Raw genomic sequence first — 70,032 nt, 5'->3', positions numbered from 1 at the left:
AACTTTTGGCGTGACAATACAAGGGCTTCACCAAACCAAAAAGATGTTATCAAAAGATGAATTGGAAAAACAAATCATGAGCCACATGAAAAACATTTTTTGGATATGACTCAAACACAATTTTATGAAATGTTTCTTCAAAGATTTCCTCAAATTAAAATCAGCCAAAGGTTTTTTGAGATGAAAAAACCATTCTATGTTAAGATAAATCATACATGCCCTACATTTTTTTGTAGGGTTCATGTTGAGTTTTCTATGCATTATGATGTTTATTGTTATATATGTTGTACTTTTCATACTAATGAAATATTGTAGGAATGTGGTCTACAATTAGCTCCTAAGTCACCAAGAGAATTTTTGCAATTGTACTATGAAAATGAGATGATGGGTGCATTTATTATAAGACCATGTGTTTGAAAGGTTTTTGCCATCAATATGGTGGTTTTCAAAAGTTGCATAGATGCCTACATCTAGATAGCACACATGAAATTGGTAAGACATTAGTCTCTCTTGGAAAGTACAAGTTAGTTATATATGGTGTTAAAGATGGAAAAGAATTAAAGAGGTGTGAATTAGTGAAAAGTGATGTAGGTGTAACTCATTTTATGAAATTGTTTCAAGAGAAAATAGTTTATGACTACCTGGGTCATACACATAGAGCTAGATGGTTAGATGAGAAATTCAGGTTGTGTAAGGATACTTTTCCCTTGGGTATGATTGTGTTGATTGTTGACTTCACTAAAAACTATACACTAAAACCCAAAATTAAGTGTAACCAATGTATTAAAACTCTATACAAGTGCCAACTTTTGTACACATAGCATTTATTCATGCACATGATAGCACAAAGGATCACATAAAATTATTAAGAGAGTATCACTTCTATATTAGCAATGATCGAACTCATTCATTAGAATTTGTGTAAGGATGTTTTAGAGCTTTCTATGAAAATTTGAGGGAAAGAGATGAAAGATACAATCAAAACATTATATGGTCATACAATTGTACCACAAAATTCAAGAATGCAAGGATATTCTAATCATTGAGTAGGATGCATGTGACAAGAAAAGTGCAACATTTTTGGAATTTCATGAAGGTGGATCTGGAAATCGAGAGCATGATGGTGCTAGAGCATGTGTGAAAAGAGCCCTTAGTAGAGAGGAATTAAAGTACAAAGGTGGCAAAATATTACAAAATACTGAAACAATTGTCCAATGGTGCAATTCTACGATGGGACTAGGTAATACAAGCAAGTCTATAGTTTCTAGATATTTTTGGCTAATATATGAACCTAACATTGAAAATTTGAAAGATTGTTGTACACTTACAAGATCAAGTGAGATGCATTCATTTCAAAGTTCAAATGTAGCATCACTAGCTATTCATACTTGAAAGCTTGCATGCTTTTGCTCTTCATGTGTACATCATTTATGGGATGAATGTGAATCAAAAGAGTGAGTTGACCAATGTTGTCGTAGACCTTTGTAGCCAATTGATTCATATCAACTTACTACAACACCACAACTCAACCAGGTTGAAGCATCAATAGATTTTGAGCATGTATTTGACCTAGTTGAACCAGGTACTAAGTTATCAATTTAATACTTGGTTAAAATAGATTACTTTCAATTTTTCCATTAACTTGTCCTTCTAGATATAATGCAAGTCATGTATATGCAACTATTGCATATCATAATAATGATAAAAGAACAAATTACTTTCTATGCTGGTGTATTGAGCCCAAAAAGAAACTGATAGCTAATGCCATTGATGGTGAGGATATTGATTACCCAATAGGATTCATTGCTGTGATAGGCACATGGCTTAGAAGGTAGTATATTTTTGTCCCTTACCATGAAGATCTCTTTAAGTCAATTTTTCATGTATAATGTATCAGTTTTGACTTTAAATTGTCTTTACAATTAAATGTAAGTACCCTATCAAGAATTCTACCATGTGGTTATTTGAGGATTTTGAGACACACAAACATATTCTTCATTACTCTAACCTTATTATTGCAACAAATATTTGATTGATACCATATTGTGGTAGGCCTCTTAACAAGAAGTTGTGGAAAGTACATGAATCTGATCATGAGGCAATACTTGATACAATAAGGGTTAGAGCTGATCCAAAAGGTTCCCTTGATTGCTTGTGTGCTATATAGCTGAATCATTCTACATATGGTAGAATAATTTTAAAATTTTTGTATATATGCTATGTGAAATGTTGCAACTTTGTAGTGATGTGCATATGTAGATGGAAAATTTTGTATATAAATTTGATAAGAGATGTCACATGTTCATATTTACATGCCAAATTTTGTATATAAAACTTATAGGACATGTAACATGCGCATATTTATATGCCATATTTTGTATAAAAATTTGATAACAGAGGTCACATATGCATATTTAGATGCCAAATTTTGTATATAAAAAAGAGAAGACATGTAACATATGCATATTTAGATGCCATATTTTGTGTAAAAATCCGAAAAGAGATGTTGAACATGTGCATATTTAGATGCCAAATTTTGTATATAACACTGATAAGAGATGAAAATATTGTGCATTATTCTTATAATTTATTTATAAATTTGTCTCTTGAACTCTTTTTTGTGGGTTTGATGATATCCATAAAAAAGGTATTTAATTATCTTTAACTTATATGGATTTAGATGTTTTTCCTCTTGCATTCTTCTCCCAAACTTCCCAAAACATTAGGAAAATAAATTATAGATTTGGATACCCATTTGGCTCCTCTACAACATATGCAAAGCTTGAATAGGGTTGTTTTGGACCATATCCTTGCCGTCACACTATGTTAGCCCTTTTTAGGCTTAAAATAGCCCTTTGATTGGCACAAGGCATGATGATGATGTAATCATGAGGTCAATAGGGTATACGAAGAGTTGGAGTTAGGTTTTTACCATAGGTAAGGTTTGTGGTTAAGTTTGAGATGATAGGAAGGTGATTTCACCAAATTGGTGAAAAGTTACATTGTACAACTTTGCAAATTTCAAAAGTTGCTTGAGCAACTTTTGGAAAGAAAGTTGCAAAGAATTGAAGAGGACTCCTAAATGGTGACTAACCACCCAACCACCCTATATAAATCATGAGAAGAGAAAAATTGTATAATAGTGCAAAAATTGTTAAAAAGTTGCAAAGTGAAAATGTTGCAAAAGTGCAAGAATTCACAACCAAGTGACAAATTTTGTTGGAAAATGGCCAAATAACCCTGACTAGACTCCAAAAATTGAATCCTTTTCCTCATCTCCATATTCATGCATTCAACCATGCCCCATGCTCTATGGTTGCCTTCAAACCAACCAACCGAACACCCCTCAATCTCTCTAGTAGGTGTGGAATCTAACTAGGAACCTTCTAGCCTTCCAAGATATGTTCCCCATGCTCCTATACCTAAGCATGGGTAGTTACAACTTCCCAAACCTCCATGTGAAACTTTTTGCAAAAATTGCAAAACTTCCTTAAACAACTTTTTGAGCAACTTTGCATCTTGACATATTTTTGTCAAATGGGTCCATCTATGACTATTCTAGGACCTTAGTTAAGATTTCTAGGGTCTCTAAGCACCATTAGGCTATGATATTTGATTGGGAATTTCTCTAAGCTCATGTGAGGTATTGGTGAACTATTAGGTGCTACAGTATCATGTTATCTAGGCCAACAACAACCTATCTCAATTTTTAGAGATTCAAATTTGTTTGGATTTGGCATCTGTATCTCGCCTATTGTCAAAAGTTGCAATATTTCTCAATTAAAATGAGCAAGCTTGTGTATATTTCAAACCATTGGTCTTAGGATCAAATCATCTACTCAGTTAGCTTTAGTTGGTTGGGTTTAGTCTAGGACCAACCTTGTTTCAGCCACAACGTCCCTTCAACGGTATCAACCACACTAAATGGAAGCATCCCAAAAGGTCTATAAGCGTCATCAAGCTATGATCTTTGATTAGACATATCTCTGAGCTCATGTGAGGTATTGAAAAACTATCAAGTGCTATAGGAACCTATCTTAGTTTTTAGAGATTCATTTTTTTTGGATTTGGCATTTGTATCTCACCTATTGCCAAAAGTTGCAATGTTGTTTAGTTAAAATGAGCAAGATTGTGTATATTTCAAACCGCTGGTCCTAGGATTGAATCATCTACTATGTTAGCTTTGGTTGGTTGGATTTAGGCGAGGACCAACCTCATTTCAGCCACAACATCCCTCTGATAGTATCAACCACACTAAATAGAAGTGTCCCTAAGGATCTTTAAGCACTATCGAGTTGCGATCTTTGACACAAATACAAAAATCATGAGATATTTTTACTTTCATGTCTTATTACATCAAAATAATTTTTTAATCTCATATTGGTTTTGAAATATGAGTGACTACACACTTAGTCATATTCATTAAGTACATGTCAAGAAAGTAGTGTATGTCAAGCATAAGTTTTTAAATAATGTAAGCCGAGCCGAATATGAAGTATGTGTCAAGCACCAGTATGTGTCGAGTAGATAGTTAGTAATGAGTCACTCCAGTGATGAACAAGTTAGCATATGTTGAGTGATTCAGATGCTGAGTGATTCAAAGGTCATGTTACAACATTAAAGATATAGTGGATGTTGAGCATCAGAGGCTTTAAGTATCGAGTAAACAGTTTTGGACATAGTTGTTTGTAATGGAACAAACTCCTACGCAAACCATTTTTTGGGCTGACTTAAGGATTATTTTGTGATTATAGATGATAAGAATGAATCCATATTGAGAATCCCTATGTAGTACATGCAACCAATCAGATTGAGGAATGTTTTAAGTGGCAAAATGGGTGATTCAAAATCATTGATTCTTACCTAACCCTAAGTCACCTAGGTCTTCTTAAGGAAGGAAAACCCTAAAGAGTTTAAGGATAAAAGAGAGAAGATTGTATTCATAGACAGAGTATTCATGCTAAATAAGGACTTGTGGATTGAGATATGAATTGCAGAATTAGTTAGAGAGAATAAAGGAAAGTAGAGAGGAAAAAAGTGATACATCTAATCAGAGAGGATCAAGTATACACCAGGAAAGAGGTAATCTAATATCTAGCAAAGAGGTGATAACTAAAGGACTAAGGTTGAGACATTCTATTAGGTGAATTAGTAAATTCTCTTAACAGAGTAGCCTTAACATGTTTCAAGTTCTAGCAGACTATTGTATAAATCATTAACCAAGTACTTACTTTATTGTAAGTTGAAGTCTTGTAACTAGGCACACTTCTTATAGGGTGTTAAAATCCTTTAACAGGGTAAGATCTAACAATCTTTGTAAGCCTTTAATAGGGTAGACCTTTCACAGGGTAGATCATAGTTTATAATCAAACATTGTAACCTTCATTGGTTACACTTCACAACTGTAGTAGTGAAGATTTATGGGTGTCATTCCTACCCCAATTTTACCTTCTCATTGCAGGGTTTTTGGGTAACCAAATATGTTGTGTCATATATATTTTGAATGTTTATTTTTTTCATGCTATGGATGGACATGCTTATTTTGGTATTTCAATTTACATGCAAATTGTGAGATGAATGTGTGGTGAATGATTTAATGGATAAAGTTTTGAAGTAATGATTCACCTTCACCACCCCCCCCCCCCCCCCCCCCCCTCCTAAGAGTTTATTTCCCTATTGTATTTCCAACAATTGGTATTAGAGCCTTGTTCTCTGAAAAGGAAAGCTTTGCAACTTTGAGGAAAGATCTTGAAGATGGAAGTCTACAAGTTGAGAAAAGTCATTGAGAACTAGAAGATTGAAATCCAGCTTGCCCTACATCAATTGAATGAAGAAAGTGATGAGTTGAAGTGCTCATTAAAGAGAAGGAAAGGGATAGATATTGAGGATAATGACACACATTACCAAGAAGACACTACTAAATTGTTTGGAGATGGAAACTCAAGTGAATTTGATGTAGTAGTTGTAGATATGATGGAAAAGAATGGTGCCCTAACTAAAGAGGTCTGAAATCTTAAGATAGAACAAGAATTCCAATCAATATTGCTATGTGAGGTGACTGAGTAGAAAAAGAAAGCTGAGGAAGAAAATGTCATGATTGAAGGTGACAAAAGGATATTGACCAATAGACTGGAAGAGAAGACATCAAAGGTACATAGGATTGCTAGCATGCAATTGGAAATAATGAATCAAGTGATGATTGCCAATCATGAATTTAATGGTAAGGATATTGAGATCACAACCATGAAGTTATAGAATGAACAACTAAGAAATGATCTAAAAAGAGAAAAGGAATTTTTTGAAAGTTTCAATAGACCTAATGAAGCCATCAAGTACTTTGAGAAATTGATGAGATCTCCTAGATATAACAATGATACTAGTAGAATAGGATACACTAGTACAAGAGAATCATCTAAAAGTGGTGAAAAAAGAAGCAACAAAGGTAATAACTACAAACCCACTTGTCATAATTGTGGAAAGTTAGGTCATACAACAAATGTTTGTAGGAGCAACAATGCAAATAAGAACCCTAAGAAGAAGTTCATGGGTTACTATCATAAGTGCAATAGGCAATGACATCAGGCACATGAATGCAAGACTAAGACTACAAGCACACAAATATTTGAAGGATATTTCCACAATTGTCATAAGTATGGACATAAAGCATATGAATGTAGATCTAATGCCAAGTGGACATCAAATAAGTAGACAAAGGGACAAAGGGACAACACACTAGAAAACCCTACAATTGGGATTACAATACAAGGTATAGTTGTCACTATTTTCAAGAGTATGGAAATGTTGAGAATTGCATTAGAACACATTTTAGAATTGACTATAGTAGATGGTTGAGTCAAACTATATGTTTTAGCCATTTGAAGACTGGTCACATTAGCAGGAATTGTCCAACAAGGTCAAAAGAATCTAGCAGTGAATTCAACAAAGCCAAAGGGAAGATTGATGTTGAGAATGTCAAATTACAGATGAACAAGACATGGAATAAAAAGGAAGATTACAACACATCAAGTTTAGATGAGGTCACTTCATCCAATGGATCAAGTGATCACATCACCCCCAACTAGGCAATCAAAAGGTATGTGGGACTATTATCACTAGTACATTTTGGCAAAAATGTGACTATGTGATTAAATTTTTTAGTCATGCCACTAAAAAATTTAGTCACGTGACTAAAATTGATCAAATCCCACTATTTCTTTGTAATTTATAGGTACAGGTGACTAAATAAGTGACTAATTTGGTCACTAGGTAAAATCATGAGATCAACTAAATAGAAATGACTAAATAAGTGATTGGATAATTAGTCACAAACTACCAAATAAGTGACTAAATAAGTGATTGAATAATTAGTCATTTTTACTTACTTTCTTTACTTTCTCTAACATTTAATATCAATAGATTATGTTAATTTGATCTTATTTCCTTAATGGTTAGGAGTTGTAATTTTTTTAAGTGCAGTCATAAATTAATATTGTGCCAAATATAAAGATATTATTGCTTTCACTTGAAAAATGTTTGCATGCTTATTAGTTTCCCCTAATATCCCAAATCTATTTATAACAACAAGAATCAAATCCATTTAGGATTTCATAGAGAATTGAGATTTTTTTTTCTCCTTCTGACTGTGGCGATGATTAGGGAAAGGTTTAATCAATTTGAATTTTTCTAGTGCATTTCATTATTAAAGAATGCAAAGATTCTATGTTGATCTTGACATGGCATGAAAAATGTCAAATTAATGAGTATGTAGAGGATGAATTTTTTTAATGCTTTAACCTATAGGTATGTCAAATTATAATTTTTTATGTTGACCTTAACATATTGAAGGCATTTCCACATAACAACATCTATGAAAAATGAAGCCATTGAATCAATAATATATGATAGGTTCCTCAATCTTATCAAAAGAGACATTTAATATTTGACAAGTGATTAAATGCTTGGTTTCACCCTAACTCATCTCTCATGAGAATTAATGGAACATAAATTAGCACTCGTTACGTCTAGGTGATGCTCACAAAGTTGTCAGTGAAGCACTAATTCTTTCTAGGAGGTAAACCATCCCAAAACTACTCCAGTACAAAAAAATGTTTCAAAATATTAAGATATTTAAGATAAAAATAACATGTTTTAAAAACTTAGATTATTAATATTAATTATCTTAAATCTTAACCTAAATCAATTTTAATTTTCTTTAACTAAAAAAGAATTTAACATCATGTAAACATCACCTAAAATATTCTATTAATTAGTGTTTAATAATTAATTTAAAATAAAAATTAGAAAAATTATATGAATTTTATTTCATTATTATTAATGATCAAAATAGAGTAATGGTATGGGATATTTGGGTGCCATATATATAATTGCAAAATAAACTCAATTTCAATCTTTGATTCAGTGCGGAAGATAGAGGATTGGCAACAAAAAATTCATCTTCATTTTGAAAAATTGAGGGTTGAAGAAACTCACGGTATGTTTCTTAAGAGTTTTCAATTCAAATCCCTTTATTGCTTCTTTAGTTATTTGGCACAAGATGATGTATGAGCAGATCGATTCAATTCAATGTAATTTTTGGCACACAAACAAGTTTTATTCTTATTCTCCCATAATATGTTCAGTCAATTTGAATTGCTTTCAAGACATGATTATTATCCTCTACACCATGTAATACTCACAATTATGTCAATTTTTCTTCCAGCGAGAATTCCATTTTCGGTCATTGAAAATATAGTCTTATTTGTATGTACCGAGAATTCATGAAGGCGGATCAAACAATGCTCTTTTATCTTATCTTGGTACGTATAACTTTTTGTTTCTCATTGTGAGTGTGTTTGGATATTTTTCTTCATGTATATCTTAGGGTTTCAGAAACAAAATTAATATTTTTAATGTTTAATGTATATCTTAGGGTTTTTTGACGCATCCTAGTTATCTAAGGAGTTTGCATTCTGCAAATTTTTATTAAGGGGTTATTTTTATTATTATGTAATTCTTCTTCATATCTTTTTTTTTTCACAAAATGGAATTTCTTTTGTAATTATAAGAAAACAAAAATTTTGCACCAGATTGGTGTTCAAATTTGTATACTTTTCCATTTCCATGCAAACTAAAAATTCCAACTATCACAATTGATCACCAATCACCCTAAAGTAGCCAAATTATTGTTAGCCAAATTACAGTTGCAACAACAGTATTGTTAGACTACAAAATGTTGTAGTTTCTTTGCTAAATTATTGTTATCCACATTCTCTTCATGTTAATGAAGAGATAAGATAATCCTCCCCACTTGACCCTCTACAATTCATGTTATATATACAATAACTTAAACTCTTTACTTGTCTAGTCTAGAATAAAATCTCATCTGCAATCATGAGAGTCCTTTCTATCCTTGCTACATAGTCATATTTGGAAGATGAGTACTTTTTGTGGACACATGTTAGGTTCCCCTACCCTACCTTGCAATGGTATTCCACAATCATCTTGGCACATTCCCAAAGTTGGCCTTCTAAGTAGCCAGCATGATGTTCTGTGGTCTTGTTCCAACAAGGAACTCTATTTAGTGTACACAACTGCAACTACTACCATTGATAATGGGTACCTCAACATTTCATACTCCACTAGATAGAGCTCCATGAAGAAGGAAAATGTCTCCAACTCTTCATCAAATTTAGGTGCCTTGAGAAATATCTTGATGAAAACATAAGGAGTTGGTACTGTCATATTAAATCCCAATACACTGAGCATTGATTTTTCCATTTGTAAAACTTCTTCTTTAGTGTAGGCTTTGTCTAAAATTTGGATGAAATCATCAACTACGAGAATAGAGACCTCCTCATACTTGTAGGCCAAGAGAATAGTAGTAACCCCTACTAGCTATAAATGCTTTCTCATTACCTTTTCTTTTTAGAGGTATCTATATATAATGTTGATAGTCAAGAACAGTGTTTCGTCCAACAGCTCAAACTTCAAATGTACCTCAATGAGCCAATCAATCATAATACCCCTCATTCTCTCATTTATATCTTTTTATTTGCACATATAATCTCAAGGAACACAACTAAGGTGCTCCCTTTCTCTATACATAGTGTAAATGTCTTGTACATAATCTGAAATGACCAATTGGTTTTCACCATCTTCCTCTTCACTGCACCAACAATCTTCCTTATATCATTAGACATGAGAGCCATGTTTGCAGCTTCCATGGCTATTGCAGAGCCCTCCACATTAATAATTATCCCCACGTCTACTAATGCTAATGTTGGTGCATCACTAATTCCATCCCCCACCATGCCAGTCTTTCCCTCCTCCTTTAGCTCTCCAATAAATCTCAACTTGTCGTCTAGTAGTAATTGGGCATGGAATTCAATTTCTCCCACATGTACACCATTAAGAGGGCTCTTTTGTTAGTTAAAAATGTTGTGACATGATTGGTTACTCAAACTAGTCATTAACGCTTGTACCTCTTTTTTGACTTATCCAACATAACGAGTAGTATCATGTAAGCATGACCACTCTAATTCCTAATTTCCAAAATTAGTAAGGAATTAAAGAACACAAATTAATCCATGCAAACCAAAAATAATAATGACAATAAAATCACCAAAATAAAAATTTGAAAAACAATCTCCAAAAATTGAGTTCATTCTACAAGGGATTAATAACCAACCTTAAATTGGCTGAAATCTCACAAATGTCTCACTATTATTTATCATAGTCCTCAATGCCTGGAAATCAAATCCATTGAATAAGGACCTACTTCAAAAAAGAATTAATAATTAGATTATAACTTCTTACCTTGTTCATAGTGTATGGAGGCAAATCACCATGCCAAATTTTTTTTTATCTACATAAAATATAGATCTAATCTTCTTGTGTATTTTATCCTCTCAAGAAGAACTTGGATAACTTATTTAAAGATTACAGATGTGTCACATATTGCACAAAATAGAAATGGAGTAAAAATACTAATGAATTGGTATTATTTGGAAGGGATTAAACAAAGAAAACTGATATTAGTCATTTTGTTGCAGAATGGCTATTCATCGCCTACTGAGAGTAGTATCATGAATGATCTCAACCTAACCATTTTTGAGGTATGTTACATACTATTGGGAAATTGTATGCTCCTCTCTCAACTAGACTTGGGAATGTCAAGCATGCCATTATTTGATGAATTGATTGCTAAATTTTATGGTTTTCTTTATTAAATTATCTGTATCACTTTCTAATGTCGGGGCAATGATTGGGGCTATGATTAGTGGGCTACTTGCTGATCATATTGGAAGAAAAGGGGCACATTCTTAGGAATACATGAATTTTGAAGGAAAATATAGCTTGATACATCAATTAACTTATTCCTTTCAATATTAATTGAAGCAAGATGCCCCTTATATGGATTTTGATATTTTTCTGAGTTTTCTCTTTATATAAATAGGCACTATTTGCAGCCTTGATATCAAACATTCTAGGGTGAATAGCCATTTTTTTGGTAGAGGCAAGTTATACTTTTCTATCAATAAAATTATGTGTCATATAGGCATGATCCACAAAAAATCATCCTAGAATTATGACTTCATGTATTAAATTTAAAGTTCAGTCTCAGAAATTATGTAGCTTGTATAGGAAAATAATATACTTATATGTTAATTTGATTATTGCTATTTGGGTGCAGGATTCCTCAATTTTGTATCTAGGTAGGATATTGACAAGCTTGGGAGTAGGAATCATATCATTCACTATAAGTTCATTGATTTACCATTCATTTACAATGAATACAATTTCAAGTTTTCTGTCATTACTTATTAGGTGTTTTTTCTCCTCCATAGTGAGATTTATAATCTTTGATTTCCAATTTTAATTCTTATTAATTATTTCTGACAACAAATGGAAAAATTTTGTACCCTCATTTTTCTTGTGAATAATATAAAATCAAATGGAAAATCATTGTTAGCCACAATAGTATTCAGATCTACACCTGAAGTAAATTAGATTTCCTACATAGACTACATATTAAGAGATAGCTTTTACTTTTTTTACATGCATTGAAAACTGAATTCCATGTCAACATTGTGGTATGAAAACATAGTTACCTTGTCAAAAACTCAAACAAATATAAATTCATTGATGTCAAATATTTATCTGTATTGGTCAAATATCTTATTCTCCCATATTGCACTGGTTCTCACATTTGGAAACTAGTCAATAAGAATCTACCATACCTAATAAAGGGAATTACTTTTTAGAGTTATCAAGAAGGAGAATGTACTGTATATTCATGTAATTGTCTGCATTTTATTTTACTATTAGTCTATTAAAAGTAAATTTTGTTTGTCAAATTTATCCAACTGATGAGAAGGATATTTTCCATGAATTTGTTATATTTCTATTAGGACTTCTCTGAATCTTAAGCAATGTAAATCCAAGTGAGAAAAAGCTAACAATTTATCTGTAAATCCAAGTGAGAAAAAGTTGACAAATTGTCTATAAATTTAATGATTAAAACCCTAGCATTGCTGAAATTGGCTCTAGGATTCTCGTATTTGTCTCACTTTCAAGATTTGAATTACAAAATTGAGCTAAATCTGAGCCTTTTGTCTTGAGTAGCCATGAACTTAGATTGACATTTCTGAAAAGATTTTGCTAGTGGCTTGTTAAGAAATATAGCAAGAACAATGATGACCAAGCCTGGAATGGTTTCCAATCCAACTGTATCAAAAAATATGCCAATGGCAACCAATATTTGAGATAGAATAGGTCAACCCCAATGTAATCACCACGAAAACTCTCCAAATCGGTATGCATCTACAACAATATAGTCTACAATTTCACTAGCAACATGCCTTTGTGTTGCTAAGTTTGATAGCTAGAGGTGCTTCTAATCCACAACTGCCAACAATGCAGAATGCATTCGCATACCAAATCTTGTGGAATTGAAGTACCATAGACTCTAAGAAAAGGACTCAAGAATCTTCACTAAAAAAAACCACCCACTAGAATGAATCCTTCATATCTAAAACTTTACTTTCCACCTACAAATTGTACAAATGATCGAAGAAACAGGGGACCTGAAATCATTGCAATTGATCTTAGAAATGTGAAGAATCTTGTGACTACCATATCCTTCCAATAGCATTTTGATAGTGCTCTAAAATTTTCTGGTCTATTTAGTGGACCCTATTTCCTTTGATGCTCCCATGCTTGTACAAATGCTCTTTTAGTTGTGGATGCCACATCTTCAGGGACTAAATGTGGAATATCCCTAGTCTCTAATGGTTTTGAATAACCTAGATTTAGAAAAGGATTGAGCCATCTGAAAGTCATATGACTAAAAATGCTAGCTTTATATAGAGGGGTGACTTTGAGTTTGGTTTCCTCTAATTTAGTAGCATGGAGCAAGGGCTCAGTCAAATTCACTAGGCTAGACAAAGTCCAATATCTAATGGTTAGAATACTACAGTAGAATAGAAGAAAGCAGGTTGTAGATCTTGTTAGATCTAGAGCTCTATTTGGGAGAAAGAGTGAGCTTCAAAGATTCTTGATATTTATTTGAACATTATTACTATTCTTAAAATGAATTCAATAATCCACTAGATAGTGGCAACTAAGGGTGGTGGTTTCTTGAGATGAATCTTTATGGAAATAGCAACTACATTCCATGTCAATCCCCAAATGTAGTAAAGAACTAGTTTTTGTTTACTATTTGTTTGATATATCAATATCATCCTCAAGTCGACCCCTATGTTTGCCAGGCCAATAATGAATGAAAGAAAATTAGTGATTTTATGTACAACTGATCTACTGTAATGCATACAAGGAAAATGACTTCTCTAACAAATAATAAGAATGACCAAGAAAATTAACATAAGCAAAAGATTGCATGCAGTGGTGAATAGATTATGTGTGAATGCTTTAGACCATTGAAGATTGTCTCTTTGTAAATCCTAGCTATTACTGCAGCTATCTCCACAACTACAACTATTGCCATGAAACCATGAGAATACTCTTGCATTTGTTAAAAATGTAACCAGTCAAGCAAAAGCCAAATCTAACATATCGTTTATGATATCAGTGCAAATTATTTGATAGCATTTGGTATTATATTTTCATAGTGAATATATTGTTGTCTTCTCCTCATGGCAGGGCCATGACAATTTGTGCTAAGGATCCTCCCATAGCAAAAATCCTTAACTTTTTGAAGTAGGCCTCTTAGTGGAAGGGAACAGATTGAACTTTTTAAGCCTTCAAGTATTTTCTTTCTAGACAATCTTTCAGCTTCCATTATTTCTACTTTTCTGAAAGCCTAAAACAACTTCTCAGGATCCCTTATCCCCACTTAGATACTCTTCTCTAGATAAGGGTGTCCTTTCCCTTCCTTAAAGTCTCAACCAATCTTAGAATTCAAAACCTCAGCCTTTTTAACTAATATTTTTGAGAAATTGTATTTGCTGCTCCATTGAAGATTATTTCCCACTTCAAGACATTCCAATTAGTTATCTATTCTTAGAAAGAATTAGTTATCTATTCCCAAAAAGAGATGAAAAAGCATTCCTTCTAATATGACTGGTGTTGGTGGTCCTAATATGCACCTCCATATGACATGCACCAATATTTTGAAAGTTGATGGTTATGAACTTGGAGGAAGTTGAAAAAAATCCACAACCAGCATAGACATGGTCAAAACTATTTATAGTTGTTTAAATATTAGTATGTGATTCTATTTCTTGGACTGCACACTTATGTTCTACTATTATAAACATTCACACTAATGTGGTTCCTTGATCTGTAAAGATCTATGACACATAACTTAAGTGAATATTAAATTAGGTAAACAAAAAGTTCTAAATTCTAAATTTAAATAAAATTCTTTCAAAGACATTTTATTAACTAGAAATTGAATGATAATAGAAGAAATAAGAGAAGACAAAAGGGCACAAGTTGATAATGGAGGTCACCCAAATTGGACTACATCTGAGGATGTGTTCTAAAGAAACACCAAGCTTGAACGCTTTATAGTTTATGTGAAATGTCTTGTTGATTGAGTTGGGGAAAGTATGGCAAACAAAACCTATGAGTAGGGTATACTCCTTAAAGCACATGCTCTATTTGGGGAAGATTATGTTGGGAGAAGTGTGGATCCTAACTGTCATGCCCTCTTGTAGCATCTTAGAATAAACCAAGATAGATTGCCAAAAGTTGTTTGGGAGATAGCAATAAAATTTAGTATTATTTAAGTTCAAGCATAGTCATCCTCAACTATTGTAGCCTAAGATGCAACAGAAGGCTTGATTTATTACCAACCTATGAGAATGATCTCTTAAACTAATTTTTTGACACCTCCAAGTTGCTATCCTTATCAATTATTGTAGGAGAAGCCTTTATTAACAGGCTGACATAGAGTGAAACACATTTGTGAGATGGAACATGGCACATTAACTCTTTCATTGCATTAGCCAAAGGAGCAACCCCTTCATTAAGCGATAGCAAATACTTCCTTGATGTGAAGACACCTACAAGAAATTGCAAAGCATCTCTTTTAGTAATTTCCTACAACCCAACATTATTGAGACATAGAGCATCCAGACCATTAAGGATACAACAAAGTTCTTTTGAAGAAGGCAAGAACAAGTCTTCTAAAATAGCATCCAAAAAATCAGTGGGAAGTCCTACTGCATGAAGCATTGGGAAACAATTTGGATCTTTATGAATAAGTTCATTCATTAGTGTGACTCCAAAAGAAAAGATGTCACCTCCAAACTTATGGTAATAGAAAAATATTAATGATAATCTTGACAAAAAAGAACTCTCCTCTGAGTTTGGATCCCTTGCAGTGGTCCCTGGTGCATAGGTTAAATCTTACCTACAAAAACATTAACTTGGTCACTCATATCTATATCAACATAAGAAATGCGAGCGTTATTGAAAATGTGTCCAAACCATGCAATGTTCATTGATTGTTAGGCATTCAAGATTGAGTGTGAGTTTTTTTTAAGCCCAAAACAAAGATGTGTGAAACTCGATTGCCAAGCGCGTGCCCGGAGGCCCTCCACGTCAAGATTTATCCAATTTTTATGCCCAAATGAAGTGTGAGTGAGATTAATGCGCATTCAAAGAATTTTCTAACTTAGAAAAACCACTAAAGACCCAAGTGAGTGGAGTTTGATCTTTGTGGAGCACTTAACACCCTCTTAGGTAGACCCATCCCCATAGATGGCGCTGAGATTGCAACCAATGGTTAAAGTGATGGGTGATTAAAGAGGGTGAGTCCAACTACAAACTTACTAAAAGTGTCTTTATTAGTTTTTATAACTTAGAAGATTTCAAAAATGTGGATTCTTTTTATGCCCCAAAAGATGATTATTTGATCTATGTCATTCAAGATTGGATTTGTTGTTTTAATCATGCATTCATAAAAAAAAAAAACTTGATTTTAATCCATGGCACTCAAGAGTGATTTTAGCAACATGCATTCAAAGACAAGTGATTAAACATTCAAGTTTTTTCCTTTGAGCATTCAAGATTGAGATTTTATGTGTTGTTTTAAGAACTTTGAAGTACTTTGTTTTAACCTTAGATCATTCAAGATTGTTTTGGACTCAAAAGTGAAAATGACTCTTTGGACTTTGGTTTTCATTCAAGATTTTGTGTTCTAGTTTGCATATTTTAAGCCCAAAAATGATATTCCTAGATTGTTTTGATGCATGAAAAACCTAAGAAACAGTCAAGATTTTGCAACAAGACATTTGTTTGGAACAAATAACAAAGCTTTTAGGACAATTTTTGGCAACCATTTAGGACTCTTAGTTTTCATGAGATTTTTAAAAGGACTTAAAAATATTTGCAAATGAGGTTCATTTTATCCTTGATTGATGCTTTGAGTTTGATTTAAATTTTAGTGTGCACTTAGTGTTGATTTTGAACCTTTTGAAATGGAAACTTGAAGTTCTTTTTAAATTCTCAAAAATGAAGTGTTCCTAACTTTGCATGAGTGCATCTAAAACCTTGCCTTGATGTTGCAAGGATGCAAATGATTGGATTGGTTTAGTTTAACTTGTTAAAAGTTTTTTTCTTTTTTGCAAATTTTTAATTTTTTAATGGATTTAAGTATGATTTGAGGGTTCATTTTAAGCACTAAAAATAAGTGTGTATGATTTTTATTCCTTAAAAAAAATGGCCAAGATCTCCCACAAGAAGAAGAAGAAGAAGTAGATGGAATAAGAAGAATATAGACAGGAAGAGGAAGAAGAATTCCAAGTGCTTTGTCCACCTATAAGCTTGAAAAATCTGCAAATACTATGAGATAGACTATGAGTTCCTTTGTCTTCTTCATGCTCATGTGGACCTACAAAACTAATTTATACAATCCTACCAATCACAAAAACAAGCAAAATTAGCCAAAATTAGCAAATGACATACAAAACTTGACTAAAAAAGCTAATGAAGATGACCCATGCGGGGTCCCACCGGGCGTGCCAAAATGTATATGAGCAATGTTAGTATGCTAATAGAAACCAAATTTAAATAAAGTTTCTACAAACTAAACAAAATTCATAAACTTCAAGATAGACTAAGATGAGCTCTCAATTGAGAATATGAGCCATTAATGGGCTCTCTCATTGAGAAGCTCTCTTGTTGAGTAGCTTTGTCTAAATAGATAGGATGTATGCTCAAGCTTTTATGCTTCAAAAAGGGCTTCAAATGGAGTTGGAATTTGGGTGTGAGTGTATGGTTTTGATGTAAAATGGCTTCTCAAAATGGCATTATGACTTTACTTCATGGATTGTGTTAAAATGGCTTGGGAGAGGATTCCTTAAATAAGCAAAGGGTTTGAGGGATCAAGGGCTAGGATGAAAGGATGGGAAAAAGCTTATGGAAAGCTCAAATTGCATGAGAGGAGAGCACATGGATTATGCTTCCTTACAACCAATCAAGGAGTGACACATGTCACAAGGTGAGAGGATGGAGGAAAGGGGAAGGATGAGTCAACAAAGGAGGCTCAAGGGATAAAATCTTCATAAAGACCCTCATAATGGCTTGTAAGAGCAATAAAAGGGCTTGGAAGAGTCATTTATGGCCTAGTGGGCTTCATAAAGTTTTATGGTTGGGATATTTTGAAGGAGATGAGAGGAATTTCGACTTGGGCTTGATTAGGAAGGTTTTAAGCTTGCTTAGGATTGTGCAAATGATTAGAGGATGGATTAGGATGGTTTATGATTAGCTTAGGGATAGGCAAGTGGATGGCATTTAATGAGGGTGGGTGAAGGAGGAGATATTTGTTAACTTTGGCTTGGGTTAGTAAGTCTTAACCCATGTTTAGGGAATGTGACAAGGTTAGGAGGGGATTAGGATTAGGTTTAAAGACATCTTCTAGAAGAGTCTAGACTTTGGATGAGGATAAAGACTTTCTAGAATAGTCTAGAATTTCCTAGGATGAGGATGAAGACTTTCTAGAAGAGTCTAGAATTTCTTAGGATGAGGGTAAATTAGATTTTTAGGAAATAAATAAAGTTTTATTTATTTCAAGGGTTTGGGTTGAGGAGATATTTATTAAAACTTTTTTAATAAACATGAGGATTAATATTTAATCTTAATTAAATATTTTGAGTTGGGATTAGGGGTAGGAAATGATGGGATTAGCCTTTAATCAAAATTAAAGAAGGATTAGAAGATTTTGGAAGAGGTTAGTGGTCTTAAGGAAATTGACCAAGTTTTGGGCAAAAAATAAATTTTTTATTTATTTTGAGTTTTTTGGTCAATTTATTAATTAAATAATTAATAAATAAGGAAATAATGTTTAAATAAGATTTAAACATTTTTGGGAGGGATTCCTTAATTAAATATTTTTAATTAAGATAAAGGAATTTAATGGCATAAAAATAAATAAATTAATTAAATAATTAATTAATTAATAAATGATGATGTCATCAGGAATTTTTCAGAAAATAAAAATACTTTATTTTCTAAAGGTTTTTAGGTGTCTACAAGTATAAGTTCCAATTGTTGAAAGCCAAAATAATGATACTTCAACTTAGTATTATCATTTTAATATTTTCATGTTGATGCAATGATATGATTGCAAGCTTGTAGTGTTTTGTTGTTTTTATGATACATTATGGCATTCTATTCTTAATATATGCTTCTAGGCCGCATACATATAATTTTTACATGTTTTTGTACTAGCAAATCCAAATCCCATTCAAAATTTTGCTGTACTGGTGAATTGGTTCTTTGAACCCAAATGGGTAACTTAGATTGCAGTTCTTGTGTCAATGATGTAGGACAATGATAAAGGAGCCAATGAAAATGTCATCATTCATAATGGGAGCAGAAATACACTGTCTAAGAGTTCTTGTTGGGGAGAGTCCCAAGCTAAGAGGGCTAGGTCGGATAATCGTAGGAGGTAGTTAATGCTATGATAGCCCCATGGAAAGAAGGTGAGAGAGAGATTCCTTCACACTGAGACAGGGTAAAGCTGCAACCACTAATTAGAGTTAAGGTTTCTCTATTGTTCTGCAACCATCTAACTGCAAATCAAAAGTGTAAAGGGTGCATAATGCCTCCAACAATAGTGATGTATTGAGATAAAGAAGTAATCAACTTGGTAGATTTGGGCTCACCACAAATTGACTTATGCCTAATTCTAGAGATCTCTTGAAGAAAAATGGCTAAATGTGTTAGATCAAAGTATTGGAAGAAGGTGGAAAGAGAGCCATTAAAATATTTGTTTAACCAATAGTAACTGTAACTTCCATAGTGGACACCAGAAAATAAAATGCTCCTCTAATTCCACCTCATGAAGAGAAGAGAGGTTGTTAATATTTAACTCTAAAAGGTATGGCAGTCCATCTTACCTTCTGGGAACATGCCACTAACTATCTAAGGGGAATTCTCTAACAAGGTCAATGATGTTGAAAATAGGTGAGATGAATATAGCAAGCCAAAAATGCTATGTCTAGTTCTTGTTGCAAAACTGGACATAATGCTGATTTTATTCTTGCATAATAGCTTTCTAGTGAGAGTTACAAAAACTCACAAATGCTATAGACAAGTGTATGTCACAGGACAGAAAATGGTACTAATTTTATTCCCTCAAAATTGATTGCTACCAATAGTTACAACACTCACCACTACATATACAGAATATGCTACCTTAAGCGATTGAAACTCAATTGTAAGTGACTTTAACACTGCAAACATGCTACAACATCTATAGATTGTCTACCCTATTTTTCTCTGTGGCAAATTAACCTCCCAAAATAATTTGAGAAGCTAATACAAAGATTTGGCTTTTAGCATTTTGGCTGATCAACTCATTGCCTTCTATTCTAACCTTTCATATAACACTAACTTCATGTTCTTACACTTCTATAGTTGTAACTGTTGTAAAGTTCTCTGCTCAAGCAATGATGAGCAGACTGTAAATTCCCTAGTTTTGTAATTTTTATCTTCTAAGTCATTATATCCCATCCATGACATCTTTATGATGCTCTTTGTGAATAAAAAAGTGTCTCCTCCACATGGACTCTTCATGTTCCCATCCTACTAATTGATATTCATCAATAGGAGTGAGTGTTTCATTCTGGCACAAAATTGAATGTGTTAGTGGCAGGAAGTGTTCCCCACTCAGAAGATTTCAAGGCCTACACAATCTATCTTGAGGAAACTATTAGAACAATATTATTTTCCTTTGAATATATTATCGAAGAAGCTCCCATGTAATTACCGTGACTAACTTTCTGCAACGAATCTGTGATTGCTGCTAACAACATCCTATAGAAGATGTCTAATTACTGCAAATGGATTTTCCATAGCAGTTGTCTAATTGCTGTAAACAACTTATATAGCAATTGGATAACTACTACAAATGACTTTACATTTCAATTGCAAGGCTGCTACATAATGAATTTTTGTGGTGACAATGACTATTATCAAACAATTTCACTCATTGTTATTTTTATCAAGCTTGAACATGACTATGCTTGTAATTTTCTATTTTTGGGGGGTTGTTGGGTTGCTATTTTACCCAAGGACACTTCTACATGAGACTCCTATTCCTACTATGAATTCCTTTTTGTGAGACAACCAACTGCAATATTTTCATAGCTTCAACACACTTGCAATGTAAAATCACATTCACATAGGCTTAGTTTTGATGAGTTGATTGTTTAGAATCTAGATTATGGTATTTTTGTTTGCTAATAACTATAGATTGTTGAGAGGATTGCAAAATTTACCAGCCTTGGTCTAGCTTTTGAAAGGAGATTTTGTGTTGCTAGTGGTACCTGCAACATGAATATTACAGACAACCTTTTTTAGGCCAGTTACTCCTTGATGAAACATCAGTGCACAGAAAGAGATGCAGATCATTTCTAGGTTCAAAATTGCATAATTCATCAATATTTATAGAATTATCTAGACCCCTAAGGTCCCTAAATAGTGTAACTACAGGACTATTGTAATCCATAAACTTTTAGAGAATCTTCACACCATATACAACAAGATGCATGTGAGTAGGATTTATGTCCTCTAACAAAGGAAGAAGGGTTGGAATCAACCCTATTTCTCTTGTAGGACTTGGAGAAGCTGATGATGATGTAATATGGGCCAAGAAATAGTATAAAGTACCTTCCAATAATGAAATCGAGCATGCTTATGTTGTAGTCAATAACATCATAGCGTTTTGGAGAAAGCTCAATAGAAACACGCGATTGGCTACATTGCTAGCTATGTTTGGAACATTCAACACTCGACTCCTCTATTGGGATGAAAATATTGCTACAAACTGGTAACTTAAAGCCCACATAGCTAATGCCCTAATATTTTTAGGAATTAGGTCCTCAAACTATAGGACTTTCATTAGTTCACTCACTAACTATGGATCATTTGAAAAAAATGCTCCTATTTCTTCATGGGTATCAGTTGTCTGCACAAGTACCATAAATGCCAAAAGCCTAATACAAGTATACTACCTATGACTAGCAAGTGAACAAAAAAGAACATGCATATCAGATTTGAGTCCATATGGTAAATCTCAACTCACTAGGTATCTGGTATTTATATACTAAATCCTTCAAATTATTAATACTAATTCTCAATGAAAATTGAAGAATCAAAAGAGTGATTTATAGAGGAATACTCCCCTTATCTTGTCCATTAGGAGTTTGAAAAAAACACCAAGATAATATTCTTGTGTGATGAGAGGTGAAGAAATATGTTTGTGATCAATACTGCTATCAATTTGGGAGATAGCTCTATCCTATTATTATGGTGCCTTCTATTCCCTTGCCCGTCTGAAACTATTCCTCAAATGTCTGGGTGTCTAGTTGCCAATTAGTGGTCTTTGCCCACATTCTTAGTATGTGGCTCCCTCTCATCAAATCCTATGTACGTGTTGACTATTTTGCTGTTTGAATGTTCTTCCACATTTAGAAACCAACTAGAATGCGAAAAAACCAGAGTTGTTGAGTTAGTGAGCGTGAAAGCCTACTTAAGCACCAATGATGCATTCTAATTAACTTTAGCATTACAAGGTGGATGCACTTTGTGCTCAAAGAGAAAGTTATATAGTTGACTAAATGTCCTAGAAACAATCTTCTTTGATGCTCAACATCATTCTGTTATTACTTATGTGGTAGTTACTAGTAGATGATTTATGCGATTCCACCTATAGATTTTTGAATTGAAGGCTCAAAATGTCTAACCATAATTTATTAGTTTGTCAAACATCATTTTTACTACTAAGATAATCTCTCCTTTTGATGCTCTGAAAATCTGGGGCATTGTGTGACTTGGGGGATCACATTGTTCAAGCAACCTCGAGATTCAAACATGGGCCACTGGTAATAAATTCTTGATGAATTACTATTGTACCACAACCCTTAGACATAATTCCTCATGTCTCTTTACAACACAAGGTAATAATGTCTTTCCATGCTTGTAGCCATCAATTTTCCCTCTTCCCAACAAGATCAAACATTATATTGGCACTTTGCCAAAAGTGAAAATAATTTTATTTAATTGTTATTTCTTGGCACCTCTCTTGTGTATTATAAGATAATGATATGGACTTTGGTAATATATTATTATAATTTTTTGGCATAATCCCTTTTGGGTGAGTTTTCAAACATAAAATATTTAGCTACCATCACTAAATATCAAATAATAGTAAATATCCTTTACTTATGAAATTGGTTGATGTTGGAGCTCTATAGCAATGTCATGTCCCTTGTTAGGTTGCTTGAAATATAGAGACAATGTTCTCTGAACTTCAAAGTGAAAGATACTTTTCCCCATTAAGCCTTCAAAGATATTAATTTAGTTCTCTTAACACTATGAGAGATTTTTCTTATTGAGTGACTCATATAATGAGACATCACTCATGTGTCTCAATACATCTTAATTTTGGTACAAATATGGGATATGGTTGCAATGTATCATTTTGGTGTAGAATAGATCCGATTATTCACAACATATAATATATAGCTCTATCTCTGTTTCACTGTATTCGTTAATTGATCTTAATGTTTTAACATTGATTGTTGATGATAATCTTGAAGTAAGCTACCAATACCAATCACAACCACTATTTAATTTCTGATATTGCTTCTGCCAAGATGATCACAGGTGTAATGTATCAAATGTGTTCTGCTTGCAAGCTTCCCAAATGTAATGTTGCTACCATAGTATCTTACAATCAATTGTCTTTTTATATACTCTGCTTTCCACTTTTGCAATCTCCTTTTATTCATATTAGTTCATGTTCCAGCTAAGCCTGAAATAGTTAATTCCCATTTTTTGTGGTGTGGTTCTTTGCCTCTGTATATACTTCAAATCATGAACTGTTAGAATTGACATTGCTATTCCATTCCAATCTATTGTTGGATATCATACCTTGTTTGTCACTTGATGGTTCTATGTACATTTCTAAATCTAGAAGTTCTCAATACCATTATATGGCTCCATTATTATCGAAAATTCTATGTATGATTTCTTGTATAAGGTTGTCTCCCAATGCAGAATAGATATTGTAATGGATATCATCAATTCTTTTCAAAGAACCAATGCTTTGTAATTTTCAAATGATAAGGAATTTGTTTTTGTATTGTCTTCCTTATATAATAATGATATCTTTTGATATGGTGTTGATAGTCATGTTGAATTTATATCTTTGCATAGATATCTTGAGCATTCACTACATATATGTTTGATTTTATAGTGGCCCTTTTTTAATGATGAGGATGAAAAATATGTATCTTCTTGTGCCACTATGCCACTATGCCCACCTTGTAAATATCAAGTCTGTTGACTTTCTCTTGTTGGATGCTGATTGTTGCTCTCTTGGATGAGTGTTATTGCTTGATAGTTCAATTTTCCTCAATTGATGCCTTGAGGTATGGGTGAGTGATGACTTTCTCTCATTGGATGCTGATTGTTGATCTCGAGTGAGGTTTCGACAAGGTGATGAGCATAATTCTATTATTTTAGTTATATTTAGCATGCTTCATCAATAGTAATGTTTCATTTATAATTGTGATATTTCTTGCCATGTTTATGAGAGTCAACTGGACTTTCCTAACATTCTAGATTGAGTGGGAGAGTGAAATACAAATAAAATTAGAGTGAGTTGGGTCTCAGTCAAGTTTTATTTTAAATTAAAATATTATAGGCATCTTCACATTAGAATTAGTGATATGAGAATTTTAGAACATAGAATAGCTCTTCCATTATTCAAGCTTACTTTTTAAACTTACAAATAACATGATTACGCCATTTGTAAAACGGAAATTTTCACAAGAACACATTGAGAAATGTGGATTAAAAATGCTATAATAGATTAATTATTGACTACTATGAATTTGTGTTATTTGTTTGAGCTTAGTTTGTGAGCTTCCATGTTTGGAGTCATTCAATTTATGAATGGTAAGATTATGATTCTATTGGAATAGAGGAAGTATCAAAGTATTTGATCATGGAGCTTTTTATCTTTTGAAGTTGTTAGGAACTTATTGGCCATTGGATATGTTGGCGCTCAAAATTGTAGCCCCGAATTTTGAGCACTATTGAGAAAATCGAGCCCGATAAATGCTTTCTGATGAGATTGTACCTGGCTATACCTTTGAGCCCTGTGAGGTGTTTAATGTTTCTAACACCTTCCATTCAGCCTATCCACTTGTTTCATGAAGTTAAATCGCTATTCTGAGCCATTCTGTGAAGTCCCATTTTGAGAAATTGCCCAATCTGTATTTTCACGTAAGTATCAAACAACGATTGGAGGTTGTGTTTACCATTGAATATCTTGTGCCCAAAAATGTTTTGTGATTCACCACTTTGGGAGTGTCTAGTGTCCATATCCAAGAACCTATATTTCAGATTTCAAGTCATTTTGAGTCCTTTTGAATAGGTTTCGAACCCCTCAAAGTTGATCAGTTACTGTTTTCATGCTTTTGCAATTATTTTTGAATTCTAGGAAGCCCTATTTGACCTGTAATAACTTTTGACCAATTGACCAAAATGCTAAATTTCTTTTTGAACTACATTTTAGATGTCAAAGACTTATTATGTTTCAAGTTTCAACTTATTATGAATCTGTTTGATCAGTTTTCAAACACGATTCCAAATGCAATTTCTATCTTTTTACTGGTATCAACACATGCAAATTTGTCGAAAGCCCTGTTCATGATGTCATATCTCCTAATCCATGATAGGTGAGATCGAATGGATTGTACCACTATTTTGTACTACAAAAATACTTTAAGTGTGCCAGTTTGCAAGTCATGAAAAATTCATTTGCACACTTTTTCAGGTCAATTCCATTTGCAAAAAATTGTTTTCTGCCAGTGTTTCCAGTTGTCAAATTTTGAGTAGCCTACTTTGACTGATCACCATATGCGCCCAATTATTCGTCATGATCCCAAATTCCAAATTTAGGCTGTCCTCATGACAGTGAACTAACGCCTCAGTTTTCATCTTCCCAAGTGTCCATTTGTCTAGTTTTCAAAGCCAAATCCAAACTCAATTTATTGTTTTCTAACATGTTTATCTGCAGGAGATTTTAAGAGGTCAACTTTGACAGTAAATATCTTTTGACCTCGAATTCTTCATGAGATGAGATTTGACATGGTGCAGGAGTGTGGAGCAAAGAATCAGTGTGTCAGATCCCAGAGCCCGATCAGGTGTTTTGGTCAATTTTTAAGGCCAGTCAAAGGACCTCTTGGTACAAAGTTGACAATCTGCAAAAGGGTGATAAATGAGTTTTAATTGGCAGTTCAGTGATCAAACTTTATTCTAATCAGTATCAGGTGATGAATGGATCAGTTTGCCAGTTCAGTTGTTTGAAAACAAAAAAAATTTAACTGGACCCACTTTGGGCCTGACTAATTTCTGCAGATTGATTGGAACAAGATTGGAAGTGACATAAGTTCAAGAGCTAATAATAATAATGTTTTGGTTGTTGCTATAAAAATAACCTAAAGATATAAGTTTTCCTCTTTATCCCACTGCCCATACTGCTAGATCAAGGTGTCAGCGTCATTTATTCGACAGGCAAGTCAATTATCAAATGATCGACTTGGTTTGTTTGTAAAATCTAATAAATACATGGGGAGGTGACAAGATTTATGATAAATAGTTGGAGCTATACTTAATTTTCAAAGGGGAAGCCAATGGTCAGGCTTATACTTCCTTGATTTTAAAAATTAGTTAAGCTTCTTGCATTATTGGCCAAAGATAGATATGAAGAAATGCATTGTTCTTTTATTAAAGGATAGAATGATAGTAACATTTATACTCAGAGTAGAGATAGAGGAACTCATGTCAAAATATCCAAGCATTGTGAGGAAAGGAATATACAGGCAAGAAAGAAAAAATTCCATCCATAAAGGCTCGCGGCATGAATGCTTGAATGCAAAGTATGAAGTGGTTATAAGTGTCTCACAAGCTTAGGATATATTTTACTATAGCCTATAAATTGTTCATGCATGAAATAAGTAGTCAAAAAAATTAGAAGGAGCTTCCATGTTTCAGAGCTTACACCTGGCATTGGAATGAAACCACGAAGTGGGGAGGTATGAAAACCATGGCTTTGAGAAGGCAATAGGTTGTATGAAGGAGAACCTACTGATTGAAGACTCAGCCGTATGAAAGAGCAGAGAACCCACGAGAAGATAAGACAATCTCATGCAATGAAAATAAGGAAGGGCATCTCACGTAGGCATTGACAAAAGCAAGTCTATGTTAAACAAAAGAAAGCTTGCATGAGGAGTAGCAAAGAAGAGACTCACGCCCAATCTAGGAAAGAAGCCACCTAGAAATGAAGCCAGTGTTTCAAAAGAAACTCTCCACGCATAAAGACAAACTAGTGCCAGAGGGTTTTCAAATTCCACACAAAAGCAACCCATGTATTGAAGTACGATGCATCACCACTTTACCATGATATGACTAGGAGCACAGATTGTAAAATGTTTGCCAAGCTATGTTTTCAACCACAACATTCCAATCTTTCTCAGCTGCAAGCTCCCATCCAAAGTCTTGAAATATCATGAAATTCTCTTAAGTGATATATGCAAAGAAAAGCAGTGCCATGGAAGAGAAAGCACAGTCAAAATAGCAGGGGACGTGAATGGGGAGCCGGTCAAGAAAGAGACTCACGCAATCATTAGGAGGATCTTGTGCAATGCAAGGGAGCTGGACACATTTAAAAGGAAACACAGTAACAAAAGCTCCATGTGTGCAGAGAAGCAAGGAGACAATGGCCATGCCAGTGCCATGAAGTAATGAAAAGGAGTCAGCGAAAAAGAAAGCATCCACAGCTAATAGTAAATGGAAGCTGCAGGGCAGAGCGCCAATTAGGAACAGAGGAGAAGCGGTAGGGAGACATATAAAAAATAAGCACTTCATGCCAAGATTGCAAAGGGGCGGCTCTATTCGATGTTTAAATAGTGGCTGAGACCATAATAAAAGATGAAGCCACCCAAAACAAGAAGATCATGGAAGACGTTGAGCAGACCCTGCGCAAATAAAAGGGAAGTCGATCACACGAAAGCAAAGAGATGAGGTAGCGGTTTTGAATTTGGATGCAGCATTAAAGAAAGATCTACACTGAGCATGAAGGAACCCCATAAGCTCTGAGATTGGAGGCGTCTGAACATTTGTAGGAGGAGAGAAGCTTTTCTTTTAAAGCCAATATCCCACATTTTTCGTGGGTTGAAATTTTTATGAGTTTAAATAGAAAACAACAACATATACCTAGTGTCATAAAGACACAGCCTTTTGAAAAGGTAGTGCCCAAATGGGGCTATGGATGATGCCATCTGGCAGGCTGACATTTGAAATTTTTTAAACAAATATGCACGTACAAGGCATGAGATGATGCCCATGGAAGATCTTGCGGTGGGGGCATACCCGCAAAACCAAAATGCTCACAATTTAAGCATGAGATGATGCCCATGGAAGATCTTACGGTGGGGGATACCCGCAAAACCAAAATGCTCACAATTTAAGCAATGCGAGCATGCAAAATTTGGACAAGTGGCAGCAGGTCCTACTTGGAGATGACATGGTACCATATAGAAGATCAAACAGTGGATGCACAGGATGCAGCCATGTGGTAGATCCGACGGATAGCACACACCTGCATTTCGAAGTTGCACACTAGTTAAATAGTGGGAGAATGCAGAAAGGCGACATGTGGCACTAGGCCCCAGGTATGATGATGTGGCACTGTATTTGTGGCAGGTGACTGGATAGAGGTCAGCCAATCAGGGGCTGCCACGTGGTAGCTCGATCAAACCTAAGTTGACCCAAAATATAAGGGTGAAGGAAAAATGCAATTCTTTAAAATATCAAAATTTTAATCATTTTTTCAAAAATTGAAGGTCACGTGCAGACTTTTAAATGCAAAACTAGTTTATTATAAAGTTTGAACTTAAATTTTTTGAAAATTTTTAAGTTCAGTCACAGAGCCATAGCAAGGGTAGATTTTTCAAAGCAACTTTCAAGGGGTTTCTGAGAGGCTAATATAGTGATGTTATATATCGTCGAAATTGTGAAAATCTGATTTTTTTGAATATGGGGTTAGTTTTCACATAGGAGGTAGTTTGTTCAAGCTACAAGAGGTTTTGTCCTAGATTCCTAATTTGTAACTGTATTCAGGTGAGGAAGTTCAAAACTTATTTTTGACATGGTAATGACCTAAATATGGTTAAAAGGCAATGGAAATATAGTAAAGATCAAATTTGATCATGTTCATTTAGTAAAAATTGAGATTTCACTAGCATCTTCATGAAGCTTTCAGATATTTTTGACTCAAAGAGTTTTCATCATTGAACAAAAGATATTTTCAAATTTTTTACAAGGTAATGATGAAATCAAATCAGATCAAAATGGTAGAGAGAAGAAAGAGGTTTTTAAGTTGCAGAAGATTGAATTCCAAGTGGATAGATATCAGTTGCAAAATAGATCCGGGAATTCATCTTGACTATATCATTCTTTCTCTTTTTCATTTTGAGGGGGTTGGCAATTTTCTCTAGGTAATACCAACAGGGTTCCAGTGTTTATTGTGAAACCACATTCTTTCAGCACATTCTCTCTTGTATGAACAACATTAAGAAGGTTAATATAAATAGTTCAAATCTGTTAGGTTGTTTCATGTTTTTCATTTCATGCATATGACTGTATAATTTCAAGGAAATAATACAAAAAGCAGAAGAATTTCATTAGTTTCATTCTGATTCTTGTCTCCAGTCTCAATGAATTTTCAATGTTTTATGATCTTTGAACAAAGAGTTTAGGTCATAGTTGCAGTCCCTTAAGGTTGTATGTTGTTTTATTGTTGCTTATGACTCAAGGAGTTATGTAAATGCTTCAGGGAATCAACAGGGTTGCAAGTTTATTGAGAAGAATATCATGTAAGAATGAGATTCAGATTGAACATGGATGTCTATTTACAAGATAAATGGATAGATTAGATATCTGAAGATACAAATAGGTATTAGATATCCATATGTATGCATCTGATTCATGGATTTTCCCAATGGTTAAGGCACTAATTAGATACAGGGTTACTTAGTTCTTGTTGCTACATATTAGGGGTTTTGATGAATTCAACATTATTAATCAAACGTTCTTTCCCTTTCATGTTGAAGGACCTAAATGTTTAACCCTCACTCAGCTTATGAGATTCATAGATTTTCATCTTGCTACTATAGATCTATGTCATTTCATGAGTTATTAGGAGATATAAGGGTTTTCATCTTCTTAATAGATTCAGGGATATGTTTTGCACTAGTATGGTATCAATTGAATCTGAGGTATACCTGCCTAGGTTTAGCAGAGCCTAAAGTAGAAGAAGGGTTATGCCTTATAGTTGGCCTAGTGTCTAAAATGACATGTTGAAAATGGGAGTTAGCTGCCCCTAGACCTGTCATATTCTCATTGGGATAATTGAAAACCCTCCAGCATTTTCAAACACCAACAGGAGATGGAAAACATAGTTTTATATGCTCTAAAATGTTGCAACCACGGTTGGAAAATAAGTTGTAATTTGATGTTGTCAGTTGTAATTGGAATCCTAATTATAGACTATCTAATAGCATATTAATTCATTTCTTCAATAGACATCTAATACATCTATGAATTTGTGACCACATGGCTCAATAATATCATCAATTAGGTAGATTTTTATTGCTATATTTGTAAGCTTTTAGAGAACATGGTTTCAATTGTCATTGACTACCATCCTTATTAGCTTTTTATCATAATGGATATGGATTATCCTTATTACTGGACCTAATAATGATAAATGTTAATTCCTTTATGTCTACCTTCGAATCTATTACTAGTTGCTTGTAATTTAGAATTTGATCATTGGGGAGTCAGATGTGGTTGGCCAAAACAACTTAAGCAATTATCATAAGTTGTTAGAAAGAGAAAGATGAATGCTCTCTATGATTAAGATGACAAACAGTGTATATGGCAACACAATTAATTGTTTGTTTAGATTATTAAAAGCATATGACATACTCAATATATGCATGGAAAAGTCTTGAAATGAAACTTGATCTTTTTGTGTTTCACTTCATAGATCTCCTTGTTTGTATTGAAACTATATTAAATTCCTAACTATAAAGTTTACTTACAGATTTCCTTTTCATTGCTAAATTATTTATATTTCCTGTAGGTACAGTCAATACCAATGAAGTATACAAGTGTTGTATAGTATATATAAAACTCAATGAAAAATGATGATAAATATAATTCAAGATCAGCATCTAAGGTGCCTTTGATCTGCACACATTAATCAATTACTATGTTGCAATATCCAGCAACATATACATTATATATGATGTGGATAGATACATGGGTGAGTGGGCATGTCTCCATTTGGAGACATGTCCATTCACCGATGTGCCTAATCGGTGGAATGGTCACACTCGATGATTAGTCATAACAAGAACTAATTCCATTTAAGACTTAACTAATTTTATTTTCAATTGATAACAATCAGTATAAATACGATTGTTTCTAGAATTCAAATCTAAGATATTATTTAATTAATAATATGCATCGGCAGTTCTAAATGTTGCGATCTTCATTAAAATATTTAGATGAGTGCAATTTTTTGAACCAATGCTATTTGCCTCAACACTAACAACCTATATTTTTCAAAGCATAAAAACTTGGAGGCTGATGAGATAGTTACCTTTGAAATTGTCTCTTGTAATCAACATCCTTTTGATATTCTCATCACCATTTACATAAATTTATTTTTCTTATTGTTTACCTATTTTGTGTCATTGCAATTTGGTTTCTCTATCTCACCACAACCCTTTTGATAGGAAATACCAAAGTCCTTTTGAATATAGATATTCGCTAAAGCAATAGTAGTGGCACCAACAGAAGGTTGATTCTAGTGTTTGTAATATGGCAATGGTCTTTACTAATATACAATTGTGGTATGCTTCATCCTTGACAACCTTAGTACTACATATATGTTCTCATTCAACTTTGAAATCTCTATTTGGGGACCTTCCACTAGTTAGTGCATGGTGCCACACCATACATTAATTAGCATTTATCAAATAATAGAAACACTATGAGGCTACAATAATAGACATGTTATCTATAATGGGTATAAAAAGGCTACAATGCATAAGGGGCCTAAAGTGACATGACATGAAAGAATAACTTGTTTGTGGATGATTCTGATTTTCACGAGTCACATGTTCAAAAAAAATGAAATGTACATGTAATATCTAGGATAACATTATTTTTTGGTATTAAAAATATTAGAGTAAACATTTTCCTTTGGTGGGGATAGCCTATGACCTATTCTGTCTTTATTGCAGCTAACAGTCGCGCACAATTTGAGAAGCTAGAATACATTGAAGAAGACTATCAAAAGGAGTTGGAATAGACTGAGAAGGTAATTTTAGATATATGTATTTCATCTCTCTCTCTCTCTCTCTCTCTCTCTCTCTCTCTCTCTCTCTCTCTCTCTCTCTCTCTCTCTCTCTCGCGTTAGTTTTACAACAATGAGTAACAAGTGTAGTTTGAGAGATTTTCTTGATATGGATTAAAATGTTTTAACTTTGAACATTTTACATATATTGCAATTTTTTGTAGGGTTTTGTTCCTCTAGTAGAGAAATGCAAGAAATTTGGAAGGGTGATCCACACTAGCACAAACCATGGAAGTCTTCCTAACCGGATCATGAGTTACTATGGTGATTCTCCTAGGGGAATGTTAAGTTCATCTATTATTTATATTCCTATTAAGTTGGGTGTATAGATTGTATGTTTAAGTAAATTTTATTTTATTCTACTAGAAAATTGTTTTATGTTCATAAGTAATGTTAGTTATATTTTTTTGAACATACTAATGTCCATTGTCTTAAAACAAGCGGAATCAGTATTTGAATTTGCATGTATTTATCAAAAGCTAGATTTCCAGATCTTTGTCTTCTCAATGAAAGAAAGCAACCCAGTAATTATGGTCCAGGCATATCATTTAAAATCTTGACACTTGATCTAGGAGGCTCAAATTGTAAAAGTGAGCTGGTCTTGATGTCAATACATTTTTAAGAAACTTACATTATGTTTTTGTATCTCTTTCTACAAATGATTTTCATGCTTATCATTAATTGAATTCCTTTCACATGTACACAGTGATGAGGTAGATTACAGGGGTGTTCTTCATCAAGATGGTTCAGTTTTAATGTTTGTCACTCTTAATTAGTTGAAGGTGAATTTTAGATATAATTTTTTGTTCTATTCAATGATAGTTTCTATAATGTCTCTGTGGCCCCAAATAGTTGCTGAGGTGTAAGATTTCATTTGATTATTCTTAAATTACTAATACATGAAATGTGAATTTCTTAGCTTTGGCTCTTTGTTATATAACCTTTTTGGGTGCTATATTGAGAATGAAATGAAACAAATAATAATTTATTATGTATTCTTTAAAGGGTGCTAGCTCAATGGAAGAGCACCTACTTTACAAGCAAGAGGATGGTGGTTCGATTCCATCATGCCCTATTATGACCAAGCACACTACCAAATATGTGACTAAATATACTATTGAATATGCTACTAAATATGTGACCAAATATACTATTAAATATGCTACTAAATACACTATCAAATATGTGCCAAATATGTGACTAAATATGCTATTGAATATGCGACTAAATATGAGACCAAATATACTATTAAATATGCTACTAAATACACTACCAAATATGTGAGTAAATATACTAAATATGTGATTAAATATGCTACTAAATATGTGACAAAATCAACTATCAAATATACGACTAAATATGTGATTAAATTGATGATCAAAATCAATGATTGAATAAGTGACTAAAATTGTTTAGTAGTATATTTAGTAGTGTTATAAATGACTAGATATTAACTACTTTTAGTCACGTGACTGATTTTAGTCACAAATATACAAATTTTAGTGGTTTTTTAAGTCACATATTGCTATTTTTGTACTAGTGTATTGCATTGATATATTTACATTAGTTCCAAGAATCTAAGTTCTGAAAAGAGTATATATGCATGACTTAAGTTGCAATGTATTGGTTAGAACCTAGAAGAAATCTATAAGTTTTGTTAGTTTTCATGTTGTTGTCAAGCATGAAATTTTTTTGTTGGTGCTAAGCTATTAAAGGTAATAGTATTGGTCGAGCTCATTGTGCTTGTCGAGCATAAAAGAAATCATGTGTAAGCCGAGTGAGTTGAATTTGCTATGATAGCCAAGCTTTTAGTTATGTAAGCACTGAGCATTTATTGCTGAGTTTTAAGGGCTATATGGTCAATTTTTGACTCATTTGCATTCATTTGAGATCAAAGAGAGCACAAAGAATATAACTCAAATTAAGGAAAAGGATTCAAGAATTTGTGAATTGGATTCAGCTGTTGCTCATCACCAATCATTAGATTTGTAAGGTATTTATTGTGTGTTGAGTTACATTGTCTAAATTATTGCAAACCCTAGTTATTTGATATGGTGTCTAGTTCTTCTACTAATGTTAGGAAGGAAGGAAAAGAGGTTTTACATGTTCAATTGATAAGAAATGAGATTAAACAACCACCTTTCTAAGCTATTCCCGAGATTACATACAAAGGAGATCTAACTGGTGCATTATTGATGATACCACCACAGGTTTTAATGATACAAGATGTAAGATGTTATTACACTTGTAAGGTTGGAAGTATTGGAGACATGGAAATCAAAGATGTGTATGGAAAACTGTGTTGATGAAAATGTGAAAAAGGTGTTAGAGAATATATTTTCTCTATACATGAAGCTTTGTGATGTGAATTTGTTCACACAAGAAGCACAAAGGGCTATTAACCAGCTACATGAATATTTAAAGACAACATGTAATAATCTTAAGTTGTCTCTTAGTCATAGTCAGACTCATTTTCAAAGCTTATTTTCTACTCAAGGTCAGCTAGTTGCATTACAAGCATAAGATGCAAATACAAGGGCTACCTTGATAAATATTCAAGCCATGTTGACCCCACACATTAAGGTGTTGCATAAGGAACTAGTCTTTGCAGAAATATTGATGAAGAAAGATGCCCATATTTCTATTCATTGAGGCTTAGTGAACCTTGCTACCAAGCTAGATGTTCAAATCCAATCTCTAGAGGTGGTGTGCAACAATTGGGATGCAACACTTAAGATTATAATAGAGGTCCATCAAACATTTTTGGAGAAACACACTATTTGTGTACCACTCATGACAAAAGTGTCAAAAAAAGGGGAATTGAGAAAAAGGGGGATAGTGAAGAATAAGGAGATATTGAAGAAAAGAAGAGATTACACAAAGGGGAGTATAGTAAAAAATAGAGTAAGCCAAAAATTGAAGCAAATTTACTTAGCAGGAGTATCAGATTCAGATACAACACAAAATGATCAACTCAAGGAGAGTTATGAAGTTTTGAGGTATGATTGATAAGTCATCAGTTTTGCAAAATTTTTATATTTTGAAATTGTGTATGTGAGCTGAGTAAAGTTTATAGATTATCTAAGTCATGCTTAAGTTAAGGTTATATATGCATGACAAAGTGTTTTTGTAATGCCCCGTCTAGAGATCCTTGGAACAAGGATAAATATAAGCCAAGATATTTATAAAAAAAAACAAGTATGAATGCACATGACAACATCATATAGTGATCACAATGATTGCAATAGAAGACTAAACAAACATCCAAACACCAATGGATCTCCAAATGCCACTACTGACCAAAATGACAACCCATAAAAGGACACAAATGATATCAAATCCAAAAAAAATTGGAATCTTAATCCAATTCCAAGGGATTCAAGAGCATCATAGAGGGTAGCCAAAACACCTCACAAAAACTTTCGGACAAACTGAAAAGTGCTTGCTATATATCCGAATAGGTTTCCCAAAGACCTAGTGACACTTTAATGCAACATTGTGTGATACTTTCTAGTATCATACAATGGTTCCTCAAAGGCAGTGCAATACTTTCAAGAATCACATGATATTTTGCCTAAGGGCATGTGATACTTTCCAGTATCACAGAGTTCTTCTACTTTGAATGTGTGATACTTTATAAGTATCACCCAATGCTAACACATTGTCACCCAGGAAAGCAAGAAATGCTCCAAGGACAAACAAAAAAAAAAACAAAGAGTTGAAACCTCCACACCAGGGAGTATTGGATCCACAATCAAGGCATAGACACTCAAAATATAATAACCAAAAGATGGAAACTGAATCTATTCATCTAAGCATAGCAATGAAGGAAATGAATTGAAAGCAACATCGCAATGAGATGAACAATGAAACTAAGTGCATAGTTCCTCCCAACTGTAATAGCATCATGAGACCTCAAAGGTCCTAGCCATCCCCTACACATAACATCCCAAATTGCCAACTAGATACTTGGAGCTATCTTATGAGGATGTCACTACTAAAGTGTAATAACATCATAAGAACAAGAAATGTAACATGCTAATCCAATAAGCAATAGATACTCCAACTAAGCAAATAATATTAACTAATCATATGCTAAACATCATAATAAGGGAATGCATCAAATAAACTAACATCATATAAACATGATATCCATGCATTCCAATGAAAGCATAAATTACAAGGAAGCATACTCTAGAACCCAAAGTATCAATTGAAAACATCCAATAATGGTTGCACTAGGACAATAGACCATCTCTGTACATCGGTCCCCAAATGATCACCAAGCTATGAGATAGAAGCCCCCTCCATATGCTACCCTACCCTACCCATGCTCATCCAATGATGAGTGCTCGTAGGCATGCATATTCCCAACCCAACCCCAAATAATCATAACTCCTAGAAGTACCACGAAAGATTAGGCCTCGTAAGTCACCCAAAAAATCCATACGCATGTGCTCTTGGGTGGTGCACCACCATCACGAAGATCTTAACACAAGGACTAGATGAGAACACAAGCAAAATACCACTCAACCAAAGACAAGCTCGAGAGGACAGATGCAACATGCATCCCAATGCAACATAAAAGTGTAACAATGATCTAACTAGTATCCCAACATATGATCTAGGTCCATGACCAACATCATGCCAAGAAAACTCGAGAAAATAGGGTGGCATGCAAAACAAGGTGAAAAACCCAAAACTAGAAAACTTTGAAAATAAAACCTATAGCTTAGTTTAGAAAATAATAATTGAGTTTAGACATCGTATGCAAAAATGACTAGTATAATGGTGCAAAACCCCAAACCCTCATCCCAAAAACTAGGAAAATGTTCATAGTACACCAACTAGGTAGAACCAACAATCAAAAATAGAGGGGAACACTAGTTCTCAACCTTCTAACAAATAGCTACTAGAAATAGATGTATAAAATGAGCTAAAACATGAAAATGGGAGAGCCCTACCTGATAGAAAAAGGGGTTGAAACAAGAAACATCACAATAAAATAAATCACCTATAGAAACTGTCAGAAATCATGGCACAACAAGGTTTTCCTGAGCCAGATCCAACAAGATTGACCTCGCAAAGATTCCATGCCCGTAGCTATCGCAACAAATAGAAAATAGACCCCCTAGAAGAGAATTTTTGAAAAAAGCTCTCAATTTTGTGATTTTCAACAGTGAGAAGTGAGGAATGAATTTCCTCTTTTAGTATTTATTCACTTTTTGAGTGAATAATCAATTAGGGAAAATAATTAGAAGGACTGATTAGATCCCAAATCAACCCAAATGAAAATAGGCTATTCCAAGTAATTGGAATTCATCTATGTAAAAGGTGCCATAAATTAAAAATAATTAAAATAAAACTCATAAACCCAAAAATCACAGAAATTCCTAAACAATCTTCACAACAATGCGAACCTATAAATGCATAGACACGTTCACAGGTCTAGTCACATAATGCAAATGAGTTCAAATTTAATAATCACTGAAAGGTTTAATTAAACAATTAAAATAAGGATATGTCAACCATATAGGGATGACATTGGTAGGATATGAACAATAAATCACTAATTCTATGTGCCATTGCCAAGGATATAAATCTTGCACACTAAAACACATGATCAAGTGCAATTACATATAATAAGATAGTCAAAGCAATAAACACATTAAATCATCTGATTTAACCATTTATTCAATTTTACTCAAATAATCCATTTACATCACACACATTTGCATAAAGCATAAAGAAGCAATAATGAATAACCATAGTATTAAACCCACTACATAAAATAATCAAAGATATGTCCAAATATTGGATAACTAGATATCATCTTAAAGCATATTGTCATCTCAAAAAGACATCAACATGCAAATATGATCAACTACACAACATCACAGTATAGCATCTATGATATTGAAATCAAAGTATAACATCTGACCCTCAGGTCATCACAAATGCAAAATAATAACATGAGTGCAAGTATCTCTCAAAACAAAATATAACAAGGTATAGATTGCAAACACGAGAGGCATTACAATTTTTTCCACTCATGTCAAAGGGGGAGATTGTTAATCTTATATTGGTTTTAACATATGAGTGACTACACACTTAGTCATATTCATAAAGTGCATGCCAAGAAAGTAGTGTGTGTTAAGCATAAGTTGTTAGATAATGCAAGCCGAGCAAAATATGCAATATGTGTCAAGCACCAGTATGTATTGAGTAGATAGTTAGCATTGAATCACTCCAGTGACAAAAAAGTTAGTATATGCCAAGTGATTCAAATGTTGAGTGAATAGTGGATGCCGAGTCATTCAAATGTCATGTTACAACACTAAAGATATAGTGGATGTTGAGCATCAGAGGCTTTAAGTGTCAAGTAAATAGTTTTGGACATAGTTGTATGTAATGACACAAACTCCTATGTAAACCATTTTTGGGCCAACTTAAGGATTATTTTGTGATTATAGATGATAAGAAAAAATCTCTATTGAGAATCCTTGTACAGTACATGCAATCAATTAGATTGAGGGATGTTCTAAGTGGAAAAATGGGTGAATCACAATTGTTGATTCTTACCTAACCCTAAGTCACCTAGGTCTTCTTAAGGAAGGAAAATCCTAAAGAGTTTAAGGAGTGATGAGAGAAGTTTTCATGCACAAAAAGAGCATTCATGGTGAATAAGGAATTGCAGATTGAGATATGAATAGAAAAATCAGTTAGAGGAGAACAGAGGAAAGTAGAGAGAACAAAAGTGATATATCTTATCAGAGAGGATCAAATATACATTAGGAAAGAGGTCATATGATATCTAGCAAAGAGGTGCTAACTAAAAGATCAAGGCTAAGACATTCTATCAGGTGAATGAGTAAAATATCTTAATAGAGTAGCCATAATGGGTTTCAAGTTCTAGGAGACTTTTGTATAAATCTCTTAATCAAGTGCTTACTTCATTGTAAGTTGAAGCCTTTTAACCAAGAACACTTCTAAAATGGTGTTGAAATCCTTTAACAGGGTAAGATCTAACAATCTTTGTAAGTCTTTAATAGGGCAGACCTTTCACAGGGTAGATCATAGTTTATGATCAAACATTGTAATCTTCATTGGATACAATTTACAACTGTAGTGGTAAAGATTTGCAAAGTCATCCCCACCCTAGTTTTACCTTCTCATTGGAAGGTTTCTGGGTAACCAAATATCTTATGTCATATATGTGTTGAATGTTTATTGTTTGCATGCTATGGATGAACATGCTTAGTTTGGTATCAATTTACATGCAAATTGTGAGCTGGATGTGTGGTGAATGATTTAATGGATAAAGTTTTGAAGGAATGATTCACCCCCCACCTCAGAGTTTACTTTCCCTATTATATTTCCAACATAAGTGACATATGATTACATGTTATAATGAATTTGATAAACATGTTACATTTTCAGTATAAAATAATGAACATTCATGTGTTTGATTAATTGCAAGAAAGTAAGTTGAAATACAAGTTTGTATGCCCACATTGGACAAGTTGGATGGAAATACAAGTTTAATGTATATCAAAATGAACAATATATTATGTCATATCAGTAATATAGTTACAAAAAGATGTTATGTCTCATTGGTACAATACAAAAGTTGAATACTCGACAAATGTCAAATGTGTAAAATAGAAATCTCAAATGTGCACAATACAAATCTCGAATATAAGCAATACAAAATGACAAATGTTGAATGTGTACAATAGAATAGTCAAATGTGTGCAATACAAATCTTGAATATATTTACAATACAAAAGTTGAATATATGTCAATGTCATGTGATAACCACAACTACATATGTATATCAATATCAATATCTATGATTGTGTAGGATCATTGAAATTGAGCCTTTTTGATGCAGTTTGTGGCTTGCGAGGTGTCTACAAAAGAAAAATTAAAATACACTATCAAATATCTTATCTATAAGTAATATGAATATAACTAGTAATTGGGTTCTAAACTATTGATAGTTGAGTTGTTCATTAGCTCATACCTTTGTCCTACAATTGGACTGAATGATAATGGTAAAGGGATCTTTGTCAATGGGTGGGACTCCTAAAAAAATGTTGAGGTAGAGAAACAATGGGAGACACAACTACCGATGAATCAATGCTCATGGGAGGCACAACCACCGATGAACTAGTGCTAGTATGAGGCACAATCTATATGGTAAGCAATAAAATGTTAGAATTATAGAGTGACATTAGGGATTCCAAATAGAGTTTAAAAAAATTATTGTAGCCTACGCTAGATCTCCCATACTAGTAGGAGGTACAATCACTGATGAATCAATGTTGGTATGAGGCACAACCTTTATGGTAAGCGATAAAATGTTAGAATTGTAGAGTAGGTGTTAGGGATTCCAAATAGAGTAAAAAATAAAAAATGTACTATAGCTTGAGCTACATCTCCTGTGCTAGCAAGAGCTAGAACCACTGATTAATCAATTTTGGTATAAGGCACAACCTATATGGTAAGTGATAAAATCTTCACATTATAGAGTGGCATTAGGGATTCCAAATAGAGTAAAAAAACAAAAAACATACTGCAACTTGAGATGGATCTCTTGTGCCAGAAAGAGGCACAAGCACTAATGAACCAATGCTGGTATGAGGTACAACCTGTATGGTAAGCGATAATATGTTAAAATTGTAGAGTAGGCTTTAGAGATTTCTATCACACACACAAGAAATTTGAATTGAGATCACAAGAGGGTTCAACTAAGACTCCACATACATACCTCTGGCCTCTATTATGTTTGACCCCATCTTTGATGATTGGGGCTCCTAACAAAATAAAATGGGAAAAGATTTGCATGAAGTCTCAAAGAGCGTTGTAATAGGTAAAAGATAAATAACACATGTTAATAAGACAAATTATTGATAATTACTCTAAAACCATAAAAAAACATGTACTCATTTGTAAATACAATGGTTTAATATGTATATAGATCAAATGCATACTATAACCTAAAATTTATGAGAAGGAAAATATGAAAATTTTCTTCTTTCATTGCCTCAACATCGGCAATCTCAGGTGCATTCATCAACTCTACAAAACTAAATTGTTTCTACATATATAAAACAAATAAGTCAACATGTATTCATCTATTGAAAATAGATTGATACACGTATGATAAATGTGTTTCAATCATTGTTTTGTCACTGATGTCAACCTACCAATTTCTGGTAGGATAATTTATTATATGATTTATGTACTATCATTTATTTGATTGATGAAGAGGATTTGATCAAATGAGGTAACAATGTCACCTAGAGGAAAGTTTGATTTATGATATGAAAAGAAGTACAAGAATCAGTTAAGACAATGATATTATAGTGCATTGATAATCTACTTAAGGTTGCAAAGGTTGGTTACACTAATTAAGTTCAGAAGAGCAAGTTAAACAAAGTTTATCTGTCAAGCTTAACATTCTGCATAGCAAGTGCCGAGCAAAGTTAGTGCAAGCCAACTAGAAAATCAGCTGGAGCTGAGCAAAGTCAATTTTAGTGTATACTAAGTGAAACAATATAAGTTGAGTAAATTTTAGTTGATGTTGAGCAATAGTAAACTTTAGTTCATGCTGAGTGAATTGATAGAGGATGTCGAGCAACATAGTATGTGCTGAGCATCAGAAGCCAGTTAATGTTGAGAATCAACATTATGAGGAAGATCAAGAATTTGATGAATCTAAGTTGACAAGTTTGATTTCTTGGATTGTGTGAATCGTGTGGAAGATAAGGTTGATGAGCTAGTGGCACAAAATTCATGATGAACCATTTTGAGGTGAATTCAAAGAGGATTGAAGGATAAGTTTTTAGAGGGGAATGAAATGAAATGAGGGGTAGATTCATTGAATCCTACCTAATCTGACCTAACGCTAAAATGGAAAATGGAGGGTGAATGAAAAAAGATCTTAATTCTCTATTTATAGAGATGGCTGGTCAAAAGAAAAGGTTGTCATGTGCGAGAACCTAAGGAAGACAAGGAGTCTAGGGTATTGCTTCATTCAATGACATAAGAAAAGAGACCGCATTGGCAAGCAAAGCAAGAAGGTTTAAGAGTATGGATGCTTGAAGGGTGAACAAGTTATTAGAGCTAAAGTGTATGAAAGTGAAGTAGAATGGAGGACTAAAACATAGATTTGTAATCTGCAAGTGTGTTGTAAGTTGTTATCAGATCAAGCCTTACTGTCACTTTCTAGTCATTGTATTAGTATAAGGTAATCCTTTGGATTAAGATTAACCTAATAGTCATTTGTAAATCCTTTAATCGGGTGACATTCCAAGTGAATGATCAAAAGTCCTCTAACAAGGATCACTCCTAATAGGGTGATTGAAATCCTTTAACCGAGTTACATTTAAAAGTGTGTATTGTAACCTTTAAAAGGGTTGTCCTTTCACAGAGCATAACTTCAGAAGAGTCAGAATGAGTAGCATGTTACTGGTGTTTTTTCCCAAATTGGGTTTTCACATTAAATCATTGTATCAAATATGTTATTGAATCATTTATGTTTGATGTTTACATTTCTACAAATTGATTTGATAGTAACCTACAAGTTTAAGTGATTGCATAATCTAATGGATCCATGCATCATGAAAATGTTTTACGTATATGGGTTCTCTAAGCTATGAAAAGCTTTATTTGTACATCTGGACCTTGGATAAATGATTCACCCCCCATCTCAATTATTCTAAAGAATTCCAACAATTGGCATTAGAGCTATCTACTTAAGAGGACTAGTTTGAAGGTAATAGAAGCAAAAAGATCAAGATGTCAAAAAGTGAAGCACCCAAGCATAATAGAGATAAATTTCCTGCATGGAAAAGTCTAATGAAGCTACACCTAGGAGGACTTGGAGATCATGCACAATCTACCATTGTTGTTGAGCATGCTGATCATGCTAAAGATTTGGAAAAGAAGAAAGAACATAACTAGGCAATGTTGGAGATTGCCTCTACCCTAAGCTATGTCGAGTTTGATGATATCAAAGGTTGTAACGGTGCAAAGAAAATGTGGGATGTTGTACACACTATCTATAGGGGTGACAAGAATGTTCTAAGAGCCAAAGTTGAAAGTATTAGAGGTAAGTTCAATGATATGAAAATGCAAGAAGGTGAGAATATTGCTCAATATTTCTCTATGATAAAAGATGTTGTTAATGAAATAAGAGGATCTACTGGTAAAATAGATGATGATATTGTACTAAGTAAAGTTTTGAGAACATTGTTGCCTATATATGCTATTAGAGTTTCTGCAATAGAAGAATTGAGATGTATGCCAGGGAATGATCTAACTCTTGAAGGTTTGGTAGGTAGGCTCACTACTTTTGAGTTATCTAACTTTGTAATTATAGACTTGAAAATATTGAATTTTCCTTCAAAGCTAAGCTATCATTGAAGAAAGTTGATGAGAAGAAGAAGAATAAAAAGGCAAAATATGTGTCCAATGATAGTGATATAGATGAGGAAGATGTAGATCAACTTGAAGCACTATTAGCAAGGAGATTTCATAGAGGTAAAAGAAATTTTAAAGGTGATTTAACTGTCATGTGTTTCAATTGCAATGAGGTTCATCATATTACTACTAGATGTCTAGAGAAGAAGAATATCAGAGGTGGTGACAAATACAAAAGTAGAAGAGATGTAGACAACAAAGATTATAAAGACAAAGGCAAGAAATCTTGCTACATTACTGAAGAGGAAACAAAAGAAGGATCTGACAATCATGTTGATGAAGCGGTGTATGTTGCAATGAAGGATGAATCTAAGGAAGATGAGGCAACTGCACTAGTGTCTTGTGTGAACAAGAACGACAGATGGATCAGTGACAGTGGGTGTTCACATCACATGACTAGAGATAAAAGTAAGTTCATTACCTTGAATTATTATGATGGAAATAGTGTAAGGTTTGGTAATGATGCACCATGTTTGACAAAAGGAAAAATTTCTATCAAGCTCACATAAAAGATTTTATGTGATTATGCTTACTAAGTTGAAGGACTTAACTATGATTTTTTGAGTGTATCACAACTGAATAATTCAGGATGTAAGGTTGAGTTTGAAAACAAGATTGCTAAGATATATGATACTAATGGAAAACTAATTGGAAAAGGTGATCAAACTAGAGATAATCTATTCTACCTTGATATAGAGGATGCTACTTCTTTAATTGTAGAATTTGATGATGTGTAGCTATGACACAAGAGGTTATGTCATGTTAATTTTGATAACTTGGTTAGTATTAGTAACATGAAAAGAGTAAGAGGTTTTCCTAAGTTGAAGAAACCTCACAATATAATTTGCAAACAATGTTAGTTAGGCAAAATGAAAAAGTCAAGTTTTAAGAGTAAGACTCATACCTCTAAAAGAATATTAGAGATTGTTCATACTAACTTGTGTGGACCAATTGAAGTGAAAAGCTATAAAGAAGATAAGTACATTATGATGCTTGTTGATGATTATTCTAGAATGATGACTATTATGTTTCTAAAACAACAATCTGATGCTTTCCAAAAGTTTAAGTGGTAACTAGCAAGAGTTGACAAGGAAACAGGTAAAAGTTTGAAATGTTTGAGATTTGACAAAGGAGGAGAATTTAAATCAAATGAGTTTGAGATGTTTTGTAATGATAGAGAAATCAAAAGAAATACATCTACCCCTAGAACCCCTCCACAAAATAGAATTTCTTAAGGGAGGAACATATATGTAATGGACTATGTTAGGACACTCATGATGGAGAAGAATCTTTCTTTGAAATATTGGAAAGAATCTGTAAGTACAACTATCTATACCTTGAACCATGTACAAGTCAAGAAAGGTACACATTCAACACATTTTGAACTATGGTATGGCTACTCACCCAATGTAAAGTATTTTAAGGTATTTGGAAGCAAATGCTATATTCTCAAAGATTTTAGGAATGGTAAACTAGATGCAAAAAATGAAGAAGGTATATTTCTTGGTTATTCCGCAAGAAGTAAAGCTTATAAGTGTCTAAATACTAACACTAAAAAAGTTTTGGAAAGTGAAAATGCAAAATTTGATGAATATATAGAAGTATATGAGGCTAAACCTATAAAGGAACAAGAAGAATACAAACCATTTGTATACTTTTATGAAGGTATGCCTGCTAATGAAGATGTTGTAAATCAAGTTGCAAACCAACATCAAGTTTCAGTGACTGTCGAGTCACATACTATAAATGTCAAGTTGCATTCAAGAACTGAGCTACTTCAAGTGCCAAGTTACAAAATGAAGTTGAGGCACATTCTAATTTTGAAATTAGTGTACATGAAAGAGATGTTGAACTACCTGACAGAGAGGTACATAGTGATTCAAAAGTTGAGAGACCAAATGTAGAAGCTAGAGCTGAACCAGGATTGTCTAAGTATGTCAAGAGACATCACCCTACTACACAAATCATTGGAGATAAAGATGTTAGACCAATGACAAGGAACAAGTTGAGAAATGATACATGTTTTCTAAGCATGCAAGAACCCAATTCAATGAAGCCTTAGAAGATATGGACTAGAGTAAAGGCATGAAAGAAGAGATTGAACAAATTAAGAAAAATAAGACATGGACTCTAGTTCCTAGACCAGAAGACAAAAATATGATTGGTACCAAGTGGGTATATAGAAACAAGTTAGATGAAAATGGTGAAGTCACAAGAAACAAGGCGAGATTAGTTTGTAAAGGATATGCATAGGAAGAAAGGATTGACTATGGAGAAACATTTTCCCCTGTTGCAAGATTGAAAGGAGTAAGAACTCTACTTGCTTACTCTGCATACAAAGCTTTCAAATTTTATTAAATGGATGTTAAGTTTACATTTCTAAATGGTATATTAGAGGAAGAGGTTTATATAGAACAACAAGAAGGATTTGTGGATGTTGACAACAAAAGCATTGTATGTAGACTAAACAAATATCTATATGGTTTGAAACAAGCACCAAGAGCATGGTATGAGAGGATTCATAATTATCTTGTGAAGATTGGATTTGAGAGGACTGATGATAACAACAATTTGTACTTAAAGACAAAGAAAGAAAAATGTATTTTATTATCTAAAATTTCTATTGATGATATTATATTTGGAGGTCAAGATACTTTATGTAATGCTTTTGCAAATGAAATGAAGAAAGAATTTGAGATGTCTATGTTTGGAGTGATCAAGTTCTTTGTGGGTTTGCAAGTACATCAGATGAAATATGGTATATACATCACTCAATCAAAGTATGTAAAGGAGATACTGAAAACTTTTGGATTGTAGGATTCCAACCTAGTAAGTACACCTATGGTGATAGGACATAAATTTTCAAAGAATGATGCTTCAGCTAAGGTGAATCAAACATTATACAGGTCTATGATTGGAAAATTACAATATGTAGTACATAATAGACCTGATATTGCATTATCTATAGGGATAGTTGAAAGATTCTTTGCTAATACTAGGGAGAATCAGTTGATAGTTGTTAAGAGAATAATGAGATATTTGAAAGGAATAGAAGACCATGGTATATACTACAAGACAAATGAGAAATTTAATTTAAGAGCCTATTCAGATGCTGATTAGGATGGAAATATTGATGATAAAAAGAGCACCAACGGAGGAGCATTTTTCTTAGGCAAAAGGCTGGTTACATGGATTAGCAAGAAACAAAACTACATTTCTCAATCTATTGTTGAAGCTAAATATGTTGTTGCTATAGTAAATTGTACAAACATTGTATGGATCAAACAACTACTCAAAGGTATGAAGGAGGAAATCATTGAACCAGTGATAATACAAGTGCTATAAATATATCAAAGAATCCTGTGATGCATACAAAGACTAAGCACATTGCAATCAAGTATCATTACTTGAGAGAATTAGTTCAAGATAAAGAGGTGAAGATAGAATATGTTAACACAAAAGATAAAATAGTTGATATCTTCACAAAAGCATTACCTAAGGATGCTCATGAGTATCTAAGAGGTAAACTAGCTGGGGTGATACCCCTATCAAAGGCTATCTAAGAAGCATGAGGAGCACCCTGCATCAAACAAATTGATTGACATATGTTACACATTGATGTAGTGGCTCTTACTTTAGGAGCTTCCTAAAGTAATCAAAGAGCTAGAGCTATAAATTAGTCATAAGTAAGGTGACAGAGGGAGAAAATAAAAATATTCATATCTGCATATGAAGATGGCAAGTCTTTGTCATTGTTTTCAAAGAGGGAGAAAGTGTGTTGAGAGTTAAAGTGTACTAAGAGATGAAATTTGAGGAAGATGAAGGAGAAATTCTAATCTATTCCTATCCTGTTAAAGGAAAAATCTTGACTACTAAGGGAGTAAGTGTGCTGAGGGAGAAAGTGTACCTATTGATTACATCTACCTAGTAGGAGGGACATAATGTTGAGGGAGATATAAGAAGTAATAAAGAGGGAGTCATAAGGATGAGTTGATTGATTTTCTATTGATCAGAACATAAATTTTGTAACCTATTCAGAAGATGAAAGTTGTTGATAGAGGGAGAGATTTCAAAATAAGGAATTATTTTCTTTTTGGTATTTTGTTGGTCTTACTGATTAAGTCTAGTTATTTTGGTTTTCCATCAATGCCAAAGAGGAAGATTATTGAAAATAGATTGATACAAGTATGATAAATGTGTTTCAATCATTGTTTTGTTACTGATGTCAAACCTACTAATTGTTGGTAAGATAATTGCTTATATAATTTATGTACTATCATTTATTTGATTGATGAAGAGGATTTGATCAAATGAGGTAATAATATCACCTAGAGGAAAGGTTGAGTTATGATATGAAAAGAAGTACAATAATTAGTTAAGACAATGATATTATAGTGCATTGATAATCTACTTAAGGTTACAAAGGTTGGTTACACTAATTAAGTTCAAAAGAACAAGTTAAACAAAGTTTTTTTGCCAAACTTAACATTCTGCACAATAGGTGCTAATCAAAGTTAGTGCAAGCCAAGCAAAAAATCAATTAGAGCCAAGCAAAGTCAATTTCAATGTAAGTCGAGTAAAGTTTAGTTGATGTCGAGCAGCAATAAACTTTAGTTTGTGCCAAGTGAATTGATAAAGGATGTTGAGCAATGCAATATGTGTTGAGCATTATAAGCTAGTGAATGCCAAGTGTCAACATTATGAGGAAGATCAAGAATTTGATAAATCTAAGCTGAAAAGTTTGATTTCTTGGATTGTGTGAACCATGTGGAAGATAAGGTTGATGAGTTGGAGGCACAAAATTCATTATGAACCATTTTGAGGAAAATTCAAAGAGGATTGAAGGAGAAGTTTCTAGAAGGTAATGAAATGAAATGAGGGGTATATTCATTAAATCCTACCTAATCTAACCTAACCCTAAAATGGATGATGGAGGATAAATGACAAAAGATCTTAATTCTCTATTTATAGAGATGCTTGGTTAGAAGCAAAGGTTTTAATGTGCGAGAACCTAAGAAAGACAAGGAGTCTAGGGTATTGCTTCATTCAATGACCTAAGAAAAGAGATTGCATTGGCAAGAAAAGCAAGATGGCTTAAGAGTATGGATGATTGAAGGGTGAACAAGCTATCAGAGTTGAAGTGTATGAAAGCTAAGAAGAATGGAGGATTGAAATAGAGATATATAATATGCAAGTGTGTTGTAAGTTGTTATCAGATCAAGCCTTACTATTACTTTCTAATCATTGTATTAGTCTTGGATTAAGGTTGACCTAACAGTCATTTGCAAATCCTTTAACCGGGTGGTTATTCCAAGCGAATGATCAAAAGTCCTCTAACAAGGCTCACTCCTAACATGTTGATTGAAATCCTTTAACCAGGTCACATTTAACAATGTGTATTAAAACCTTTAACAGGGTTTCCCTTTCATAGGGCATCACTTCATAAGAGAGAGAATAAGTAGCATGTTACTGGTGGTTTTTCCCAAATTGGGTTTCCACATTAAATCACTGTGTCAAATGTGTTATTGAATCCATTATGTTTCATGTTTACATTTCTAAAAATTGATTTGACAGTAACCCACAAGTTTAAGTGATTGCAAAATCTCATGGAGGTATGCATGATGAAAATGTTTTATTGATATGGGTTCACTAAGCTATGAAAAGTTTTATTTATACATCTAGACCTTGGATAACTGATTCATTCCCCCCTCTCAGTTATTCTAAAGAATTTCAACAATATTGAGTACATGTATATACATTCATTCACAATAAATGTTAAAATATAAACTTGACTTGTATCTAATAAATTTTTTTGTTTCGTTGTTCTTGTCAATTTTCTTCCCTTTCCTTCAGACCTCAAGCTATGTGGAGTACCCTAAAGAAGAAACAAATATAATATAAAAGGAATCAATAAGACACATCATGATTTCAACTCAAATCATAAACTTGATAGGTGTGCAAGCTATGATGCCGCATATCTCTCAAGGCCAAAGTTAATGGTAGAAAGTGTGGCATCATCAATTTGAGAAATTTCAGCCCCCGACAAGCCCTATAAAATAGTAAAGAGTATTGTTATAAAGATGAGATAATGTTGTAAATGAAAAAAAGGCATAATAAAAACAAGAAGATCATAGGAGGGCATGAAGACACAAGAAGGACTTGAAGGATGATATTGGAAGGATAGTTGAAAGATAGGAAAAACTGGGGCTAAAAAAGACTACAAGACCTAAATTGAAAATAAAGAGATTGAGAAGGAAAAGAGAGATGTGAATGAATTTTTGACACTTTGACAAGAAATAAAATTGGAGATTCATGATCTCCAAACTCCTACAAGACACCCTATGTGATATGGAGGTTCTTCAATGTTGATGCATATATGGAGGATGAACTCATGAGGTTCATTAGATGGAGTTCAGGTATGCTAGGAGCAAGATATGTGGATGGATTTGATGAATTTGGAAAGGTTACAATAATGGTGGGAGATGGAAAGGTATTATTGTACTTTTAAGAATACCAATTAAAAAATAATATTTCAAAGCCAATGTATTATTTTACTTTTAAAAATATTTTAAAAACGTTGCCTCGAGTGTTCTTGCTCCTAGCCTCACACCTCTAGTAAAATGAGTACTATGTGGTATTCTCATACTACTTGCGGCACCCTACATTGCATATTGTTTGAACATATCAATCTAAAGTTCTCTATATAATATTTTTTAAAAATACTTTTAAAATATTTAGGTGATTAAATAATGTCATGTCAAAACTCATGAGGTTCATTAGATGGGGTTTGGGTAATGCTAGGAGCAAGAGATGTGGATGGGAATTGGATGGATTTGATGAATGGGAGGGTTTCAATGATGGTAGGAGATGGAAAAGGATCTATAAGTGAGTTGTTAGTTTCATACCAATTAAGAAACAATATTTTAAAGCCAATGTATTATTATTCCTTTAAGAATATTTAAAAAACTTTACCTCGGGTGTTCTTGCTACTACTCTCACACCTCCAGCAAAACAAGTACTATGTGGTGTTCTCATATTGATTGTTGTACCTTGCATTGCATATTGTTGACATATCAATCTAAAGTGATCTATAAAATAATGTTTTTTACTTTTAATATATTTAGGTGATTAAATAATATCATGTTAAAACTCAAACAAACAAACCTGTGTATCCTATCCACCAAAGACCATCGCCATCAAATCATCTATGAGTGTGAAATTCTAACCTCTATATGAATAAAAAGTATGCCCATAATGTACAGATGGATGAGATGACACTCCATCCTTAGACGCCTCCATATCTATCCCATCACACATGTGCTGACAGCTAAAACAAAAATGTTGATTGGCCCCTAAAGGCTATAATGATGCACGTGATGATGATGTAGGTGGCACAAGTGAGGATGACATTGGTGGTATAGGTGATACAAGTAGAGGTGGCACTAGCAGTGTAGGTGACATAAGTGGAGATGACAGTGGTGGTGCAAGTGATGCTAATGGAGTTGTCGTAGGTTGTGATGACCAAGGTGCCATAGGTGATGATGATGGAGTTGTCACATGCTATGATGATCCTAGTGCTAGAGGTGATGATGATAGAGTTTTTGTATGTTTTGATGACCCTAATGGTGCATCTCATGATGGTTGGGGTGCCCTAGGTGAAGTAAAAGCACCTAACTATGAGCCATGCTCAATGATAACATCTGTTAATGATGAAGCCACATGAAGAGTCTGTAAATCAATAGACTACTTTTCAATTGATGGGAACAAAACATGATGCATGGTTTTTAATGATTTACATCTCCTCTCATGTTGTGATACCACCATATGAGCCCTAGGTCTATCTTGCGTAGAGCCTCTCCCTCTACCCTAGAACTTACAGATGTTAAAGTAATTTGGCTTCTTACCAAGGATGAACTCACAATATAGCTTTCTCAAAAAATATAGAGGCACCTCATAATTATTACATAGTAGTAGGTCAAATACCATATACCACCTATCTCAAAAACATGATCTCATCCTAGCATGAGTGCACCAATGAATAGAAATTTTTTTGGTTGTAATAGGGAGTAGCCGGATATAAGATCAGTGAAAAGAGAACATATAGTACCTTTATATATTTATCTTTCACTTACAGATATGATAACCCATTGTCATAAATTGCATGACACCTATCACTCCATGTACCCCATTTTGTAACCTTTCTAGACACCTCATTTGCATTTTGGGTCATTTGTTCAATTGTATTCACTAGGGTTGAGTGGTGAGAAAGTGTAGATGACTGCAACCTATTGACCATTTGGGTAATGTTAGCACTATTTTGTGAGGGGTGGTTTATGGTGTCCTCTTGTGTAGTAGTTAAATGATGTAATTATATGCGTGGAGGGTGCAGTGGTTGTTGAATGAGAAGATTTAATGGAGGGTTTTGTGGATGTGCCACCACAAGTGGAGGGTTTTTTGGTTGTGTCACAATGGGTGGAGTGTTTTGTGGTTGTGTCATGACAGGTGGAGGGTTTGATTGTGTAGGAGGTGGTCTTTCTTCTCTCACTCATTTTCTTGGATTCCTTGATGCATCTATAAAAAAATTAAATTAAATTAAAAATAATTACAAAACCACATTACAAAATTTGATTAAAAAAATACATAACCGATGAAAAAAATGAAGACTTGCCTCATTTTCAAGACATCATGGATGGAAATGCAATCAAAAATAACTTTTTATGCTAAAATTGATTGGGTTTTGGTGTTCTCCTCCACAATCCACGCTGTTGCTATCATTTGAGGGTATAAAAATGCCCTCAAACACAGACAATAGTCACAATATATAGTTTACAAAACCTAATCGAGTTTTTTAAAGTATAATGGCTAGGTTTGGATACCAATCCTAGCTGGCATCTCACTTTTAAATAACCCAATCAGGTTATTAAAAACCTGATTGGGTTATTGAAAGTGTTGCTTTCTTTTTGGGGGTGTCCACTTTTTTGTACACCAACTTGGTGCACACACCCAGGTCATTGATGAAAAAAGCTTGGATATGTTCTTTAAAAAATTGAAGAACCTATGAGATTCAAGGTTGGATTTAGTCATGAAGGCCTCGTGTCCCTATAGAATGAGGTATGTTTTATTTTCATGAAGTATCTAAACCTGGAAGGTAGATTTTGCATGTGTTACTATTACAATTTCTCAGCTCCTAAATCATTTTAGGAATCATCATGAAGTTTCTATTTTGTTCTTTCTTTTGGGTAAATGCAAAAACCTATGTCACCTTTTATAAAGCAAAATGATAACAACAAGAAAATTGTTTATATTTAACAACATAAAGTTGATAACAATTATTCAATTTTATGTTGTCACTGATGTTATACAAATGTTATACTCTAACTGAGCACTGCCAGTTGCAAGAGAAGTGTGAAAGACTCTAGTATCATCTGAGCATAAGTTCAATAGAAAAAAAGTTTAACGAGTTTAGTGTAAACTGATTTAGGTCAATTACCAAAGGAGTTCAATGTAAACTGAGTCAGGTTAGTTACTAAGGAACCTAATGGTAATTGAGTGACCTAGTTTTCAGTTTTGGCCATCCTACTACAGATTAATTTTATCTATTAGTTGGTTTATGCAAGCCAACTCAGTGGATGTTATTTATTTATTTGAAAGGTATTCAAGCCAACTTGACATTGGATTTCATATATTTGAAAGGTCAAGATGTGGATTGAAATATGAGAAAGTGGAGAAGAAGATAAGATGCAAATAAATAAGGATATCTTATTTAAAGTAGAGTATCCAAGGAGTTGCAAAGAATATTCTGATCAAAGAGGACCTAGAGGATAAGCTAGAATGGTGATCTAAATCTATAATTTAGTTGCTATGTCAATCAAGTCAATCATTGTTACTCTCTAACAATTGTAGCAGTGAAGAAATCTCTTAACAAAGTTGACTTAACAGTCATTTTGTAAATCCTCTAACCAAGTGGCATTTCTAGATTGAAGTGTCTTAAGACCTCCAACAAGGCCGCTCCTAACAGGGTGATTTAAATCATTTAATAGAATCACACCTAATAGTGTGTTTTATAACCTTTAACAGGGCTCACTTCAAAAGAGTTAAAAGTTGTAACTAGTTGCATTGGTTGTTTTCCCAAATTGGGTTTCCACGTTAAATCTTGCTGTCTCATGTGTCTCATGTTATTTTCTTATTGCTTTATCTTTCTACAACTTAGTTACTAAAGGTTAATACACATAATTATCTTAAGATTACTTTGTTAACTAAGTTACAATGAATATCTAGTTCTAACCTAGTTGTGACTTAAAATGAGGTTTATATTGACATCTAATGGATTTGGAATTATTTTAGTGGTAATTGATTCAACCCTCCCCTCTCAGCTACTCCTCTTATATTTCCAACACATAAAGGTGACATTTTTGTTAAGAATTTTAAGATGGTGTAAATTGATGAAATGTGTAAAATTTGATAAAGTTTATGCTTGTATTATTTCAAATTTTTATTGAGTAGAAGAAGCTATTTTTTAAAAAAATTTTGAAGTCCTTTTTTTAAATGGAAAAAAATATAGGGTGAAGTTCTCGTCAAACAAGTATATGTGAATAATCTTTTTTTTTAGGTTTCAAAATATGTCATAGATGAAATGTATATCTTGTGCAAAAAAATGATTTTTGATGTATAGTTTCTCCATTATAAGTACTTGAAGTTGAACTTATCAAAAACCAATAGTTTTTTTTTCTCATGTGAAAACTTCCCTATCAAATCTACACTTTCTTGAAAAAAATTACATTTTCTTGAAGACGACTCTCTCCTCTAGTACTAAAAATAAGCTTTAGATTTTTTTGATATGATTTACTATTTTTCCCTTTTTTTGAAGTAGCATCTCCTCAAATGTTAAAATATTCACTTTCATTATTTTGAAATGATAACATTATATACCTAATCAAAATACTATGAAATTCATATGATGATGATCTAGAATCCAAAATCTATAAAAGGTTATTTTTAGTTTTTGAGGAAACTTGAGTTTTAATGGAGAAATGAGATTTGGCAAAAAAAGCTTCTAACGTCCTCAAAGGTTACACACATATATGTAAGGAACCTTTTACAAGATCTTGAAGCTACTATTTTTGAGGTTAGGGATAGACAAAAAAAAAGGAAAAAGTTGCATTGTTTTGCATCAATGTCTTATCATATGCCTCTATAATTTCCACATGACCCTTGCTCCACCTTGTAGTGTTGTAAATAACTAGGACCCACCATATCCTTCTACTAATGGAGGGGGTTTTTTAGTGACCCCAACTATCCAACCTTTCTCTTATTCCACCCCCTCTAGTAACCCTAAAAAGAATTCTAATATTTCAAATGGTACCCAAAACAAGAAAAAGCCAAAAATAGCAAAGACTAAGGAAATGGACCTTGTCAACTCTAGGGATGATAATGAAAGAGGTCAAAGGAGATCAGATAGATTGGCCATGATAGGAGTGAAATAATTTAAAGCCACTAGAAATTTGGAAATTATTGAGGAGATGGAGTTAGAAAATAGTGAGAAGAAGGAGGGGAATGGGAACAAAAGAATGGGCAAGGAGGAAGAAGATCTAGGAGAAGGGATAGGGGAAAATAAATTTACTTTGGAAGAGGTTAAAATAAACAAAAATAAGAAAGTTAGAGACAATACTACTCATGTGTCTTCTAGCTTCACTATAAAGAGAGTGGACTTCACCTCTAATGTTATCCCTTCCCAATGGAGAGCTAAGGATACCTCATCGATGATGACTACCTCCCCTATGAGGATGGACAAAAAAGAAAAGAATATGTTTTCTACTAACCCAATGGTGTTGTAGGCGCAAGTGAGGATGTGTTTAAGGGAAATTGTGTTGGGTTCTAGGAGCTATTTCGTTTGGTCAAGAACACAAAATGGGATATGGAGGCACTCAATGCCCAGTTCAATGCTTTGGATGATAGCTTCACTACTCTATCTAAGTTTTCAATGAAAGTGACTCATGATGTTGTCACCACTATCTAGTACTTGCATCAGGAGAATGAGGATGATGGCCTTGGTGTAGAGGAATCAAATAAACTATATAGGTTTCTAGTGAATAAATAGAAAAAAAAATTGCTAGCAAAGAAGGGCAAGGGAAAGGCCAAAGTTTAGGCCTATGTTTCATAGTTTTTGTTATTTTCTATGGAATTGTGTTCCTAGTATAAACCAGCCTTTACATATTTGATTTGACCACTAGGCATTAAATACTTTTTTTTTTTTTTAAGACATTACGGGTAAGTGCACCAAGATTGTGTGCAAAAAGGAGGGTAAAAGTGGACATCATTTTTCCTAAAATCAGGTAAACTTGATCATGGAAAAGCTATTTGAGGGCCATGCAATCAAAATGAAAAAATGTGTAAAACACAAAATATGTAGTACTAAGAATCTAGTTTATAAACTACTATGGTTTTTGAAAAATGGATAATATCAAGAGGGTCAAACCATGTACACATAGAAAATTGTTCCTATTTTTGTTGAAAAACATAACATAGTTATTTTTGTGGGCTCCACAAAACATAAGGTTATATCTAGTATTTTATAAAACCCTTTAGCAAGATGATAGGTGAGAATGTGATCTAAAACTTGTGTATTTTTTTAAAATTTTCTAATTAGTTTATTTTTGTATGATTTTTTTTAATCCCATATTGGTTTTGACAAGTGAGTGTCTATACACTTAAGTCATTTACTTAGTTCATGCCAAACAAGTAACATATGTCGAGCACAACATATAAGTTAGAGCATGCCGAGGAAACAACATGTGCTAAGTCACTCATGTGCCAAGTCATTCAAGCGTTGAGCATATAGTATGTGCTGAGTGATTTAGGTGTCAAGGAAGTAGTGCATGCTATGTCATTTAGATGTCGAGTGACATCATTGAAGTCATAGTTAGTGCTGAGCACCAAGGACTTCAGATGCCAAGTAACATAGTTTTGACATAGTTTTTTGTATTGGCAAAAACTACTATGTAAACCATTTTTAATCCATCTTAAGGATTGATTTATGATCTTTTTTTGATAAGGATGAATCTTAAGTATGATATCTATGTATTACATGCATCCAATTAGGAAAAGAGAAGGCTTAAGTGGCAATATGGATGAATTGTAGCCTTTGATTCATACGTAATCCTAAGTCACTTAGGTCTTCTTACAAAAGATAGACCCTAAACATTTTAGAGAGAGAGAAGAGTAGAGAAGGAGAGTTTACATGCACAACTAGGACATTCATGGTGACCAAGGTATTATAATTTGAGTTACATTGCAAAATTAGTTAAAGGAAAATAGAGGAAAGGAAACAGTGGACATTAGAGAGACATCTGATTAGAAAGGATCAAGTACACATTAGTATAGAGGTGATCTAACATCAAGCAATAGAGTGCTAATCACAAGATCATAGCTGATACATTCTAATAGGTGAATTAGTTAAATCTCTTAACAGAGTAGTCCTAACAGGCTATATTGAAATCCTCTAACAAGGGGCTTACTTAATTGTGAGTTAAAGTCCTGTAATCAAGCACACTTCTAACAAAGTGTTGAAATCCTTTAATAGGAAAAGACCTAATAGTCTTTGTAAGTTTTTAATAGGATAGACCTTTCACAGGGTAGATCATGTTTCATGATCAAATATTGTAACCTTCATTGGATACACTTTATTACTGTAGTAGTGAAGATTTCTAGGTGTCATCCCCACCCCAATTTTACCTTATCATTGGAGGCTTTCTAGGTAATAATATCTTATGTCATACATTTGTGAATGCTTACTTGTTTACATACTTTAGATGTATATGCTTGATGTGGTATTTTTGTTTACTTGTTAAATTTTGAGATGGATGTGCGGTGAATGTTTTTATGGGTAAAAGTTTGAAGCACTAATTAACACCCACCACCCCCCCCTCCTTAGATTTTACATTTCCTATTGAATTTCTAACAATTGGTATAAGAAAAAAGTCCTTTGAAAGTAAAGCTTTGTAGATTTGAGGAAAGATCATGGAAATGGAAGTCTACAAGTTGGGAAAGATTATTGAGAACCAAGAGATCAAAATACAACTCATTCTAAATCAATTGAATGAAGCAAGAGAAGATCTAAAGAAATCATTGAGAAGAAGGAAGGAAATTGTTATCAAGGAGAATGACACACAATACCAAGATATGGTCACTACTAAACTATTTGCAAATGGAAACTCTAATGAATTTAACGCAATAGTTGCAAATCTAATGGAAAAGAACAAAACCCTAACTGAAGAGATCAAAAATCTAAAGATAGAGCAAGAATCACAAGCCACATTACTATGTGAGGTGACCAAATAGAAAAAGAAAGCTATGGAATAAAAAGTCATGATTGAAGATGAAAAAAGAGTTTTGACCAGTAAACTGGAAGAAAAATCATAAGAGATAAATAGGATTGCTCACATGCAATTGGAAACAATGAATCAAGTCATGATTACTAATCTTGATATAAACAATAAAGACATTGAGATCACAACAATAAAGTTGTAGAATGAATAGTTGAGCAATGATTTGAAAAGGGAAAAGGAGTTTGTTGAAAGTTTCAATAAACCTAGTGAAGCCATCAAGTACTTTAAACAATTGATGAGATTCCCTAGATCTAACAATGATACATCTAGATTGGGATACACTAGTACTAGAGAAGGAGAATCATCCAAAAGTGGTGAAGAAAGAAGTAACAAAGGTAAGAACTCCAAACCTACTTGTCATAATTGTGGTAAGATAGGACATATTGCTAATGTTTGTATGAGTAAAACTATAAATCTAAATGATAAGTAGAAGAACATGGGTCACTACCACAAGTGCAACAAACTAGGCCATCAAGAACATGAATGTAAAACCAAGACCATGCACACTCAAATATTTGAAGGATACTTCTATAACTATCAAAAGTATTGACATGGAGCTTTTGAGTGCAGATAAAACCCAAGTGGTCATCAAACAAAAAGATAAAGGTAAAGAACAATGAAAACTCTTATAATTGGGATTATAATACAAGGTATAGTTGTCACTATTATCAAGAGTATGGAGATATTTCTGAGAATTGTATTAGAATGCATTTCAAAAGTGATTACAAAAGATGGTTGAGTCAAACCACATGTTTTATTTGTTTGAAGACTAGTCACATAAGAAGATATTGTCCAACAAGGTCAAAGGCACCAAGTTGTGAGTTCAACAAAGAAAAAGGAAAGGTGAATGTTTAGAATGTCAAAGATGAGATGAACAAAACATGGAGAAAAAAGGAAGATTGCAACACATCAAGTGTAGATGGGATCAATTCACCCAATGGGTCAAGTGATCACACCTCATCAAATTAAGCAATCAAGAGGTATGTGGGACATATATTTAAAAGGATATACTATACATCAGTACAAAAGATTTAGTTTTGAAAATATTACATATGCATGAATAAAGATACAAAGTGTTACAAGAAATCAAGAATAAATTTTTAAGTTTTGTCAGTTTTCATGTTATTGCCAAGCATGAAAAGTTTCACTTTGGTTGCCGAGTGAAATGTTAGTGGATGTCAAACTAGAAAAGGTTGTTAGTAAAGATCACATTTGTAGTGGTTTTCAAGCATATGGAAAAAGACATGGATGCTGAGTGAGCCAAAAATTCAATTGAAGCCGATTGATGATCTTATAGTTGTGTAAGCACTTAGCATTAAATGCAGTATTTTAAGGGATATTTGATTGATTTTTTCTCATTTAACATCATTCAAATTTAATGAAAAGCATGAAGAGCTAAAGATGATCTAGATAATTTGATTTGAGTGTTTGCAAGAGATTTGAAAGGTTGTTCAACACCATTCCAGTAGGATTCACAAGGTATTTATCGAGTGCCGAGCTATGTAGTTTTAAATTTTGCAAACCCTAGTTTCATGTAATGGCATCTAGTTCTTCAACAACAAAAGGTGTAGAGGGCAAAGAGGTTTTAAATGTGAATTTGATAAGTAATAAAATCAAACAACCTACTTTTACATCCCAGATATAGCTTGCAAACAGGATCCCTCCAGGGCATTATCCATGATACCACCACAAGTTTTGATGATTCAAGATGTCAAAAATTGTTACACATGCAAAATTGGAAGTATAGGTGATATGGAAACTAGGGAAACATATGGAAAACTATGTGAGAATGATGTGTTGAAGGAAGAGTTTAAAATTGTTGAGAAGAAAGGGTTAACTTGTGCCCTAAGTTTCCCCAACATATTTAAGACAGAGTGGATAAAAATTGTTTTGAGTAGAATTCATGACAACTCTGTATGGTTAGAAAATGGGCCAGTAAAAATCACTATGAAGATTTTTCATAGGGTGATAGGGTATCCAACCCTAGATTGGCCTAAGACAATGAGAACTGAAGCTAAGGAAATAATTGAAAAGAACACAGGGGTTGTGTGGAATAAAAGAGGAATGACAATTGATACTATCATAGATCCCCTGATAGATTTTGAAGTGGGGGTTATAGAACACAAGTTTTATCAATCTAGTAGATTAAATAGTGTACCTTGAATTTTAGTTGATATGGGTTATAAAATAGTGAAGAAGGATCATACTTATGATCTTGCCGAGTTGCAGTTGCAACAATTGATTGAGAATTTGGGAGCTATAAGGAAGACCAAAAGTGTACAATGTAAATTTGGATCTATTCTTCTATGTATTTTCTTTTATGTGCAAAATGCATTTCCTACATTTGGTAAGGTTGCATGGAAGGTGAATAGACCTATTGTAGTTCAAATAGGTGAATTTATTGAGCACCTAGGTGATAACTTTGAATTTGTTATGTCAAGTTATTTTGAAGGTTTCAAACAATCTATGAAGAAAAGGCAGAGGATACTGGTCTTACTAGTGGAGAAACATTTTGATGATGTTTTCTTCCTAGTTGATATTGATTTCACATATGTACAAGAAACAATTCCCAGGGTGAGATGGCTGAAATAAATATTGATGAGGCCTCTACAACAATCACAACACTACTTGTAGAAGAAGTGGATAAAGGAGCTACAATATTTGGAAATTATCACTCGACCAAATCAAAGATTACAATGGAATTGAAGACTGCTTTAGTAATCAAGAAAAAGAACAAACTGGTAAAGAAATTGAAAGAAAGATTTGGTGAAGGAGTCAAGGAAGAAGAAGAGGAAGATGATGAAGGAGAAGAGGAAACACAAGCTCAAGCACCATTGACATTGACACAAGGTTAGGGAGAAGACCCACAAAAAGATGAATTAGAAATTGCAAAAGGTGACAAGGAAGAAGAAGCCAATGAAGTACCTACAGCTACTAAGAAAAAGAGAAAAGCAAAGACACAAGAAGTGAACAAACCAAAGAAGGTTGCTAAACCTAATCAGCCCAATCCTACAACACCTACCACAAGGGCTAGAACAAGAGTCACTACTGAAAAGGCTAAAGAAGTTGTGAGGCCTCACCTTGGCCCATCATAACATAGTATAGTAGTTTATTTACATTTCAAATGCTTTATATCTTGACACCTTGTTATATGTTGGACTTATTTTGGACTGTTATTTAGACTACTCAATACTATGGGATAGTTTGTTTTTATAGTGATTATTATGATGTTAGAACTTATTGATGATGCTTGATGATTATGTATATTCATGTACTTGGTTGATTATTTTATTGATGAGTACAAAATTATGTTTGAATGAAAAGGTTAGACGGATTATATATTTGAAAATAGTGAAAAGTTGCAAATGGTCATATCATGTTTAGTTTGATTATGCAAGTATTATATATGAACAATGGTTTGGAAATGGAAAAAAAAAATGTTATTTGAAATTTGATTGAGAAATTATTTATGTTTTGATTCAATTAATAATATAGAATTAATTTAGGATTTATATATGCATATGATTTATTTATCTTAGACTACTAATATGCGGTTTGAGTGTGCAGGAAATAATCATGGTAAAATGGAGAATTAAGACTACACCTTTGTATTAATTGAGATTACCAAGGTTAAATCTAATGAAGAGATCTTAACCGCGTTGTTAAGTATTTTACTTTGTGAACATAATGTGAAAGGATGCTTTAGATTAGAGTACTTTTTGTGAAAATTAATTTGCCACTCGTAATGTTAAATCTATATTTATAGTGTCACTTGACACTTGTGTTGTTATGTGTTTAAATGGCAAGTCAAGCTGAGACATTGGCAAAAGACACCCAACCTTATTTCTAACTTGTTAGAAATGTTTAAATTTTGATTCCCTTGCATAAAAAATATCTTATGAAGGCTTTAATTAAATTAAATTCCGGATTTCAAGTTTAGCGTGACTTTAGAGGGCTTTATTTGAGTCTTAGGGTGTTCTTTTAGTGAAATTAAGTTACCTACATGTTAGTACTATATGTTAGGGCTTTAATTTTGGCTTTATTAGAGTTAAAATCTCTTTTCTAACACTTTTAAAATCCCATTTCTTAAGTATTCGAAAATGGAAGAAGACTTACCCAAATTCCCACCTTATCTCCAGTGAGTTGATAATTCCAACTAAATAGGGAAACTTAGGTGGAGTTAAAGTGTTGTTCTCTTTCATGATGAAGAAAAATTAGGAATGTTTTTCTTTTAGAGGGAAATTGGAAAATAGAGTTGGCATTCACCCACTCTCTAGTTTTAGAGATTTTTTTTGGGTTTTAGAGATTGGATTAAGGAAGGATAGAGGGTTCTTCTTAAATCGGTTCATTTACCATAGCTTGGAGAAAGGTTGGAGCTTTTGTCATGTTTTAGAAACTATGTGTTGTATTATTTTTCTGAATAAAAGATGTGTAAATTTTGCTACAAATGCATATGTGTGTTGTTCATTGTCCCTGTTGTATTGATGGGTGTGGATGAATTTTTATTGCCTTATTTTTATTTTTATTTTTTAGAGTATGATGTTATGGGTGTGGAAGGAAATCACTCACCCTTGGGAGGGAAGAATTGGCCTTCAGGTGAAGGGGTTAGTTGGGCCTATCCCCTGAGTGCAGAGTCTCTTCCCTGAAAGGTAGAGGGATAAGCATGTAGTATGGGTTGCATGTGCTAGTACTTTGTTATGCACTTTGGAGGTGATAAGGGGAGACATTTTTTGAGAGTTGGAATTTATTTTGTAAGTCTTGTGAAGGAAGATTTGGTTTTCTATATTTGGCTTCTCCTTAGGGCTTTTAGGCACACCTTCACCCATTCTATTGGTTTCTCTGGTAATCTATTGTGTAAGCTCAAAAAGGGTGTTAAATGTTGTATCTTTTATTGTTGATTTATATGTGTTTGATTGATTGTTACATGGTTGGTCTTGGTTCTGCAAACTCGATGGGTGGTCTCTTAGAGACCTAGGATGGGAGGTGAGCTCTCCATGGTTTACAAGGTTGTTTGTATAGATTTTCTAAATGGATATGTGTAGAAGAAAACCTTGGAATATTTTCACTTTTTTTTGGATATTTGAAGATGATTTATTATGACCATTTGTAAAAAGTTATGTATTGTAAAATATCAGAATTAGATCTTCATGTAATTTTAAATTGATGTAAGGATCCAATTATGATTGTAATATTTGAAAGGAATTTTCAATAATGTGAATTTATTTTAGTTTTAATATTTCTTAAATTGTTTCCAAGAAATAAAATTGAATATTATTATTGTATGTGTGTATGTGTGTGTCTTGTTCAAGAAAATTTGGGCATGACATTTTGGTATCAGAGCAGCTAGGTTTAGAGAATATTGGGCAAAATGGGTCTATGTTTAGTGTAGAGAAGATAATATTTATCTTATTTTATATGATTATTTTCAAGTTAAAAAAATAAAATAATAATAATAATAAATTTTATTTATTTTTAAATCATATTTTACATCACTTTCAAATTAAGTATGTAAATACAATGGAAATGTGGAAGGAAAATTTAAATAGTGCATTAGAATATTTGTTATCCTAGCTTCAAAACCCACTAAATAAAATTCCTAATATGTTAGAAACTTAGATTCTATATCCTTTAAAAGAAAACAAGACAAATATATATATACTCTCAAAAAGTCACCTACAGGATTTTGAAATTAGTATGGGGAAACAAATAAATAAATAGTGTAAGAATTTCAAGAGTTACAAATTAAACTACCTATAATATCTCCTATTTTTAATCTGAGTCACTTGTTAAGACTAAAAGTCAAAACCTATATCTAATGAAAAAGTTGATGTTTGAAAAGTTAGTTAGAAAACCAATAAAACTCATGCATATGGAAAGACTATCATGGGAAAATACCATTTTATCTTTTATACATCCCTTATGAAAAGCCTAGATTTTAGCGAAAACAAGAAGTTATCATCCATTATTGAACTTCTTATGTTAGAGTGAGAATAATCACAATAAAATAAAATAAAATAAATAATAAGATAGAGAACTATTATAGGGGTGGCCAGGTAGCCCCACCGACCCACTTAAGCAATCACTCATCCTAAATTAACTCCTAAAAATACCCTATCAAAAGACTCGAACAAATAGTCAAACTATTTGAATTAAGGGGGAGTTGGAATTTATTGAGAATTCAAAATGAATCTCGTGCATACATCTAGTTATAGTAAACTAATAATAAAGTGCTTTATGAATGTGATAAGACTTGTGTGATAAAGTAAAATAATTTTATTATAAAAAAAATTTTTTTATTTATTTATGACTTGTCGGTGTCCATAATGGAAATCTCTAGTAGGTCCCATGCCCTATTCCTTTATGCCAGTAGTTGGTATGATGATAATGATTTTTTGTTGAAGTCCTTTATTTATATTGTAGTTTATATAAATTATTTAATTAAATAGTATCAGTAAGTATTTAGTTATTATTAGTCCTTGCCTTATGTATATGGCAGTGAACTAATGTTTTCTTTTAACCCCCCCCCCTCCCCCGCCCATTTGTTTTTTTCAAACAAATAAACAATTTGATTCTAAAGTTTTGAGCTGTTTATTTTTAAAATCATTTATGATGAGTAAAATTCTTGTTTTTTGATTGGTTAAAGCCTAATTTCTTGGGCATAAATCCAATTTTTGTATTTGGAAAATTTAGAAAAAATCCAACAGATAAGAGTGCAATTAATGAACAATTGCTTTATGCAGACACGAGGCCAAAAAAGATCAATCGTGACCACAGACCAATTTATCAATGGAAATATAAAAATATCGATGGAAATGAAGTTTGTCAGAATGCATTTAATGCAAACTGAAAATGCGGCTTACCCCGGATATAACTGGATTGAAGAGACGGATGATTGCCCGGAGAAGACACGATACCCCTGCTTTGTGATTGAGATAGATGCCATCTTCTAAACTGAATCATCTTCCATAATGGCAGTGTGCATTGACACGTGAGGCAATAGAACCCCCCACCCATAACTATGTAGAATCCCTTCCCACTTTATGGCATTAGCCTACAGGCCAATGCCTATGTGCCATGATGCGAAGGCAATGGAATCGACTGGCAAATCAACAAAGTTTCTGATGTTTGTGCTACTGTAGATGCTACTATGGTACTGGGCACCATTTCCAGCCATTGCATTTGCTTTAAAACTCTGCAAAAATAATCAACAGGCTCAGAGAATGAAAGATTTGCGCTGGATAATGCTATGAAAGAAGTATTGTTTCCTGAAAGAGCCCTGCGACAGAAGCAGATAATGAATAAAATTCATCTACTTTAGAGAGATTCAAGCAGCATTAACTTCACCCACTCTGCATCCTTTGACTACAGCAGGCAATCTTCAGTCGACTCTTCCGATTTGAGTAGGCATGGATCTTGTCCCAGCGTAGAGAAAAATAAAGAGGATTTGGTCCCAGATACTTTATGACCAAATTATAAGAACTCACAAATTTGGTTTCTTATTTTTTGAACTTTGCAAATAGTTTTGTTGTATTGAAGAACGTTGGTAGAGTCTACATTATTATATCAAATGCCCTTTGTTACACATAGCCTTTTATAACTCAAACAATTCTAAATCATCCACCCATTCACTGCCTTCCCAAACAATTTCTACATCTACAACCCCATTATGATCCCATAAGGCAGGGACTCCAACTCGCAGAGAGCTCTTGTTATTTTTTATTTATTTTTAAGTTAAATATATCAACAAAAAATATCCTTAAAATTTAATCAATTACATAGATAGATATGGACATTCTTGTTTAAAACTAAAACAAGCAACTAATTTTTTTATTTTTATTTTTTTGAATGGTAGTATCTGCCAAACTGAAATTATGCCAAAAGGCTGGGTTGGGAAGCCTAAACACTATATGTTCAATTGAAATTGAAATCTATATAATATAATAAATAAATAAAAGGTTAAATGATTAAAATATCGAAAAGCAATTACATACAACTTTTCTAGCTGTAAACATAAATTACGTCAATGTTAGGGATGGAATAATATCAATTTTATCTTATTGAAATCTACACGTGGGCCCCTAAGGAATCATAGTAGTCTCAGTTTTCTAAGTATCCACAATTATGGGAGGGAGATTAAGGTAAGTTGTCTTAGTTTAAATTTATTTATAGTTTTTCTTTTATTATATTTTATCATATGTGGTTTCTAAATTATTATATGTAGTTTAGTCCTTGTATTTACAAATTATAAGTAGCAAAAAAGATAGCGAAAATCTAAAGGAAAACAAATAAAATAAAATAGTACTAAGTATGCTCCTTATTTAATTTAGTTAGTTATAGGTTTAACAATAGATTCTATAAAAAAATTTAATTAGTAAATAAGATGAGCATTATGTGGGAAGTAGGATTACTTTTAAAGTAAAATTTTAATGGAAATTATATTTGAAGAAATATTTATTATTTGCTATAGTATTAAATTGTTTCATTATTAATATTTATATATATTTATATTTAATAAGTAAACTATTGGGTAATACTTATAGGTAAAAATGAAGTAAATTATTTAATGTTGATTATATTTAGTAGACTATTATTAATTTAATTTGAAACTAATACCAAATTAGAATTATTAAGTTAGTTTGCAATATTCAATATATGTATGATTTGAAGTAAAATTATGACTTAAAATAGATGTTGATCTCTAATTTTTCTATTAATAATATTATAATTTTTGTCATCTTATATATATGTATAGTTAAAAAATATCATTTATTGAATATTTAATGTAATAAAATAAGACTTGTAAATAATATTATTAGTTAAGAAATATTTTGATGAAAATTATGATTAACCAGAATTTTACATCCTTTAATTTATAAATAAATATTTAAGTATCAAATGTAAATATAGAGTAAATCTACTAATGGTGTATAGTATTAAATAGATTTTTTATTATAGGAAATAGGTGAGGTGAGAGTTTTATAATGCTTTTAAATGCAAACTTTTATTTCAAATGGTTAAGAAAACCAAGTTAGAATATTTTGTGAACAAGATGTAGTAATCTTTCATTTTAAATGTAGATTTAAACATTTGAACATGTAAATCATTTCGATAAACTACAACATAACATGGGTTAGATAACTATAAATTAGCAAAAGAGTTAGAGAAGACCTTCTTGTATATAGGATTCTTGTAACCCTTTTAGAGATATGGAGTAAGGATAGGGGATGTTGTCTTATAACCATGACTTACATTACATCGGTATTGTCCATAAATCCCTACATATTAATTTTAATATATACTTGAATTGGTATTAGAGATAAGACCTCATGTGATAGTAAGAGTTTTTAAGGCACTCATCCTATAGCTATCCTTGCATTGGGACACTAATTTGGGTTTACTAGTTCAACACACCCCTTAGTGTAAAAAACCCTAGCCTTGGATGAGGTCGGGAAGATAGTTGTATTGTTGATACGTGGACCACCAGTCGATTTCATATGAAGTCCTCTATTAAGTGCAATTGTAGCTAGGAGTCAAATAAATTCCTTTTCTCCCTCAGTGACCCTAGTATGGCCACATTGTGATCATGATGTAAATTATGTAATCAGTGTGATTTAATGCATTTTCTTTCATGTTAGAGATTATTGTATTTTGTTTCTCCCTCTTTTGTGTCAACAATGTAAAATGTGATGTTGGGCTACTTAGCCAAAAAAATTATGATGGTCCTATCTTGCCTCTAGGACATGTTTTTTTTTTTTTTTTCCTTGATTAAAAGTTTTATAGTGTGGCAACTCTTGATTTTCTTTTGTTTTATAATTCTAAATTGATTATTTTATCTTTAGCTATAATTTCATTATGAGGCATTTTAATGCAAATTATGTTGGCAAAGTAACTTATGAATGGCCAGACTAGAAAGGGATTCCTAATGAATTAGGTAGGAAGTAGAACTTTAGGATATAAATTTTTAGTAGAGCTATATGTACTCACCCTCTTCTATATTTTAGTAGGAACAACTAGCCTCCTTTGACTATTGTGAGTCAGAGTCAAATCACTGCATAAGATTAGTGTAGGATTATAGGTTAACCTAGTACGTTATAGATAAAGGACTTTTATCAAGTGATAATAGGTTTAGCATGAGGAGTATGTCTTATTTATTTTGGGTGACTTCCAAGAGGAAGTCAAAGGTGAGAGGGGGAGGATGCAGGACCCCTTCTCATTAGTAATTTTTTTTAAAATATGATTTTATATGGTAATTTTCTATATAAGATAATATTAGATGCTTCATGCTCAAGGCACCTTTGTATACATTGTGTCTATACATGTATATACTATAATTGATAAAACTAGAACATTAGAATGATGCAAGAACCTATTGCACATGTGTTAATATTTATCAATTCAAGTGATCAATTGATGGTACCAGGAAATCTTTTCTTATATTTTTTATGTTATTTATTGGGTGTTAATTTTGATGTTGAAAATTGACTCAAGGATAAGTTGGGTTTAGTATGTAATTATTTATATGAAGCTTTAGCCACAAAATATAATGTTAATTGAAAATAGGATGATTATCTGGACTACTCTTTAGAAGAAACCCTTCCACCCTGTATTTCTTTATCTAAATTAAAACATGCCAAAGTATGACTACTCTTTGTGTCCTATATCCAAAGATGATAAGGCATTAGCCCAAGCTCTGGTCCAAATTAAGAGAGAAAGAGTGAGATGGACTCCAGCCAAGAAGGTGATCTATAGAACCAAACTCATTAAAGCATGGAGTGTCAAGAAAATAGATCCACAGATTCATGAGAGAATGTAGCTCAATGAGATCATGGTACCCTTATATCTTTTATGAACTCTAGGAGGAGGTTCATGCCTGGGGGGGAGGATGTGAGGCCTCACCCTAGCCCATCATGGCATAGCATAGCAATTTATTTACATTTCAAATACTCTATATCTTGACACCTTGTTATATGTTGGACTTATTTTGGAATGATATTTAGACTACTCAATACTATGGGACACTTTATTTTTATAGTGATTATTATGATGTTAGAACTTATTGATGATGCTTGATGATTATTTTTATTCATGTACTTGGTTGATTATTTTATTGTGGAGTATGAAATTATGTTTGAATGCAAAGGTTAGACTGATTATATATTTGAAAATCATGAAATGTTGCAAATGGTCATATCATGTTTAGTTTGATTATGCAAGTATTATATATGAACAATGGTTTGGAAATGGAAAAAAAAAATGTTATTTGAAATTTGATTGAGAAATTATTTATGTTTTGATTCAATTACGAATATAGAATTAATTTAGGATTTATATATGCATATGATTTATTTATCTTGGACTACTAATATGTGGTTTGAGTGTGCAAGAAATAATCATGGTAAAATGGAGAACCAAGACTACACCTTTGTATTAATTGAGATTGCCAAGGTTAGATCTAATGAAGAGATCTTAACATCATTGTTAAGTATTTTACTTTGTGAACATAATGTGAATGGATGTTTTAGATTAGATTCCTTTTTGTGAAAATTGATTTGTCACTCATAATGTTAAATGTATATTTATAGTGTCACTTGACACTTGTGTTGTTATGCATTAAAATGGCAAGTTAGGTTGAGAGGTTGGTAAATGACACCCAACCTTATTTCTAACTAGTTAGAAATGTTTATG

At 33.0% G+C, this 70,032-nt stretch overlaps 1 pseudogene; it reads right to left on the bottom strand.

The window, feature by feature from the left end:
- Nucleotides 1-9,365: 9,365 nt before the first annotated feature.
- LOC149549634 (cyclin-B2-2 pseudogene) lies at nt 9,366-65,290 on the bottom strand (annotated as a pseudogene).
- Nucleotides 65,291-70,032: the final 4,742 nt, after the last annotated feature.

Source organism: Cupressus sempervirens, chromosome 7 (genome assembly GCF_028749045.1).
Source record: "Cupressus sempervirens isolate cs-2001-9-10 chromosome 7, ASM2874904v1, whole genome shotgun sequence".
Classification (NCBI taxonomy): domain Eukaryota; kingdom Viridiplantae; phylum Streptophyta; class Pinopsida; order Cupressales; family Cupressaceae; genus Cupressus; species Cupressus sempervirens.
Note: the sequence above shows the minus strand (reverse complement) of the source record. Positions and strands in the feature narration are given on the sequence as shown.